Source organism: Aulonocara sp. 'chitande type north' Nkhata Bay, linkage group LG3, assembly GCF_057382095.1.
Source record: "Aulonocara sp. 'chitande type north' Nkhata Bay isolate Kocher_YH1m ecotype deep benthic linkage group LG3, A_spYH_male_GT1.1, whole genome shotgun sequence".
Lineage (NCBI taxonomy): Eukaryota > Metazoa > Chordata > Actinopteri > Cichliformes > Cichlidae > Aulonocara > Aulonocara sp. 'chitande type north' Nkhata Bay.
The window spans coordinates 15,555,625-15,626,608 of NC_141346.1; the positions used below are offsets into that span (position 1 = coordinate 15,555,625).

General features: G+C 42.4%; 4 protein-coding genes and 1 long non-coding RNA gene across 10 annotated transcripts; all 5 read left to right on the plus strand.

Moving 5' to 3' along the window:
- Nucleotides 1–13,431: 13,431 nt before the first annotated feature.
- Nucleotides 13,432–13,899, plus strand: LOC147334153 (uncharacterized). Its single transcript, XR_015128666.1, has 3 exons — nt 13,432–13,543; nt 13,632–13,750; nt 13,829–13,899. It is a non-coding gene; the product is annotated as an uncharacterized LOC147334153 (long non-coding RNA).
- A 1,263-nt stretch (nt 13,900–15,162) lies between these two features.
- On the plus strand, nt 15,163–18,377 carry LOC147334154 (uncharacterized). 3 transcript variants are annotated; one of them, XM_086287323.1, is made up of 9 exons: nt 15,163–15,279; nt 16,266–16,381; nt 16,581–16,652; nt 16,735–16,800; nt 17,065–17,153; nt 17,273–17,384; nt 17,465–17,573; nt 17,659–17,729; nt 18,243–18,377. In XM_086287323.1, the coding sequence occupies exons 4-9, from the start codon at nt 16,735–16,737 to the stop codon at nt 18,333–18,335; spliced, it is 540 nt and encodes a 179-aa protein (XP_086143449.1). In that variant the 5' UTR covers nt 15,163–15,279; nt 16,266–16,381; nt 16,581–16,652; the 3' UTR covers nt 18,336–18,377. The 3 variants fall into 3 exon arrangements, with proteins under 3 accessions (XP_086143449.1, XP_086143448.1, XP_086143447.1); XM_086287322.1 differs by lacking the exons at nt 15,163–15,279; nt 16,581–16,652 and having other exon boundaries at nt 16,306–16,381; XM_086287321.1 differs by lacking the exons at nt 15,163–15,279; nt 16,266–16,381 and having other exon boundaries at nt 16,432–16,652.
- Nucleotides 15,229–16,423, plus strand: LOC147334155 (uncharacterized). Its single transcript, XM_086285882.1, has 3 exons — nt 15,229–15,279; nt 15,407–16,016; nt 16,266–16,423. The coding sequence occupies exons 1-3, from the start codon at nt 15,229–15,231 to the stop codon at nt 16,421–16,423; spliced, it is 819 nt and encodes a 272-aa protein (XP_086142008.1).
- A 3,479-nt stretch (nt 18,378–21,856) lies between the features above and the next one.
- LOC147334156 (uncharacterized) lies at nt 21,857–55,077 on the plus strand. Its single transcript, XM_086271424.1, has 4 exons — nt 21,857–22,099; nt 32,433–32,524; nt 34,298–35,149; nt 52,604–55,077. The coding sequence occupies exons 2-4, from the start codon at nt 32,507–32,509 to the stop codon at nt 53,498–53,500; spliced, it is 1,767 nt and encodes a 588-aa protein (XP_086127550.1). The 5' UTR covers nt 21,857–22,099; nt 32,433–32,506; the 3' UTR covers nt 53,501–55,077.
- On the plus strand, nt 43,951–48,895 carry LOC147334157 (uncharacterized). Of its 4 annotated transcripts, XM_086271401.1 has the most exons (11): nt 43,951–44,016; nt 44,164–44,397; nt 44,509–44,614; nt 44,886–45,001; nt 45,182–45,253; nt 45,336–45,401; nt 45,666–45,754; nt 45,873–45,984; nt 46,065–46,173; nt 46,259–46,329; nt 46,858–48,895. In XM_086271401.1, the coding sequence occupies exons 6-11, from the start codon at nt 45,336–45,338 to the stop codon at nt 46,948–46,950; spliced, it is 540 nt and encodes a 179-aa protein (XP_086127527.1). In that variant the 5' UTR covers nt 43,951–44,016; nt 44,164–44,397; nt 44,509–44,614; nt 44,886–45,001; nt 45,182–45,253; the 3' UTR covers nt 46,951–48,895. The 4 variants fall into 4 exon arrangements, with proteins under 4 accessions (XP_086127527.1, XP_086127510.1, XP_086127518.1 ...); XM_086271384.1 differs by lacking the exons at nt 43,951–44,016; nt 44,164–44,397 and having other exon boundaries at nt 44,581–44,614; nt 44,886–45,253; XM_086271392.1 differs by lacking the exons at nt 43,951–44,016; nt 44,164–44,397; nt 45,182–45,253 and having other exon boundaries at nt 44,600–44,614.
- Nucleotides 55,078–70,984: the final 15,907 nt, after the last annotated feature.

Sequence of the window (70,984 nt, forward strand, 5' to 3'; positions counted from 1 at the left end):
TACAAACATTTGCAAAGCTCCCAAGGATACATCACTTACTGACATGACAAGCATAAATAACAATACACTTACATTACACATCATACATACTTATAACACTGCTTAGTGTTCTAATGTTAGCATTTAGCTCAAACCAAGGCATCCGTGTCTGGATGTAGAACTGAAATATGATGAAAACAAAGAAGAGCATTTGTACCTCTAATGGTGGCTTTGTTTTTGACAATGATTTGACCATAGGTAATGTCTTCAATTCCCACTGCTGTGTTGACTGCAATTGGATCCCTCTCTGCATAATAAAACACACACACAGAGGACATTACTGCAGGTAATACCTCTGACACCAAAAAATATTGGTGCCACATTAATTCTGTGGAAAACGACAACTAATACTGGAATCAATGAAGTTAATGCCAGTATCAATGTTGTGTGAAAACATCTACATCTTAGGTTTCTGGTTTTAAAAGTAATAGCCCTGTGTTGAAACAGCTGCAGCTGAAGTGTTTTCTTTCTATCAGAAACAGGATGCTGGACGACTGCAGAGCTGTTAGCTTCAACCACAGACCACAAATACACAGTCCAGCATGCAAAGAACAATGCTGGGTAAGCACAGTATGAGACGCTGAAGACAGACCACAAAATTTAATGAAGATAATCAGCTTGTTAAATTTTTGAGAAAGGAATCAAATCCAATTAAAAATATGCATTGACAAAATTTTAAATATAAATCCGTTAATTAATTTTTTGGTAATGTTTATAATTCCTCACATGATCCTAATTTCTTCATAACTGTTCATATGAACACAGTCTGAAACAGTTATACCAAATCAAAATATGTCTGCTTTTTTTTTTTTTTGCCTGTCCCGTTTGGCTCTTTTGCCATCAGAATTATTGTCTAAAGGCAAAGAAAGATGCCCAACGGATTTACTTTACCAAATTGACCATCCCAGCCTTGCCATAATGGTCCATTTGATTCACCTTTTATTGTTTATTTTATTTTCACTTGCTGTATACGGGACAGACTTGACTGGAGAAAGAAGTAGAGAAAGAAAGAGGGAAAGAGAAACAGCTGAGAAGAGGGACGGGGGAGAAGGACAAAAAACAAAAACCAACAGAATGGGCAGGAAAAAAGAAAAAATGCATATATCGATCACCTGGATCACCTGTTGAGAAAGAAAAAAGAAAACAAGCCGAAGCGAACAAGAGTAATAGAATAAACAACATCACAATGATATATGGGAATATGACAGTAAATACTAAATATTAAACATTATTGTGCAGCACATAAGATGAACAGAACACAGTGTGCTTTGAGGTAGGAGCCAAAAGGGTGTAGTTTGTGAGTGTGATCACCCGTGTGTACACCTGTGAGCATGGACGCGCTTGTTTTTTTAAAAGGTTCCTTCATGCAATGATCTGCTAGAGGGTGTGGGGGGGCCACAGCCCCGTCCTCCAGGGCATGAAGCAGGTATGGAGGAGATCAAAACTCCAGACATCCAGAGGCCCTCAGAACACAAGAGACCAAGGAAGACTAACAGAGGGGCAGCCGCGCCACTGTCCCAGAAAGAGCTGAGGAGAGTCCCAGATGAGGGTTCACCCAGCAGCCGCGGAGCAGAAGCCAGGGGGAGTTGCAGTGACGCGCCCGTGAGCTCCGCCGGCAGCCAGCTGTGCCTGAGTGACCGAGCCCCAGGCCGAGAGGCTGAGGGCACCCCACCTCCGAAGTGGCCCGAGCGAGCCCCAGGCTCCAGGCCCCGATAAGCGGCCGCCAAGGAGTGAGCCGGCGTGTACCTGGACGCCCATCCCCAGACACAAAGAACCACCAACGCACCGATGTCTGAGGGAGTCCGCCACTGGCAGGGGAAGTGGTGGTGGGGGGAGATAGGCCTCCAAACCTTGGAGGGCCTGAGATGTCCCCAGAGAGGTGGCGTCTGATACCCAACCTGACATATAGACACAGACATACAGGCACACACAAATACAAACATCCATTCCCACCCTCATGCTCTCAGCACACAGCTGTTGTCACTAACGGCGCACTCGCCTACGTCACTGTCGTGAGACATCCTCGCAAAAAATCACGGTTTTAGTAACGCAGTAACGCAGAGTTCCTATGGGAAAGTAACGGTAATCTAATTACCGTTTTTGCAATAGTAATCAGAATCAGAATCAGAATACTTTATTGATCCCTGGGGGAAATTATTTTTTGTTACAGTGCTCCATTATAAACCAACATTAAGACAAGACAGACAATACGCTAACTAAGAATAGTACAATATATACATATATATATACATACATACATACATAAGTCACTCATAAATAAATAGCTGGTAAAGAAACATGTGTAGTTGTAGCAGTAAACAGTGTGTTAAGTGTATGCGTTGTACAGGGAGATGGCCACAGGCAGGAAAGATTTCCTGTGTCGTTCAGTGGTGCTTTTCAGTAATCTCAGTCTCTCACTGAACGTGCTCCTGTGACTGACCAGCATGTCATGGAGTGGGTGGGAGGTGTTATCCAACATTGTCTTAATCTTGGACAGCATCCGCCTCTCCGACACCACCTTGAGGGAGTCCAGCTCCATCCCCACAACGTTGCTGGCCTTACGGATTAGTTTATTAAGTCTGTTGGCATCTGCTACCCTCAGCCTGCTCCCCCAGCATGCAACAGCATAGAGGATCGCACTGGCCACAACAGACTCATAGAAAATCCTCAGCATTTTCTGGCAGATGTTGAAGGACCTCAGTCGCCTCAAAAAATAGAGACGACTCTGGCCCTTCCTGTAAAGTGCTGTGGTGTTTTTAGCCCAGTCCAGTTTATTGTCAGTGTGTACTCCAAGGTATTTATAGTCCTCCACAATGTCAACACTGACCCCTTGGATTGAAACAGGGGTCAAGTGTTTCCTGGTCTTCCTGAAGTCCACGATCAGGGGCCTGTTCTTCGTACGTCGCTTACTACATCCAAGATCAAATGACACATCCAAGACCAAACCATCGCGCTAACCGTGAGCTCGCTAATCCGGTTCCCCGAACACACCTGCTGTTGACGATTAGTACAGCTGGACGCAGTAATGTGACATCACTGGGTGTCGTAAAAGGGGCTACGCATCGATAGTAGAAACATTGATCGGCAACCCGCTGATTGGTCGGCGAAAATGTCGAAGGGGCGTGCTCGGTATTTTCCGGCAGCAGAGCAAGAACTCATGAGTGAGGGATTTCAGGAGTTTCAAGTTTAATTAAAACGCAAGGGAACACTGCAAAGGCTGCAAAAGCAAGGAGAGAGGGCTGGCAGAAAGTTGCTGACAAATCAAACTCGTAGGTAATTTAATAATAATAATAATAATGGATTGGGTTTATACAGCGCTTTCCAAGGCACCCAAAGCGCTTTACGATACCACTATTCATTCACTCCCACATTCACACACTGGTGGAGGCAGCTACGGTTGTAGCCAGGCTGCCATATCGCGCCATCGGCCCCTCTGGCCAACACCAGTAGGCGGTAGGGTAGATCTATCATATGACACTATATTGTCCAATATCATATGGCATTATATTATATTATAATATGTTATATTATATCCCCTTTCACATTAGAGCCACAACAGGACCCACAAGAACATGGGAACAAGTAAAAGTGGAATACAGGAGTATTCTACAGAATGGTAATATTTATCTCTTAGATTGCTTTTCGTCTCTTGGCAAGGTAATACTGGCCTGTAATACTCTGTTAGTTTGTTCATAACAGCAACCAAGAAAAGGGCAGAGGAAAAAAAGACAGGTGGTGGTCCTGCACCCCCTCGTCAACAAGTTGGTTAAGTAAATAATACCCTCACGGGAATATCGATATCTCTCAATGAGCACACTGTCGCGCTGAGCTAAAGGATCCTGTCTATCCCGCAATATACGCTGAATTCTGAGGACTCTCCTTATCAATCTTGCACCTTCCGCAATGGGTTGGTCGCGTATACGGACAGGACATGGCTGCGACAGGCTGCCCAAATCCACCTTCGCTTTTATAGCCGTGGTCTCTCATCTTGATTACACGAAGTAATTTACAATTACTACTCTGAAATATGAATTACATCTGTAATAATCACATACATGTAATAGAATGTTAATAGTTCATTTCCCTTTTTTAGGAAATGACCTGTATGTATCTGTGTGACATCAATAAAAGGATCAAGTGCTGCATTAGATTCGACACCACAGTGCTCCCACCCCCACAACCTCACCTGTAGTCAGCCTGGAATCCAGAGCCACACCACTGTGCCAGCCTCTCTCTTCACATGTTGCCTCCTGTGAGATTCCTGACACCCCTCCCCCACCCATCACCTTCACTCAATACCAGGTTGAGATGCAAATGAGGAGACTTCACTCAGGCAAGTCTGCTGGACCAGACGGAGTGAGTCCCCTTGTCCTCAAGGCCTGTGCCCCCCAGCTGTGTGGAGTCTTTCATAAACTGTTTATGCTGAGTCTGAGTCTGCAGAGGGTCCCGGTGATGTGGAAGACATCATGCCTCGTCACTGTACCAAAGACGCCTCGTCCCAGTGGCCCCCAGGATTACAGGCCCGTGGCACTGACCTCCCACATCATGAAGACCCTGGAAAGGCTCATCCTGGACCAGCTGCGACCCATAGTAAGACCACATCTGGATCCCCTTCAGTTCGCTTATCAGCCTCGTCTCGGAACAGAGGACGCCATCATCTACCTGCTCAATCGTGTCTACACCCATCTGGACCAGCCGGCGAGCACTGTGAGGGTCATGTTTTTTGACTTTTCCAGTGCTTTCAACACCATCAGGCCGACCCTCCTGGGTGATAAGTTAGCAGCGATGCAGGTGGATGCTTCTCTGGTGTCCTGGATTGTTGATTACCTGACAGGAAGACCACAATATGTACGTCTCCCACAGTGTGTGTCTGACAAGGTGATTAGCAACACAGGGGCACCACAGGGGACTGTCCTCTCCCCCTTCCTCTTCACCCTCTACACCACAGACTTCAGCCACTGCACAGAGACCTGCCATCTTCAGAAGTTTTCTGATGACTCTGCGGTGGTTGGATGCATCAGCAGGGATGATGAGACAGAGTACCGGGCTGTGGTCGACTCCTTTGTCACGTGGTGTGAGCAGAATCATCTGCAGCTCAACGTGGCAAAGACCAAGGAACTGATCGTGGACTTCAGGAAGACCAGGAAACACTTGACCCCTGTTTCAATCCAGGGGGTCAGTGTTGACATTGTGGAGGACTATAAATACCTTGGAGTACACATTGACAATAAACTGGACTGGGCTAAAAACACCACAGCACTTTACAGGAAGGGCCAGAGTCGTCTCTATTTTTTGAGGCGACTGAGGTCCTTCAACATCTGCCAGAAAATGCTGAGGATTTTCTATGAGTCTGTGGTGGCCAGTGCGATCCTCTATGCTGTTGCATGCTGGGGGAGCAGGCTGAGGGTCGCAGATGCCAACAGACTTAATAAACTGATCCGTAAGGCCAGCAATGTTGTGGGGATGGAGCTGGACTCCCTCAAGGTGGTGTCGGAGAGGCGGATGCTGTCCAAGATAAAGACAATGTTGGATAACACCTCCCACCCACTCCATGACATGTTGGTCAGTCACAGGAGCTCGTTCAGTGAGAGACTGAGATTACCGAAAAGCACCACTGAACGACACAGGAAATCATTCCTGCCTGTGGCCATCTCCCTGTACAACGCATCCACTTAACACACTGTTTGCTGCTACAACTACACATGTTTCTTTTCCAAATATTTATTTATAAGTGACTTATGTATGTATGTATGTATATATATGTATATATTGTACTATTCTTAGTTAGCGTATTGTCTGTCTTGTCTTAATGTTGGTTTAAAATGGAGCACTGTAACAAAAAATAATTTCCCCCAGGGATCAATAAAGTATTCTGATTCTGATTCTGATTATCTTTAGTTACATTGATGTTATTTATTTATGGTGAAACAGTGGTAAAATATCGCTGTTGCTTTCGTATAAATGAAGCGGACATACCTGCGTGGCCGTGATCTAATCCTGTTTACATAAAGCAGGTTTACGCTTACGGCTCTGTTGCTATGACAGCAAGTCCCGGATGAGCTTCGGGGAACCGAACGATCCAGGATCACGCGAAATCGTCAACAATCTAATCCAGCTAACTTACTTAGCGAGGTACGAAGAACAGGCCCCAGTTCCTTGGTCTTTGCCACGTTGAGCTGCAGATGATTCTGCTCACACCACGTGACAAAGGAGTCGACCACAGCCCGGTACTCTGTCTCATCATCCCTGCTGATGCATCCAACCACCGCAGAGTCATCAGAAAACTTCTGAAGATGGCAGGTCTCCGTGCAGTGGCTGAAGTCTGTGGTGTAGAGGGTGAAGAGGAAGGGGGAGAGGACAGTCCCCTGTGGTGCCCCTGTGTTGCTGATCACCTTCTCAGACACACACTGTGGGAGACGTACATATTGTGGTCTTCCTGTCAGGTAATCAACAATCCAGGACACCAGAGAAGCATCCACCTGCATCGCTGCTAACTTATCACCCAGGAGGGTCGGCCTGGTGGTGTTGAAAGCACTGGAAAAGTCAAAAAACATGACCCCCACAGTGCTCGCCGGCTGGTCCAGATGGGTGTAGACACGATTGAGCAGGTAGATGATGGCGTCCTCAGTTCCGAAACGAGGCTGATAAGCGAACTGAAGGGGATCCAGATGTGGTCTTACTATGGGTCGCAGCTGGTCCAGGATGAGCCTTTCCAGGATGAGCCTTTCCAGGGTCTTCATGATGTGGGAGGTCAGTGCCACGGGCCTGTAATCCTGGGGGCCACTGGGACGTGGCGTCTTTGGTACAGGGACGAGGCATGATGTCTTCCACATCACTGGGACCCTCTGCAGACTCAGACTCAGCATAAACAGTTTATGAAAGACTCCACACAGCTGGGGGGCACAGGTCTTGAGGACGAGGGGACTCACTCCGTCTGGTCCAGCAGACTTGCCTGAGTGAAGTCTCCTCATTTGCATCTCAACCTGGTATTGAGTGAAGGTGATGGGTGGGGGAGGGGTGTCAGGAATCTCACAGGAGGCAACAGCGCCATGTGAAGAGAGAGGCTGGCACAGTGGTGTGGCTCTGGATTCCAGGCTGACTACAGGTGAGGTTGTGGGGGTGGGAGCAGACACTGTGGTGTCGAATCTATTGAAAAACAGATTCAACTCGTTAGCTCTATTCTCACCTCCCTCAGCTCCCCTGCTGTTGGTTGGCCTGAATCCAGTGATGGTTTTCATGCCCCTCCACACCTCTCTCATGCTGTTCTGCTGGAGTTTCCACTCCAGCTTCCTCCTGTAATTGTCCTTAGCCTCTCTGATCTTGTCCTTTAGTAACACCTGGACCTTCCTCACTTCCTCTTTATTGCCCCCTCTGAAAGCCCTCTTCTTGTTGTTGAGGAGGGATTTGATGTCCTTAGTCACCCACGGCTTGTTATTTGGGTAACAATGAACATTCTGAGCTGGAACAATGGAGTCGGTGCAGAAAGTTATGTAGTCTGTGATACACTCAGTAAGCCCATTGATGTCCATGGCGTGAGGCTCACAGAGTGTCTCCCAGTCGGTCACCTCGAAACAGCCCTGTAGTTCCGCTATAGGGCTTTGGAGCGTGATGTCACGGGGGTGGGCGTGAAAAGGATTTTGGCCCGATCCGCCATTTTGGGGGTCTAAGTAAGGAGCGAAAGCATAGCCATGGTTCGTACTTGCTGTGTGGTCGGCTGCAATGTTCGATCTTACGACCGGCACGGGAATAAGTTTGGATTGTCTTTTTATGCTTTCCCAACCTGGAAGCAACATGAAGGAGCTCATGTATCGGATATTACCAAACGAAGGCGTCTAGCCTGGATAGCAGCCGTGAGACGAGCTGATATCAAGTTCTGTTACGTCTCCAGATATCAGTTGGTGTGCTCAAGACATTTTCATTCCGGTAAGTTCTAAATATGTTCACATCACACTTTATAGCTGAATAATATCATCGTTGGTGGTCTCGGAAGTTATAGAAATTGCGATCAAACATCGAATGGAGTGACTTGATTGGTTGATGTAAAGACAATATATGAAATGAGACAGGAAGGACACAAATTGGCGTTAATAATTTGCCCGATTATCAATGTGTTAATTTGCATGTACTTTACAATTACGGGCATATAATATGATAACGATATTTTAGCAGTTCAATGATAAATGTATAACATTAATTATGGTGGGGGGTGGAAAATGGCTATTTCACTCGATGCACTCCAGCTGACTTACTTTGACGACGTACTCAGAGTTTGGCGGCTTGAAAATAGCCAAATCTTGCACCCAGCCATTTGTAAATTGGATGTGCGCCTCCAGTGACTTGTAATTACGAAACTGGTTCGCTGTGTAAGCGCTTACTCCACAAACAAGATACGTGAAGATATCGGGGTAGGACAGTGGCGGTAAGTTGTCTGGGTCTTTACTCCACTGCCATATTTCATATGGGTCCAGATTTGCGATGCACTCTATTTTTTTCAAGTACTGCTGCTTCGCCTCTGGATGCAATCGGTCTCTATACCGTCCGTTTTCTTTTGAGCTGCTTTTAAGCATGTTTCTTGTCGTCGTCGTTCCAACACAGTGTGTTTGTTTTGATTCGTAGACCCCGAAAATGGAGCTGCACTCCCACAATGCATTGCGGCGTGACGTCAACTCCAAAGCCCTATTGCCTCCTCTGACCACCTCCTAAAAGTCCTGGTGGTCACAGGTTCCCTCCTCACAATTGGCACATAGCGGGGGGTGAGGTGAATCAGGTTATGATCTGACCTACCAAGTGGGGGGAGGGAGGAGGAGCTGTATGCATCCTTGACGTTAGCATACAGTAAGTCTAAAATTTTCTCTCCCCTGGTGGGACAGTCCACATATTGTTTGAATGTTGTTAGTGTATTGTCCAGTGATACATGGTTGAAGTCACCCGAGATCACAATAAAGGCACTCGGGTGCTGAGTCTGTAACCGGGCTACGGCAGAGTGGATAGTGTCACATGCAGCTGTGGGGTTAGCAGAGGGAGGAACATAAACAGCCACCAAGATGACGTGAGAGAATTACCTGGGTAAATAATACGGCCCGAGTCCAACAGCACACAGTTCAGTGTCCGGGCAACAAATCCTTTCTTTGATTGTTATGTTGGCAGGGTTACTCCACCGGTTGTTAACTAAAACAGCAAGCCCACCTCCTTTCCGCTTACCGCTAGCGATGCTGTCCCTGTCCGCCCGAACAGTGTGGAAACCTTCCACGGAAGCATTCTCATCGGGAATGTCCTGGTGCATCCATGATTCGGTGAAACACATCAGGCTAAACTCTCGGTATTCCCTCTGACTCCGTATCAGTGCTGAGAGCTCGTCGATTTTATTTGCCAACAATCGCACATTTCCCATTACGATAGACGGCAGACACGGTGTATACCTCCTCCTCACTTCGAGCCTCCGCTGTCTCACCCTAACCCAACTGCAGCTCTGAACTGACTCTTTATCTTTGCTCAGGAGTCAAGGAAACACAGCAGGCAGTGAAAAGATCAAATCATTCACTCATTATTAGGGATGGGTACCGGTATCATGGCACCGGTTCTGACATAAATGGTAGTAACCAGACCGAAAAGCAGCGCACATTTCGGTGCTTTATTTCGGTGCTTTTTTTTTTCCTGAGCTGTGATACACTTTAGATTCTAGCCAATCATTTTACATTTCCGAGGATAGTAGGCGGGTCCAGGTACGTATGTTCTTTTAGAGCAGAGCTACAGAGTAAAAATGCCCAAGGCGAAGCGGTCAAAAGTCTGGCTGTACTTCACAGCAAAATATGCAAACTCAGCAGCCTGCAACAAGTGCTTTAAGGTGATACTGTGATGCTGTCAAAGGAGGTAACACCTCAAATCCTTTTTTTTTTTTTTTTTTTTTTTTTTGGCCTGTCCCATTTGGTTCTTTTGCCATCAGAATTGTTGTCTGAAGACCAACAAGGATACCCAATGGTTTTACTTTGCCAAATGGATCATCATGGCATTGCCGTATTGGTCCATTTGGTCGATCTTTGTTTTTATTATTTATTATATTTTATTTTCAGATGTTACAGACGGGACAGACATGAGTGAGGGATAGGAAAGGGAGAAAGAAAGAGGAAGGAAAGGAAAAACAGAAGGGGAGAGGGACAGTGAGAAAGGGGGGGAGAAAAAAAATAAAAATCTCCTGGATCACCTGTTGAGAGAAGAATAGAAAACAAGCAAAAAAACAAAAAAAACAAAGCAACATACTAAACACAACACCATCGCATTAATCTAGCTAAGTGTAAACAGCAGTAAATACTAAATATTCAATGTTGTTGTGCAGCAAGCAGGACAGATGTGCTTTGAAGTAGCAGCCAAGAAAGGTGTAATTTAAGTCTACGAGCAGTGAACACCCGTGTGCATACCTGTGTGGATCAGCGCGCTTGTATTCAAATGGTTTCTCCATGTAACGATCTGCTAGGGAGTGTGGGGGGGCCACAGCCCCGTCCTCCAGGGTATGAAGCAGGTATGGAGGAGATCAAAACTCCAGACATCCAGAGGCCCCCAGAACACAAGAGACCATGGAAGACCAACAGAGGGGCAGCCGCGCCACTGTCCCAGTAAGAGCTGAGGAGAGTCCCAGATGAGGGTTCACTCAGCAGCCGCGGAGCAGAAGCCAGGGGGAGTTGCAGTGACGCGCCCGTGAGCTCCGCCGGCAGCCAGCTGTGCCTGAGTCTATGTGTACTTCAAGAACAGTTTCCCGTCAAAAAAATCTGTTTTCTGCATTATTCGCTTGTTTATTACGCACAAGTGTAGCGTTGTTTACAGCGCTGTCGGCCGTTGTTTTTTCCCTTTTACCTAATTCTGAAAAGAAAGTCTCATTTTTGCTGTTCAATAGGCTACTGAACAAATTCTTTTTAAAATTAAACTTTTTAAAATTATGCGAAATTTCAAAACGCTTAGCTGTGTCTGTAATAAAACCTCTGTAACTTTGCTCTGCTTCACTTCAGCAGCATCAGCTACGGTTCATATGTTGATTAATGGTTTTCTTTCGTTTTCGATGTACTGCAGAATATTTTTATAAAATCCCAGGCCAGGAAAATCAACTTCGTGTTTTTCTGTGTTTTATCCTCAGCTACTTTGACACAAAGGCATCTGCTGTGATGCTCACACCTTTGATAGAGTCTAGCAAGTGTCAGCTTTTTTTATAGATATAAAAATATGGAAACGTATTGATGCAGGACCTGAATGATGATTTATGGAATGTGGAATATCTGTCCATGCAGACAATATTGATTTGTAACTTAAAATTTGTTATTTTAACTAATAATCTTGTCAGCATAAAGTTCTTTATTTGGAGCACAGATCTACAAGAAAGATAAGTTACTGAAACGTGCTTGTGCTTAAATTCCATATCACTCTTTGGCAATATTGTGAGTAATGTTAAACTTAAAGATCATCTCTGCCTCCTGATCTGTTTCCTGCTGCCTGCCACTGAAGGCAGTGGGGAGAGGTAACAATTAGGCAGTGCATTTACCGTGGCATATAATGTCATCTTTTCTCATTACAGTCCACTTTGACCAGCAGGTTTGTGACAGTTGGCTTAACATACCGAGCCAAGGAATTTAAATATACATTTGGCATCTCAGTGGGGCTACCAAAAATCATCACCTCAGTCTTTTTATCATTGAATTTTAAAAAGTTAAGAGACATCCAAGCCTTAATGTCATCAAGACACTGAAGTAATGGTTGTATGGAATATGTGCCTTTTTTTCTGTAGAGGGACATATATCTGACAGTCATCAGCATAGAAGTGAAATGCAATGCTGTGTTTTCTCAGTATAGGTCCAAGAGAGAGCAGATACAAAGAAAAGAGGAGGGGGCCTAGAGCTGAGCTCTGTGGGACACCACACAAGAGAGGAGCGGAGGACGAAACATGGTCACAGAGACTGACACAAAATGTTTGCCCCGCCAAGTAGGACCTGAACCACTCAAGTGCCCACCCAGTGCTCCAAATGACAGAGTAAAATGCATGATCCACAGTATCAAATGCAACTGTCAAATCTAAAAGTACAAGAACAACACAGTCCCCAGCATCAGTGGCTAAAAATATGTCATTAAAAACTTGTAAAATGGCTGATTCAGTGCTATGAAAGGGTTTAAAACCAAATTGGAAAACGTGTAAAACATTTTGCTTTTTCAGGAAGGTCATTCATTAACTGTCAACTCTCTTTTCAAGAATTTTGGAAAGAAAAGGTAGTTAGAAGAAAGGCCTGTAATTTGCAAGAATCGTAAGATCAAGAACAGGTTTTTTTTAAACAGGTGTTTGACTACAGTATGTAAAAATTTTGGGGGTTACATCTGACAATGTGCTCAGCTCGACGGCACTCGTGTCTGACAGCTCGGGTCGTGTCGTTCAGCCAGGGCTCAGATTTAGTTTTAGAATGGCTGGATTTTAATTAAGCCATGTGCAAAGCAGTCCAAAGCAGTCTGGCAGGTGGAATAAAATCATGAGCTCAGTTCTGGCTGCATTAAAAATCTGGGATTTTGCAGTTCTGGTTAAAACTGTTGAAAACTGCTCAGCAAGGGAGAAGTTAAAAACTCGACAGCGCCGAGCAGCAGCGTGAGGTTTAACTGAGGTACAGGCAAGAGGAACTTCAAACATCACAGGACTGTGATCAGAAAACACAGCATCACAAATCTCTACATTAAAAACAAAACAAAAAAACCCAAAACAAAACATGAGATAAAACAAGATCAAGTGTGTGTCCACATTCATGTGTGGGACAGGTCACACATTGCACCACATTAAAAGAATCAATAAGGCCTTAAAAGCCCTTTGCAATGGGCATATCAGGACAACACACATGAATATCAAAACCCCCAACAATAGGAACACAATCATATTTTGGCATGTATTCAGCCAAGATGTTAGCAAAGTCCTTCACAAAGTACTTATTGTATTATATATTTAATTTTATATGTTATAGAAGTGACAGATTTGTAAAGTGAGGCAAATTATGAAAACAAACAGTCACGAACCTTTCCCCGAACGTTGCGATGGGAGAGCCATTAGCCGCAATAAGCTGCGGTCCGCAGCCCGCTGCTAAACTGTCGGCTCCGGACGGGGGAAGGAGGCTCTTCTGGGAGCCGGTGTTCTGGGAATTTCTCCTACCCCGTAAACCATCCTACCCGTTGTTCCTGAGTATGTGCGCGCATGCGCACAACACAAAAAGGGAAGCTAAGCGCATCCGGCTGTGATTTCACGCTACTCCATTGTCATATTTGCAGGAGAATAGGTAAGTAGTAAGTATTAGTACTTTTTATTGACGTTGATACTTGATTTTTTAAGCCTTTGTGATTGTTTGTCAATATTAAAGTGAAGTTGCTATCTGCTTTCTGCACAAAACTGTCGAATTTGCAGATTCGGTGAAGTCTGCTGTCAAGTTACTGGACACGTGGTATTTGCACAACACTTTTGAGTCCGCAGCTTCGGTGTTTTAAGGCTGTTTCGGTAATCTCGTTATTTAATAAGTTAAATTATTTGCATTGTCAACTGCACATATTGAAGCTCATAAGAAAATGTTTACTGACATTCGTAGATATGGAGAAGAAGTGGGAAGAGATTTACGCGTTCATTTCTGCGGGCTCCTACCCTTCAGGATATGACAAGGCTCAGAGGCAAACCTCAGAAGATATGCCTCAAAATTCAAACAAAAGGGTCAGTAATTTATTGTTAATACTAACAACTCATATATGTGGTTAAATTAATTTCTAAATATATATTGTTTTACTGCAGATGGAGAACTCTTTGTTGGAACCAGAAGAGTAGTAAAAACCATGGATGATGCCAGGAAGATATTTCATGAGTTTCATTCATCTCCAATTGGTGGACACACTGGCACACACAAAACGCTAAATGCAGTGTGTTCCAGATTTTACTGGTTTGGTATGACAGTTGACATTAAAACATGGGTATGTATTAACTGTTTGTACTGTTGTTAAATAGTGTTTAAAATAAGCAATTTTTTTTATATCAGTTAAAAGAGAAACTGTACACTTGCAAAATATAAATAAATATGGTTAATTAGTGATATTACAGTAATAACCTGTAGGCCTGGCAGAGATTTGGAGACACGCACACAAACTATTGTTGCTAAATAGTTTGTTCGTTAGAGAATATGTCATTAAGTGTTTTTGTTTTTTACAAATGAGAATGTTGAACATTTACGTGAACTCCATAAATATTTTTACCTTAAAGATTCAGGAATGTGACCAGTGTCAAAAAGTTGGGAAACCACTGACTGCTGTGCAACCGTTGCAGTGTATTCAGGTAAATATTATGCCCCGTTTACCCATCAAACTATGCTTGTAGCTCATATTCATAAAGGCAGGAGGGTTTGCCAACTAATTTTAACCATCAATGTTAATGTGTACATTATACAAATTGTTATTCAAATTATTAATTTGTCCTTGATAGGTGTCTGAAGTGTGGGAACTTATTGGTATAGATCTTACTGGACCTCTTCCTAAAACTTCAAGCGGCTTCCAGTATATACTTACTGCAACTGACTACTTTTCAAAATGGGTTGAAGCTTTCCCATTAAAAACGAAATCTGCATCTGAGGTAGCCCAGCACTTGTGCTCCATTATATATAGACATGGCTGCCCCAAAAGGATTTTGTCAGACCAAGGCAGAGTGTTTGTGAATGAAGTAAGTGTTAAATAATTTTCAGTTACATTTTTTAACTTTACTTCACTGGGGTCAAAGATTTTTTCTTGTGTGCTTGTATAAGCAGTATAACCTTGTCCTTATCTGTTGAAGCTCAACTCTGATCTTTGCAAGTTATTGCAAATTGAAAGAAGTGTCACAGCAGCATACCATCCACAGACCAATGGTCTAGATGAAAAGACCAATGACAACATAAAAAGGTATGCCTAATTTTTATCTATCAGTTTTTAATAACATTACTTATGTTATTCAAACTTAATTGTTACTTAATAATTTATTAATTTCTTTACTTCTAATTAAACTTTCTGTCTTACTTACTGTGTTTACATATTTCTATGCCTGCATTTAGAGCCCTCCGAAAACTGGTGAATGACCAGCAGAATAACTGGGATCCGTATCTAGAGGCCACCCTGTTTTCACTTCGATCAAAAGTACACACCACAACAAAATACAAACCTTTTTTTCTGATGTATGGAAGAGAGGCAGTATTTCCATCAGAAGTGCCTGCTCAAGTGCCGGTGAGTGTTTGTCAAATTCTTTCTATGTTAGAACTAAGAATTGAAACTATTTAAGAAAAAAACCCAGTAATGTCTTTATGAATATGATATCATCTTGGTTTAATTGCTAATATCTACAAAATTTTAGATTTCCAACATCATTCTGCCAGACGACAAAAGGTACAGTGACTATGTACAGTCTGAAAGTGAAGCACAACATGCAGTTAAAGAAACTGCACAAGAAAACATTGCGAAGTCACAAGACAAGCAAAAGGTTGCATACGCCAAGCGGGCCCTGAAAAAGTACAAAAATGTTGTGTACAATGTAGGGGATCAAATTCTGCTTCTAAATATGAGGAAACGTGGGCGAAAAGGAGGAAGACTTGAACCGGATTTTTCAGGTCCCTACACAATTGATGACTTCAGTGGAAAATGTGTTAGACTGAAAAACGCTGAGGGAAATACTTTAAAAGGTCTATACAGTATTGACCACATTAAACCCTATAGAACAAGCCACCCTGTCCAAGTCTCAACTCCAGCTGAACCTGTTGAGAGTAGCCCATCTTCTGAGATGTGGCCTTGCAGTCCTCAGCATCAACATGAAGCGCTGCAAAATAACAGATCCTCTGTCATTCAGTTTGCACCAAAAATAGCTCAGGTAAAATCAGTCCAAGCACCAGAAGAGCTTGTACCAGTGACCCCCCAGAAACCCAGCACGCAAGAAAAAGGTGGCATAGCTAAAAATCTCATTCTGACCGGTTGGTCAATTGTTGCCTGTTTGGCTAGTCAAATGGATAGAATGTTTGATTTTTTTCTCCCCTCTTGCTAATGTTGACCTGTTGGTCCAATTTTGGCTAATTTCTGATTTACATAAAGCTACTCCCCTCTGGCATGTTTATGTTGTTGGCCCGTTGGCCCTTGTCTGCTTGTGGCCCGTTGGCCATTGACCGTGATTTTCAAATGGCAACTGTTATTACTAAAGAAACTTATCATATTTTGTTTTTTAGTGAAGTGGCTTTGGGCTGCAAAAGACACCGGGCGTGTGGAGGCAGTCGTTGGGCCATACAAATTGTATGACTCTTCTTTTCGCACACTGGAGGATAGTGGGTGGCTTTCTGATGAGGTAAGTGAAATAATCATTTTTGGTCCTAGTGGTGGTCTGTAAAAATAATCTTCTTTTAATCCAAACAGGTCATTGATGCATACCTGCACTGCCTCATTAAGAAACAAAAGGCAAGTAAGAACGTATGCCAGTTATTTCACAAAAGTATTTTATACAATTTTGTAATCATTTAAAAAAAAAAAAATCTTGCATTTTTCAGAACCCCGTGTATCAGTTGTCTTGCGTTGTTGCAACCTCTCTGTTTTCTGTGAAGTTTAAATGTGTCAGCAAGGTAATGTAGATGTTATATTGGTTATATAGTGTATGTTATGTAAATAAATCTAAACCTTTATAAACTTAAAAATATTCAACAGATGTTGTTTCCGGCTGAGGACATTTGGTTGTGCCCACTGAACTCTGGTGCACACTGGATCCTTGTGGTACATGTTCACACCTCATGTGTTTTTTCTCTTTTTTGTTTTACTGTTCTTTTTAGCAGCATATTCTTATTTTGAAAATGCTTGCAATTGATTATGTTTACTTAAGTGAGTGTAATAAAATGGTAAATGGCCTGTATTTATATAGCGCTTTACTAGTCCCTAAGGACCCCAAAGCGCTTTACATATCCAGTCATCCACCCATTCACACACACATTCACACACATAATAATACACATATTCTACTAAATACAATTTTTATTTTAGGTTGTCAAAATCTCCTCACAATCTGTACTGCTGTTAGACCCTCTTGGAAATGAAGGTTGTTATGAAAGGAAAGTTATGCGTAACTGGAGGTATTCATCATTCATTAATTATCTGTTTAAGGTTGTTTGGTTTGTGGGGTTCTTTTTTTTTCTTTTTATTTAGAGCAAAATGCTGGCTACATTTTAAAAACTTGTTTTGTTTTTATTAGGAATTTTCTGAAGATGAAAGGAAAGGAAGAGTCCCGAGTGGATTGGAAAATGGAGACTCTGCCACACAACAAGCAGATGGACTCCAGCAGTTGTGGAGTTTTAGTATTGAAGGTATTTAATAAGCAATTGTATTTAATGTATTTAACTAGAATTAAGTTAATCAATTGCAATTACTGTAACATATTTTACAGTTTGCCAAACACTACCTTCTGAGTGGAGAGGTTACTAGGGTGCTGTCCACTCCAGAAGCCATTGGGCTGCACCGCACTGAAATTGCTTGCGAACTGCTAGAACATCAAAGTAAGTTGAGTCATGTGCTTTTGTATTGCAATAGCACTTTCAGTTTTGTTTAAAACTGTTAGGTTGAACGTCAGTGTGTTTCTAGGTAATGCTGATGACTACTGTGTGGTTTGTTCCATGCTGGAAGCCGATCCTGAGTCCAGTATGATTGAAATGGTAAAACAAATAAACCACAAATGCAATATACAGTGGCTTGCAATAGTATTCGGCCCCCTTGAACTTTTCCACATTTTGTCACATTACAGCCACAAACACAAATCAATTTTAATTGGAATTCCACGTGAAAGACCAATACAAAGTGGTGCACACGTGAGAAGTGGAACAACAATCATACATGATTCTAAACAATTTTTACAAATGAATAACTGAAAAGTGGGGTGTGCGTAATTATTCAGCCCCCTGAGTCAATACTTTGTAGAACCACCTTTATCTGCAATTACAGCTGTCAGTCTTTTAGGGTCTGTCTCTACCAGCTAGAGACTGGTAGAGACATTGGTCTTTCACGTGGAATTCCAATAAAATTGATTCATGTTTGTGAATGCAATCTGACAAAATGTGGAAAAGTTCACGGGGGCCGAAACTTTTGCAAGCCACTGTAGTAATTATTTTCTCATCAAATTCATTATGTTGGTTAACACACTTACACCCCCCCACCTTCTCCCTCTTCAGGTGCAGTGCGAGTTTTGTTCCAGATGGGCACATTTTGGATGTGCTCAATATGAGAGCAGCCTGGTCAAGTACCTGTGCAACAAATGTGCATAATTTGTACACTGTTTCTTTTTCAGTTCTTTCTCCCTGTGTTCTGTTGGATCTATAAATGTCAAATATATGTATCTGTAAATATATTCAGTAAATATATACTGTAACTATAATGGAGTGAGTTCATTGTCAAAGTTTATATAGTCAGGTGTTCCAGTCACTTCAGTGGTGACAGCTGTATAACTTAAGCACCTTGGCATGCAGACTGCTTCTACAAACAAGTGCCAAACCATGCTACTGTTGTTATTATAAAGTAGAAGCATACTCTGACAGGAAGAATTACATTCCAAAACGTGCTACCTTTGTTAATAAGAGCAAGAAGCATAATTCTGACGGGAAGAATTACGTGCCAAAACATGCTACCTTTGTTAATAAGAGCAAGAAGCATAATTCTGACGGGAAGAATTACGTGCCAAAACATGCTACCGTTGTTATTATAAAGTAGAAGCATAATTCTGACAGGAAGAATTACGTGCCAAAACATGCTACCTTTGTTAATAAGAGCAAGAAGCATAATTCTGACGGGAAGAATTACGTGCCAAAACATGCTACCTTTGTTATTATAAAGTAGAAGCATACTCTGACAGGAAGAATTACGTGCCAAAACATGCTACCTTTGTTATTATAAAGTAGAAGCATACTCTGACAGGAAGAATTACGTGCCAAAACATGCTACCTTTGTTAATAAGAGCAAGAAGCATAATTCTGACGGGAAGAATTACGTGCCAAAACATGCTACCGTTGTTATTATAAAGTAAATGGTAAATGGTAAATGGCCTGTATTTATATAGCGCTTTACTAGTCCCTAAGGACCCCAAAGCGCTTTACATATCCAGTCATCCACCCATTCACACACACATTCACACACTGGTGATGGCAAGCTACATTGTAGCCACAGCCACCCTGGGGCGCACTGACAGAGGCGAGGCTGCCGGACACTGGCGCCACCGGGCCCTCTGACCACCACCAGTAGGCAACGGGTGAAGTGTCTTGCCCAAGGACACAACGACCGAGACTGTCCAAGCCGGGGCTCGAACCGGCAACCTTCCGATTACAAGGCGAACTCCCAACTCTTGAGCCACGATCGCCCCACCTCTAAAGTAGAAGCATAATTCTGACAGGAAGAATTACGTGCCAAAACATGCTACCTTTGTTAATAAGAGCAAGAAGCATAATTCTGACAGGAAGAATTACATGCCAAAACATGCTACCTTTGTTATTATAAAGTAGAAGCATACTCTGACAGGAAGAATTACGTGCCAAAACGTGCTACCTTTGTTAATAAGAGCAAGAAGCATAATTCTGATGGGAAGAATTACGTGCCAAAACATGCTACCTTTGTTATTATAAAGTAGAAGCATACTCTGACAGAAAGAATTGCGTGCCAAAACATGCTACCTTTGTGAATGTGACCTACAAGCACACTTTAATGGGTAAAAAGAAGTGTCAAACCGAACTGGCTTTATGAATATCAGCTACAAACATACTCTGATGGGCAAAGTTAAGTGGCAAACCGTCATACCTACTTAAATTTGTGCTGGAATTATTGTTTGGCAGCAGAAATGTGCATAAATTACATACAGTAGGACATTTTGCCAAAGTAGGGCAGTTTGTCATATGGCAGCGTAAAATTATCCTACTGGTAGGACGGTTTGCCAAAGTAGGATGGTTTGTCAGAACACCGGAGTCGACCAGGAAACGTCTCCCAGACCGCGAGTCTTCTATGAAGAGCAGTTTTTCTTTGTCGCCAGCGGTCGCGGCCGCTACAGCGCGCTGGCGGGGTCCATATCCCAGGGTCGGAAAAGCGCACGGCGGCAGGCAGCGGTGCGCTTCGGCGCCAAAACGCTGATGGTAGAAATAGAGGTCCCGTCCGTGGTGTCGCTGTGCCGCGATCTTTGCCGTCAGCGAAGGATTGGGTACGTCGTGGCAGGTCAGCGGGGAAGTGGAAGGCGCCACCGGCGAGGCTGGAACTAGGTCGTGATCGTGGGAAGTGCGGGTAGCCAGGAGAATACGATCCGTGTCCTCAGCCAGGGAGCGATAATCCTTCGTGCCCAGAATCGGAGAGTTGGCGAGGCCGGCTCTCACGGCCGCCGGCAGCTGTCGGAGGAAAATGTGGGCGAAGAGGAATCCCCCGTCGTCCGGTCTGAGAAAGGATAGCATGTGCTCCATCACTTCGAGAGCCGTACCACCACCCAGGCCTGAGAGGGAGAGGAGCTTCTCGGCTCCCTCTGCGTCGGTGAGGGCATAGCGCCGAAGAAGCAGCTCCTTAAGGGCGGCGTACTTCTCTCGGGTGGGTGGAGAGTCAACGCACGACGGGTGGCTAGCGGGTCGAGAGAAGCCACCACATGGTGATCCACGACGGGGGATCGTGAAGCCAAAAGTCCGGCAGCTCGAGCGCCACAGCAAACGTAGCTGCGGCCGGAGGCAGAGGGCTGGCGGCTGCTGATGCATCCAGAGCGGAGTCGGCACCACCATCGGACTGCAGCATGTTCGAGTCAGGGGTCACCAATGTGGAGGTAAACACAGACAACACGAGAGCTCTCGATAAATACTGCTCGTTTATTACTCATCACCACAGAACTGAACACTTTCCCTCCAAAACACAGCAACAATACTTCCTGAGAACTGGGTGTGAGTGGAGCCCTCCAGTGGTCCACCACAATGTCACAATTACAGGATGATCTACTAACAGTGTGCTTTAATCTCTCTATGAAGAAGCCACTTCAGTTCAGTAAAAATCAGCTGGAGAGCAGCTGTGAACAGCTGACTCTTCGATGTGCTAAAGAACAGAAAACATGATTTCCCATCAGACCATGAGCAACAGTCAGGCATGTAACACAGTAACACTTTTATTTTTTACATATTCAGCAGAGAGTTAGCTGTGTGCACTATTAAAAAATAAGAAGCGTAATTCATTTCAGCTTAATATAAACTGTATTATGGAGGAAAAATAAGTGGGGCTCACCTCAAAACACAGCTTGAGGACTGACTGGAGAGTTTTAGGACAGTCTTTTCAGTAAATCGCAGCTCTTTAACATCAAAAGACGTGTTTGACCTGCTGCAGATGTTAGTAAATCTGACCCTAACGGTTCGTTCTTCTTTAAAATTCAAACTAATAATGAAGCAATATTTTTAACAGGCTGTTCCTGTTTATATAACCTCCATAAAACAACAGGGTTAGAACACATTGTGACAAAGTAAGATGTATGTTTTTGTAGTCCATCTTCTGCACAATGTAGTTTCAACAGGCGGACATCCGGTGTCACGTTGTTACAGAGAGGCGAGTGTATGGCTGTTCCAATTCTCAGCACCGCTCCTCTCTTTCCCTGACTTCTCAGCAGTTGTCCTCCCCACGATGACGTTTTCATCGAGGCCAAGGAAAAGAGTTTAGGAAAAGGAGATTGGCGCTACTTTTGAAATAACACTCCACGGGGTTGCATTGTGCAGCTTAGTCACGTGACCGCACAGCAACAAATCACAGCGGAGCCAGATAAAGGGGGCGGAGCAAAGTGTGTGTGCAGGAGAGGAGTCGAGCAGAGAGAGCTGCTTTTTCATGAAACGGGAGTAAAGTAGTAAACTTACTGGAACATATACCACTACCAACGTTTGGATCGATATCTGCATCGATCTGCACACCCTTGTCTCCTGGATCGTAGCTGAGATCAGCGTGAACCACGTGGGTCTCTGCTCCCTGATTTGTTTCCTGTGTTTGGAAAGAGTTCCAGCTTCATCACGGAGTTTCTCTCGGTTTGTGGGCTCGTCTAAAGGTAAGCATCGAGCTAAATTTAATGTGGGTTCAGTTTATGTTGAGTTTAGCTCTGTTGAGAATAATAGATTGCTTGGTAGACATTGGAGTTAGACAGACTGTAGAGTTTGTGATTGCTTGCAACATCATAATATGGCGGTTGCTGGGGTGAAAGAATACATAAAGAAAAATAGTCTTGGAATATGAACAAAAGGATGGGGTGCAGGGCAGGAGAACAACCAACCCCCACCCCAGGACATGAAGCCACAGGTACAAGCCTGGGGGAGCGCAACCCCAGGGTGAGAGTAGTGGAAGCTTGCTGAGAAGGAGGCCAAAAGGCTTTCGATGCGCTCTGAGGTCATAGTTTTAAACACTTGATGTACTCAGCTGCATGAAGAGCACGCTTGAGTTTCTCTAACACAATTAAATAAAACCTTATGAAGGTCAAAGGTCGTCACTTGTATGTTGAACTACAGTTTTTTGCACATAGTGTGTTATTTACCATAAAGTGATGCAGAGTTATTCATACCAGAGTAACCAGAGAGGATCATATATTTTTAAATATATAACTTTCTACAGCCTCTGGGGAGTATCTGAGTATTTATAACATTACACAAACCAGAGGTCTCATCACAGTGTTCATGAAACGCTGGGTTTATCCATCTTCTGGGGCGGGCCTACAGAGGAGTGCTGAAGATTTCCCTGTGAGGGAGCTGCTGGTGAAGATCATGAGTCCTGCTTGATCAATGCGATGAGCTTCAGTGTTCCTGGTGTTTCTTAAATGAAGCCTCTTTCAGTGGGTCAACAGAACTTCTGGCACAGGACAGCTGTGATGAAAGAAAGGGAAGAAGTTTCTCCAAACCTCTGGACCCAGAAACCCAGCTCGGTCCTGATGGTCTCCCTCACTAATTTCTCTCCAGGGTGAATGTAGCTGTTATACATAATACGGATTATTATTAAATGAAAAAAACACATTAGACTACTCTACTGAAACCTTCTGCTGCTGTTTTTAAAGTTTCATGTTACCAGGCTGTAGACTAGAGATTTAAACCGTTTTAGATCCATCATACTCAGTCTTAAATGTTAAAATCTCAAAGGACAGCATTATATTTTTGATATTAACAGTAACTCTGGGCCTCTGTGGAGTGTGCAGCTGATCTCATCGCTGTCTAAAAATGGATAAAAAAACATAAGGAGTGCTGAATCCTTCAATAACACAGACTATTAGAGTAACAGGTGTGTAGCATCGCTAACTAGCTAGCAACAAGCCTCCAACACAGTGCGTATGCTAGCGGCTAATCTAGCAAACGAATTAACAACAGAGCGATTTTAGAACTATAAGATGATAAGCTGTGTGTCTTTTCTTATAACAGTGACATGGTTGTATTTACCTTAATTAAACGAGTCGTCAGTTGTGGTAAACCAGCAAAAAACTTGAGCCACAGGTGCTACGTAAAAAGTGTAGGGGGCGTGTTTGCGGTCACGTCCAGCGGGTGTGTGGGCGGGAGTGTTACACAGTCGCTCCACCTCAAGTCATTACTGCGCAGACTCTGGCTCCAAATTTGCAAGATGGCAGCCTCCACAAACGGGATATTTTGGCTTCATTTTTGCATAATGGGAGGAGGCGGTGTCGCGTCGTCCATCTTTTATACAGTCATTGGTTGCAACATGGCAAATTGAACCTCCCCCACCCTCATTCAGATCTGGCCTTTGGAACTATTTTGGTCTTCATGTGACCTATGACTCTGAAGGTATGCGCGTTGTTTGTCGTTTAATAATGACTCAGGGTTCGTGAATATCATCGAGCATCATTTACTTCGAAACAAAGCAACCATTACACGTTAGTCATCACATCCCAGGGGGCGGGTCCCTCCTTCTCTTGCCCTCGTCTCACTTCGTGCATGCGCAGCATACTAATACGGAACAGGTATATTAAAGTAGCATTAATGAACAACATTGGTCAGATGTTCTACATCCCCTCTCTTTAGCTTATGGCTGTATAAGCTGCTAACAACACCTTTAGCAATAACACATTAACAACATGTCCATATCATAACATTCTATCCTAAACATTAACGAATTACTTCACACCTTGAACTGTGTCATTGGTAAGGACACGGTGAGCATTTAACTTTGCTGACATCACATCATGTGTACTGTCCACTTTTTTTTTTTTTTTTTCTTTCGTGTTACAGTCCATCTCTTATGCCTTAGTGTTCATACTTGGGGTTCGGTTTGCAGACTCTCCCATATCGTGTGATGTAAGCATCACGTGCCGGGCGACAGGGGGACTGGACTGGGGCTTGTGTGAAGTGTTGCGTGTGGCTATGTGTTTGTTCGTCGGTGTGTGTCACGGGTTCTTGGATGTGCTGTGGGGAGTCAGTGGTTGGTGGTTGGGCTGCGGTGTAATCATCACGGGAATCTCTGTGTGGTGGTGGCGGTTCAGAGACTGGGAGGATATGTCTGCGGTTTCGCCTGTACTCTCCAGCTCCTGACTGGACGATGTATGATCTGGGCTCTTCGCAGGCTTCCTTGATGGTTCCTAAGGAGTCATGTCCTTGACGCGTTTGCATCCGCACAACCTCACCTGGCATGAGGGGGCGGAGGGGTCTGCTGGACTTGTCATAGTATCTCTTTTGTGCCTGGCGCTTGTGAAGTAGGTTTGTTTTAACTGTTTTGTTGCTTTTGGGGCTGGGAACGAGCAGACGTCTACACACCGGTAGGGTCGTGCGCGTCTGTCTTGACATCAGCCTTTCAGCTGGGGAACATAGTGTGTTGTCACGTGGCACGTTGCGGAGATTGAGTAGGTTAAGGAAGACATCCGTTCCATCTCTCTTTGATCTTTCCATCAATTGCTTTGCACTGCGAACCGCACGTTCAGCCAATCCATTGGCCTGCGGGTATTCTGGGCTACTTGTCACATGAACAAAGTCCCATGCTGAAGCAAAGTCTGCAAAGCGTTGGCTGGTGAACTGAGTGCCGTTGTCTGATATTACTTTGTGCGGGCTGCCATGGACAGAAAAGTGTCTTTTGAGCTTTGTGATGACAGTGTTGGCGGTTAGGTCTGGAAGCAGGTCTACTTCGAACCAACCTGAGTAAGAGTCGACTACAACCAGGTGATGTTGACCGTTCCACTCGAAGATGTCGGTGGCGACGGTTGACCAGGGTATGTCCGGCACTGGATGTAGCTTTAACTGCTCTTTCTGTTAATGTGGCCTTGTGCTGTTGCACACTGGACACGCAGCTGTTTCTTGCTCAATATCTGCTGTCATTGTGGGCCAAAACACAATGCCACAGGCCCTGTGTTTAGTAGCTTCCATGCCTGGGTGCCCTCTGTGGAGGATGACGATATAATCTTTTTGCAAAGATTTGGGAATCACTGTTTTCAGCCCTTTCATGACAATGCCATCTTCTAGAGTGAGTTTGTCTCGATATGGGTGGTATTGACGAAGTTCTGTGGGCAGCTGAGTTTGTCTGCAAGGCCATCCTCTCATTATGACAGTGCTCAGTTTCTGTAGCTCTGGATCTGAGGCAGTGTGTTCCTTTAGCTGCATCAGCCTGTAAGAAGAGATTTGCTGGATCGACATGATCTCGTAGTCAGCTGTTTCATCACTATTTTGATCCGTCGAGGTTGTGGGAGCACGGGATAAAGTGTCGGCGAGGTACATCTGCGAGCCTTTTTTGTACACTATCTGAAAGTTGTACTTTTGCAGCCTAAGCATCATGCGTTGCAGTCTGGCTGGAGCTGAATGTATTGGCTTGTTCAAGATGGTGACTAATGGCTGATGATCAGTTTCAATTTGGATTTGTTTCCCATAGATGTAATCATTAAACTTGGAACAACCAAATACGACTGCAAGAAGCTCCTTCTCAATCTGCGCATAGCACGTTTCTGTCTGTGTCAGAGTACGAGATGAGTAGGGAATCGGGGCGCCTTCTTGGAGGCATGCAGCCCCGAGTCCATACTGCGATGCGTCACACGTTAACGTGACAGGTTTCTTTACGTCGTAGTATCTGAGGGTAGGAGGACTGGTCAGGCTTCGTTTTAAAGCATTGAATGCATCTTGATGCTGCTTGAGCCAACACCACTGTACTTCTTTGCACGTTAGCTCCCGAAGTGGGGCTGAAAGCTCGCTGAAATTAGGAATGAACTTTCCTAGGTAATTAATCATCCCTAAGAAGCGTTGGAGAGCTGTGACGTTTTCAGGTGTGGGCATCTCTTCAATTGCTTTGGTCTTTGCTGGGTCAGGCTTCAAGCCCTCGCTTGTGAAGACGTGGCCAACGTAGCAGGCTTTTTTGAGACTGAATTTGCACTTCAGGGGGTTAAGTCTCAGCTTGACTTCCCTTGCACGGTCGAGTACTTTTCTGAGATTGTGTTCATGCTCTTTCATATCTCTTCCACTGATGAGTATGTCGTCAACAATGATAGCACAGGGGAATCCAGCAAAGATCTGCTCCATTGCACGCTGGAACACCTCACTGGCTGAGTTTATTCCATATGGCATTCTTAGAAAGCGGAATCTGCCAAACGGTGAGCTGAAAGTTGTGAGCATGGATGATTGGTGGTCAAGTGTTATCTGCCAAAAGGAGCATTTCGCATCCAAGACGGAAAAGACTTTGGAGTTAGGCATTTGGGCGGCTATCTCCTCTATAGTACGCATAGGATGATGTGGGCGTTTTAGTGCTTTATTCAAGTCTCTTGGATCGATGCAGAGTCTGATCTCATCTGAATTTTTCTTGTGGGTCGCCACCATGGACGACACCCATTCTGTTGGCTCTGTGACAGTTGTATTAAACGACTTCATAAAGTCACAACAGTTGGACTTTCTATTTCTGACGGCTCCAACCCGGTGAGTCTGTAGCGTTTTCGGAACTGGTCCCTCCCAATTTCTCATTCTTCAGCCTCCCTCGGTCCTCTGGCAGGGGGGGAGGCCTAGCCACTGTGTTCAATCCTCGATTTCATTGCCATCAAATATTACAGCATGACTCATTTTCTAGTTTTGAACTCCAGCTGTTTGAGTTACACCTTAATCCTGCTGCGCCTCTGCTGTGTGCCCTTATATATCGCCCTCCCAAGTTTAATAAGGATTTTATCAAAGAGTTTTCTGATTTTATGGCTGGAACCGCTCTTAAATACGACAGCTTTTTGATCCTTGGCGATTTTAATATTCATGTCTGTTGTGATTCGAAATTTTTGGTCAAGGACTTTTTAAATATTATTGATTCCTTTAACTTGACCCAGTGGGTTTCTGGTCCCACGCACGAAAAAGGTCACACACTGGACTTGGTGCTTTCCCACGGGTTGGAAGTGTGCATCACGGATATATCCGAATTACGCATTTCCGATCATCTTCCTGTGTTGTTCACTCTAACACTGCGCTGCTCGATGGACAAGTCGAACGCCCCACTGCGCAATAAGCGAGCGCTTAATGTACTAACAGCACCTGCCTTTTCTGCTGCCTTTATGGACTCTGGAATATTGAACTCCAATTGTAAAAATGTTGAGGACCTTTCGGCTATTCTTCATTCTACTTGCACTTATATCTTGGACTCTATTGCACCATTCAGAACTGTGCGCGCTAAGAATTCATCAGAACCGTGGTTGAACGATTACACCCGCTCCCTCAGACGCGACTACAGACGCGCTGAAAGGAGATGGAAAAAGGACAGATTGTATGTTTCCTTACAGATTTTAAGGACTTGTCTCTCTGCTTATCAAGAAGCTGTAAAAACTGCAAAAACACAATTTGTCTCAAACTTAGTATCAGCAAACGGTCATAGGCCTCAGGTACTTTTTAACATTCTTAATCGCTTTTTTAGTTTATGTGATAATCCTGGAGTTACTTCTTCACCAAGTATGTGCGATGATTTTTTAGCATTTTTCAATAACAAGATCTTATCGATTAGGGCCCTTGTTTCGTTGTCTGTTGTCTCAGTTCAAAGCCCTCCACCTGTGTGTTCAGCTGTCTTAGAGCAGTTTGATCCCGTCTCCCTTAAGGACCTGACCGCGATAGTTAGTGGCCTAAGATCATCACACTGCCCCTCTGATTCTCTTCCCCCGAGTCTGCTCAAAAACACTTTTAATACTGTTGGCCCTTTTATTCTGAAATTGATTAATACGTCCCTTACTACAGGCTGCGTCCCACTATGCTTCAAACAAGCTGTAGTTCAGCCTCTTCTTAAAAAACAAAACCTGGACCCAACTGTTCTGTCTAATTACAGGCCCATCTCAAAGCTTCCTTTTCTATCTAAAGTTTTGGAGAAAGTGGTCTATCTACAGTTGCAGGCACACCTCGATTTTAATATGATCTCAGAAAAATTTCAATCTGGTTTTAAATCATTACATAGCACTGAGACAGCACTTTTAAGGATTTTTAACGATATTCTCTTAACTATGGATTCTGGCAGCCCTGCTGCCCTTTTACTGTTGGACTTGTCAGCAGCTTTTGACACGGTTGACCACGACATCCTGTTATCACGGCTAGAATCGCATGCTGGCCTAAAAGGATCTGCCCTTCAGTGGTTTCGCTCCTACTTGACAGAAAGGTTCTTTTATGTCAATATGGGCCCCCACAACTCCAAATTAGCTCCTCTTAAATACGGCGTTCCTCAAGGCTCTATTTTGGGTCCCGCCCTCTTCGCACTCTATTTGCTGCCATTGGGCTCCATCTTCTCGCGGTACAGCATTTCATTTCATTGCTTTGCGGATGATCTACAGATTTATCTACCTTTAAAATCAGGATCAGATCAACCGCAGCTCTTATTACGCTGCCTTGACGACGTTAAACAGTGGTTATCATTAAATTTTTTACAGCTAAATGAAAACAAAACTGAGGTTGTCATTTTTGGCAATTTCAATCATATCGACAGCACGTTGGGTACCCTCTCCTCGTATTGTAAAAAACCTCGGAGTTTACATTGATGGTTCTTTTAAATTGAATAAGCAGGTGAGTGCAGTAGTTCAGTCCTGTTTTTTTCAGCTAAGACAGCTAGCCAGGATAAAGTCATACCTTCCGGCTGACGTCTTCGAGCGTATCATCCACCTTTTTCTTACTTGCAGATTGGACTACTGCAATTCATTGTATTATGGCCTAGATCATGCCACCATCCATCGCCTTCAGATGGTTCAAAATGCTGCTGCTCGCCTGCTAACCGGTACCAAACGGAGAGAGCATATAACCCCAATTTTAGCCTCTTTACACTGGCTCCCTGTCCCCTACAGGATCCAATTTAAACTCTTACTTTTTGTTTTTAAGTCACTCAACGCCCGAGCCCCCCCCTACTTGTCAGAGCTCCTCTCTGCCTATGCTCCAGGAAAACCCACGAGATCTAGTTCAAAACTATTGTTGTCCATTCCACGGACTAACCTCAAATCTCGTGGTGATAGATCCTTTTCTGTGGCAGGTCCCAGACTTTGGAATAGTCTCCCCTTTAATATTAGATCTGCTCAAACTCTTGAGCAATTTAAATCTTTACTAAAGACACACTTTTACGCTCTGGCTTTTAACACATTATGACCCAAGCATTTTGGATTTATCTGAATTAGTTAGTATTGTTTCAATTCTTCTATTTTATTGTTTCTATTGTTATTATTGTATTACACTGTAGTTTTTAATTTTATTGTTATTGTTAAGCACTTTGTGCAGCATCGGCTGTTGGAAATGTGCTATATAAATAAATCTGACCTTGACCTTGACCTTGACAGGGGTGATCACACCCAACTCGACCATACGGGTTAATTCTGCTCTAACCTTGTCTAGCATTGGAACCGGTATTTTGCGTGCTGCTTTATTACTGGTGTGACTTCTGGGTCTATTTTCATGGAATAGGTAACCGGAAGTTTACCAAGTTTATCTTCGAAGAGGTCTGAATACTCTGAGAAGATCTGTTCTGAAAAGGTGCTTTCCACTTCCTTAGTCACGTGGTGGACTTCTTTGTTTAGTGTGATTAATTGTAAGTGAAGTGAGTCTGGTAAGCCAAGTAGGGGTTGTACGTCTCGTTTCACTATGAAGAACTGCAGAGGGTAGTCCTTGCCTGCAGAGTGGCATGAGAGTGTTGCTGTGCCAGCTGTTTGAATTTCCTCTCCCCCATATGCCACCAGTTTAGTGTTTCGTGATGGCATGAGTTTTTCATCATGTCTCAGTTGTTCAAAAAGGTTAGCTGGTATGACATTACATTTGGCGCCAGTGTCCAGTTTGAGCTCTAAGGGTTTTCCATTAATGGTGAAAATGTCATTCTTGTATGGAAAGCAGGGATTTATAGTGTCTATGTCAATTCCATTCACATAGAACATTTCTTCATCGCTGCCGTGCGCCTGCATTTCAATGTGGTTTACGGGTCTCTTTTTGAATTGCCGTGTTTGTGATGACTTGCAGCATTTCTGGAAATGATTCCATTTTTGGCACTTATGGCATTGCTGGCCATATGCTGGGCATTTGTCCCTTTTTGCCTCGTGGCTGCCCCCGCAGTTGTTACAGTTTGTGATTGCGTGAGCGAGCCTATGTTCTGGATGCGTTGCACGACGTTCATTGCCTGTCTTTGTCTTGACTTTGTGTGGATGTTTTTTCTTTATTGTGTGATGCAAAGTGTCGACCTTTGCTGCCATTTGCTTTGGAGCCGCTAGAGCTTTCGTATGTCGATCTGTCTGCTCGAATATCTGGCACATTTCAATTGCTTTGTTCAAAGTTAAGTCGCTGTCGCGCAGCAATTGCTTTCTCATGCTGTCGCTGTTTATGCCACAAACGAGTCTATCTCTGATGAGCTTGTCTTTAAGCTGGCCAAATTTACAACTGCCTGCCTTATTTTTTAAGTCACTCACATAAGACTCAATTGTTTCATCTGGCCGTTGGTTTCTGGTGTTAAACTTGTGCCTTTCCATTGTTATGTTTGTTTGGGGATTACAGAGTTCACGAAATTTGCGCTTTAGACATTCCGGGTCTTCTCTCGATTCTGCTTCGGTCACCAGTCGTCTGTGTTCTCCTTCCCCCGCGTGCACAGCGGGTGTATAAACGAATGCGCGCTCCCGCTCGATGGCTTCAGAGCCGGCTAGGTTTAGCAGGATGAACGCTCTGGTCCGAGCATCCTTATCGGAATGAGGCTATAAATATGTCGTATTCCTGCTCGAATATACGCCACTTCTCGGCGATGTTTCCACAAAACACCAATGGGTCTGGTCTACGGAATCCGTCTGACATGGTCGTTGACGTTTAATAGCCTCTTGCTACGATAGCCTAGCAACGCTAGCTGGTTACTTGCTTGCTTCGTCCGTAAAGTGCTGGGAAAACTTTAGTCTTACCACTCCGTCGGCAGTGCTGGAGTAGATGACCGAACCACAACTTCTGACACCATGTTTGTCGTTTAATAATGACTCAGGGTTCGTGAATATCATCGAGCATCATTTACTTCGAAACAAAGCAACCATTACACGTTAGTCATTCCATTCCAGGGGGCGGGTCCCTCCTTCTCTTGCCCCCATCTCACTGCGTGCATGCGCAGCATACTAATACGGATCAGGTATATTAAAGTAGCATTAATGAACAACATTGGTCAGATGTTCTACACGCGTCATGGACAAAAGTAAAACAGTATGTCGGATGTGCCACGCAATGCTCAATTACATGGGTGGAAACTACTGCGTTAGCGCAGTTTGCTCGTTAACGTGTTGACGCCATCCAGCCCCACGCGCGGGGCGATCCGCGGTAGCTCGTTAACGGAGATTTGCCGTGTTGTGGCGTTAACGTCATTTCAGATTAACGCTGACAGCACTAGTGGGAACACAACGAATATGACTGCACATTTACGCCGACATCATCCTAGTGCAAAGACAAGTGGAAGCAGACAAAAACAACAAGCACGCATGCTACAAACTTTACCCGAGTCATTTAGACAGCCGTTAGCACATGATTCTCCTTATGGGGACCTGATATGTTTAATATGCTGATGAGAATATAGCCCTGAAGAAGCGTATAGTATAGCTTTTATTTTGGAAAGAGCCATTTCTCTGTAATAAACTCTCTTTTCCAAAGATGAGTGATTTCTCGATCAGATTTATTTTTTATTACTTTATTGTTTCAGCAACATTAAATTTAAAAACTGTACTTTTGATTTAAAATATATATTTATAATTTTAATAAATGACAAATTAAAAATGCATGAACATTTTTTTGTATCGAAAAAATATCAAACCGTGACACCAAATTATCAAACCGAACTATGAATTTTCTGTATCGTTGCACCCCTAATATATGTATATATGTGTATGTATGTGTATATATGTGTATGTGTGTATATATACATATATGTGTGTGTGTGTGTGTGTGTGTGTGTGTGTGTACTTCTTTTTTGCTGAGTAACAGGAGACGAGTCTGGTGGTGCAGCAGAGGAACAATTTCAGCCATTTGGACTCAGCTCAGCCACTACAGTGGAAACAATGTCTTCAACACAAAAGGTGAGAAAAGTATTAGAGTTTTCTGTTAAGAGCAGCTTCCATCCTGGGCTCCTCCATATATAAAGAATCTACATTCAAAATCAGAAGTCACAAGAAAATACAAAGATCATATTTTATCTACACACATTGAAACAACAATATCATCAGTTGAACTTTGAATTTTTTATGAAATAAAAGATTTTCTCTGCTGATCAATATTTCCTAATGTCATTTTAATTATACCTCTCATTAGAGCTGGGCGATAGAACTATAACGATATGTATCGCGATATAACTTTTACTCGATAGAGAAATTAAACTATCGCGATAGACTTCGCCGCTCTTGTCCTCTTAAAAAAAAACAAAAAAAAAACAGGTCAGCCAATCCAAATTAAGTAGCGCAGAGCCGAACCAATCACAGCTGCAGCGTCACGTCGCGTGACTTGTTACGTACAGCACAAGTGCCAAGCCGCACGTGTGTTTGTTTGGGAAGCAGCCAGCGCGTAATGGAGGAAATGAGTGTGCTGACTAGAAAAATCAACCGAGCGTGACCAAAGAGAAAACAGATGATGGTTCCAATGCCGGAGAGATTGTCGAAAGGAAGAGCCATAGAAGTTCCGTAGTGTGAAGGTATTTCGGCTATTTCAAGTCTGACAAAAAACAGAGTAGCGTGCACTGTAAATTGTGCCGAAAGCAAGTCTGGAAATACAATAAACTGGTGCATGCGTCACACTGTGCGCCACGTTATTGTTTCGGTGAAATGAATTTCTACAATACTGTTAATTCTACTCTCTGCAGTGTTTAAATGCTTACATATACACACAGTTACTGTCCGTCCACACATACGACTCGGTTCTGCTTCTGTGCCCCAGCTTTGTTTACTTTTTCCCACCGAGGCTTCTAGACTTCTGATTGGCCAACATTTCTGCACGGTTAGGAATCTAGCGCCACCTGCTGCTTTGGCATGTTCATAGCAGCGTTTTCCTTCATTTCTGCCTTTATGTGTGGACGGATTATTTTTTGAAACGAAAACGGAAAATCTCCGTTTTCAAAAATACCCGTGTACGTGTGGACGTAGCCTCAGTCTCTGACTGGAAGTGCTAATTCGTCATTCGGCTTTTGTCAGACTAAAGTAACTGTTAAAACTGTTTGAAAAGCTAAGCTATACAACAAGGAGAGATTGAGAATTTCCTTTTAGTTCTCAGTTTATTTGATATTGACAAAAGTTAGTCAATTTTGTCTGTTCTTCTGTAAAACAAACTAAGATTTATTTTTAGAATTAATATTTTGTTTCTAAGTGGAATTGACAATTTAGTCTGTTTCGTTTGTTCTATTTTGAAACTTAAACGCTTTAGCGGCTGCCTTTTGTGTAGTTTGCAATATTTGCCTTTATTTATCTGAAAAAGTCTCATGTTCCTTAAGTACATCTACCCTGTTGAACTTATTATGGGAAATAAATATTTAAATAAAAACAAGCTGCTGATTATTTCACATTTTACTTGTGAGCAACGGCACATTTAAATCTTACAAATATAGTTATTTGGCTTATATCGTGATAGATATCGTTATCGCCTGAAATGAAAAAAACATATCGTGATATGAAAAAATCTCATATCGCCCAGCTCTACCTCTCATTGTGTCACATTATTGTAATGTGACACCATCACCAGAAGGTGGTGGTAACACACCAACAAGGTGTTTGTTGACATGTTTGATTCCACCAATGGAGGGAGTTTCAGTTTGTTCCAGGACTGCATTTCACTCACTGCCTCTGTTTGTATCTCTGTCACTGCAGGACCAACATGGAGCAAGAAGTCAGCGCTCTCAGGAGGCTGACAAACGTCAAAGAAGAAAGGGAGAGAAATCCTACAGCTGTGATGAGTGTGGAAAGTCTTTTACCCAGGCTGGAAGTTTAAAAACTCACCAACTCATCCACAGTGGAGTTAAAGCATACAGCTGTGAGTTGTGTGGAAAGTCTTTTACCCAGGCTGGAGGCTTAAAAAGACACCAAGTCATCCACAGTGGAGTTAAACCTTACAGCTGTGACTTGTGTGGAAAATCTTTTGTGCAGGCTGGAAACTTAAAAAAACACAGAATCATCCACAGTGGATTTAAACCTTACAGCTGTGACTTGTGTGGAAAGTCTTTTGCCCGGGCTGAAAACTTAAAAACACACCAACGCATCCACAGTGGATTTAAACCTTACAGCTGTGACTTGTGTGGAAAATCTTTTCTGCAGGCTGGAAACTTAAAACTCCACAGAATCATCCACAGTGGATTTAAACCTTACAGCTGTGAGTTGTGTGGAAAGTCTTTTGCGCGGGCTCGAGGCTTAAAAATACACCAACTCATCCACAGTGGAGTTAAAGCGTACAGCTGTGAGTTTTGTGGAAAGTCTTTTGCGCGGGCTCGAGGCTTAAAAATACACCAACTCATCCACAGTGGAGTTAAAGCGTACAGTTGTGAGTTTTGTGGAAAGTCTTTTACCCAGGCTGGAGACTTAAAAAACCACAGAATCATCCACAGTGGGGTTAAATCTTACAGCTGTGACTTGTGTGGAAAGTCTTTTACCCGGGCTAGAGACTTAAAAAAACACCAAGTCATCCACAGTGGAGTTAAACCTTACAGCTGTGACTTGTGTGGTAAAGCTTTTGGTCAAAGTCGAAACTTACAGAAGCATCTAGTTACCCACTCTGGAATACCCACGCTGCGACTTTTGTGGAAAAACTTTCAGTGAAAAAAGGTACCGAAATATTCACCTACGCATTCACACCGGAAATGATCTTTCCTACTGTGATCAGTGTGGGAAACTGTTTACAACAGATGCACAACTACAAATACACATGTTTACCCACACTGAGGAGAGACCTTATTAATGTGACCTGTGTGAGAAGACTTTTAAATCTCCACATTACCTGAAAAAACACCAACAGATCCACACCAGAAAGTAACTCTACAAGTGCAGATACTGTTAGGAAGTATTGATTTTTTATCTTGTCATTTTAACCTGATTGTTTGGAACAAGTCTGATCAGTAAACCTATGGAGGTATCCTGATAGAACTGTTTTGGAAAATGAAGAATCATTTTCGCTCGGTAAGCTGAGTGTTATAATGTAAACAGTAAAACGTAATTGGACATTGGCAGAGATCACTTACGCTGTCATTGTTTAGAAGCAGAGCAACACAGATGGATCCAGTTCTCAACCCTGTCGTCACTGTGGTGGTGGGAAAACGTTTCTCTGTGACCTTTGTGGAAAAACTTCCAATCATCAACGGGACCTAAAACCACATCAACGTATCCACACTGGAGACAAAATGAACCACTGCAAAGAATGTGGGAGAGGCTTCCACACCAAGTGCATTAAAAATACATGAACTATTCCACAGTGTGTTCAAAAAGCACTGTGACCAGTGTGGGTCATCCGTCACCACTCCACGTGAGCTTAAAGAACAAGAATAAGCAAATCCACACAGTAGAGACACCATACAAGTGCAGACACTGTGACAAAAGCTTCTCACAATCAGGTCACTGTAACAAACATGAACGTACACACATGGAAGTGAACTTCAGCTGTGACCAGTGTGACAAGAGTTTCAGGAATCTCAGTTCATACTCCGAACACAAACGATTTCACACTGTAAATAAACTGTTTCACTGTTACCAATGTGCAAAAACATTCACTTCATTATCTGCTCTGTGCAAACATCAGCCTGATCATGCAGGACTGAAATCACTGGATCACAATGAATCTTCTGGTTTCAGGCTCAGACTTAAAAACCTTGAGATCAGGCTCCACAGAGTTCAGATGGAATCTCCTGTAAAGAGTGTCAGCTGATGTCACACTTGGATCTGATGAGGTAGCTCTGATTTCTGGACCTGCAGTGAATAATCCTGAATGTTACATTTAGGAAGCTGCATGTATAGATATGTATATCAAGTTTATGTTTTTTCCTTTGAGGGATTTTAATTCTCTAAAATGTTATCCCTGTTACATTTTAACCTTTGTTCCCTTAGGACACAGTAGTGTTTAGTAGTTGTACTATTAAAGTTATAGGAATGTCTTTTCTTTCTTTCTTTTTTAACCAAACTGGTATTCTATCAAAAATCAAATATGGATATGTAAATCATTTCTTTTATTTGAACTTTTTTAGCTTTTCCAAAATTAACTTATTTTTTTATGTATTCATTGCATGTTTCACCTCAGTTAAATTTCAATCCTTCATTCATATTTAAACTTTTGCTGTGATAAAATCTTCTCTTAAATCCTTTTCTCCCAAAACAAGCAAATATTTTCACAGCAGTTGCTCTTAAAACTTCCAAAATGAACTAAATCTGTCCACCAGCTTTGAAACAACACCTGCTGTGACTTTATGTCCAGAAAAAAGAAACTCAAGCTGAACTGGTTTTGGGCTGTATTTCCATGTAATACCTTTTTTTTTTTTTTTTTTCCAGAAGATGGAGCAGTGATGCTGTGTAACCTTTATTTAATTAGGCAAAGAACACAATATTCACAGTGGCAGCAAAGAACTGTTAAAAGTTAAAAACAGCAGCACACATCAGAACCATTTTAAAGATTACAGGTGACTACTTTTAGTTAATTCAAATCCTATTAAACATCTATTTTTGGATCCTCCTTTCACTTTAGTGTATTTACTGTATCCTTGAAGTCCACGTTGTTTTTTTAATGAATTCATTTTGATCCACATGTTCTGCAGCTGTTTGCCTTTTGATTTGAAGTTTGCATTATGAAATCCTGATACTGTTAAAGCATCAGTTATAATTGATGAACTCTGTGTAAAGTTTGTCTTATAAAACAGTTTGGTGTGAAAAATAAAGAAATGGTCTCACAGCAAGTAGTTTGAGCCATGATTTCCGATTCAAACTAATTTAAATGTTTTTAGTGGTACATGTGGAGGTTTATCAGAGGAGGAGACTTGGCTGCTCTCGGCATGGTTCCTGCAGCTCATTAAAAACTCTGAAATGATCTTCAAGGAAAAGATGATTAATTTTTCTTAAAAACAAGATGTGGGCATGACGTTTTAACATGAGTGTGTTTAAGATGCATTGTGATTAGCATCTCACACGTTCCAATAAAGCAGATGTTCCTGCATTGCAACAGTAGTTTGCAGATGTGTTCATCCCCCGACCATCTGCAAGACTCTCATGCAGCACCAATTTGAAACACAGCCTGGAAAGTGCGTTCATGGCCCTACAGGTTGCCTAAGCACAAGAGACAAATTGTGCAAAAGGAATTGGCTGAAATGGTGAAAATGCTGTTATCATAGGATGAAATGAGGATTTGTTCCTCAGTGTTTGGTCTCCTATGCTTACCTTTTCTCCAGATGATTTGTCACAATTGAGAGAGGCCGGTTGTCTTTAAGGTGCTTTCAGGTAATTAAGAAGTGAGTGCAGGGTTTGTACCATTCATCACACTTCTGTTAGGTTTGTTTGAAGACTCGGGCATTTTTCAGCACCTCCTGTAGCGATAGCTGCGTCCTCACACTGCATATGCTGTTTGCCACCTGGATGATGTTGTCATTCATAGTGATACCACGGTGGAGCATGTGCAGTGGGTGGTCACAGTCCCTAAAGTGTGTGGTTGGATGGAGGGACGTACAGTATTTGGGTACAATTTGGGAGCTGGGTATGTGCATCCACACATGGATAAAACAGCAGCCATCGCATCCTGCCTGTGTCCCAACGCAAAAAAGAACATCCTGATAATAATGAATTACAATATTCCCGACAAGAAGAAATAAATGCATGAATGAGTTTTTCAGCATCACTCTGGGACAGGATATTTCTGATTTTCAAGATATTGCAGCAATGAAAGAAAGCAGTCATAAATATTTGCTTAATATTTCCATTAAAGGAGAAATCCTGGTCAAAATGACTCTAAGATTCCATATAGTGTTACTGGAGGCCAAGGTATTGCATCCAGAAAAGAATAAAATCCATAGCTGTTGATAAAATTGGCACAGAGCTTCCCCCATGCATTACCAAAGATTCACATCAAACTCATTCTTGATTGCTTTAATGAACATTGTGTTATTGTCACAGTTTGATACTGATGATTTCTTGTGAACACTCCTTTAGTTTAAACCCAGTGACAGTATCAAGTTATTATGTTTGTTTTCATGTAAGTATCTACACTTATATTATCTATCTATACTTCGTCTGCATCCCTCGAGGCCCCATTTGAAGGCTGATTATGTCCCAACATAGGCCAGAATTCATAGCGCAGTGGTGGCTGTGGCTATTTTTTTCAAAAAAGAAAAAACCCCAGCAGATGGCTGAAGCGTGGTGGCCAAAGAATAAACTTTTAAAAGCAAGTATTAAATTTTAGATCACTTATATATCTGCAAAGAACGTTATAACATTACTGTTGGCTACATGTCCACAAAGTTATGTATAGGGGTGGGTTTTTAATTATCGATTTATCGATTAAAATCGGTTCTGGCTTGGATAATGTGATATCGATTCAGAGGTCAGAGGGCCCAGTGGCGCCAGTGTCCGGCAGCCTCGCCTCTGTCAGTGCGCCCCAGGGCAGCTGTGGCTACAATGTAGCTTGCCATCGCCAGTGTGTGAATGTGTGTGTGAATGGGTGAATGGCTGAATGTAGTGTGAAGCGCTTTAGGGTCCTTAGGGACTAGAAAAGCGCTATACAAATGCAGGCCATTTACCATCGATTCATTAAAATCCTGAATTGATTTTTTAATACAAATTTATTTTGACCAAAATGCCAGAATTTCAGGATAAACCTCACAAAATTTCAACAAATAACAACAACCAAACAGCTGAAATAGTAAATGAGAGCAGGAACACGATTCTGCACAAAGACGTAAACACAAAGCGTGGATCCACCGACGGATCAGAATCAGCGAGATGTCGCCTTTCTCTCACGACAGCACGGACACGGTCGGGGCTGAAAGCCGACAGCTCGCTGATGTTTCGGTGGGTCCGTGCTTTGTGTTCATGCCCTTTGTCCACTAGATTCTGAAGCTGCAGGTTTTTTCTCTCTCAAAACAATATTGACTAAACCAGCAGCAAAAGCAGATCCAACCCTTCACATAAACATCGTGATAATTTCCTCTGACTTTTGCTGTTTTACTTCCACAACAATAAAATCACACTTCATGCACAGCTCTCTCCCTCTCTCTCTCTCTTTCTGTCTATGTGTACTTCAAGAACAGTTTCCCGTAAAAAAAATCTGTTTTCTGCATTATTCGCTTGTTTATTACGCACAAGTCTACCGTTGTTTACAGCGCTGTCGGCCGCTGTTTTTTCCCTTTTACATAATTCTGAAAAGAAAGTCTCGTTTTTGCTGTTCAATAGGCTACTGAACAAATTCTTTTTAAAATTAAACTTTTTAAAATTATGCGAAATTTCAAAACGCTTAGCTGTGTCTCTAATAAAACCTCTGTAACTTTGCTCTGCTTCACTTCAGCAGCAGCAGCTGAGGTTCATATGTTGATTAATGGTTTTCTTTCGTTTTTGATGTACTGCTGAATATTTTTATAAAATCCCAGGCCAGGAAAATCAACTTCGTGTTTTTCTGTGTTTTATCCTCAGCTACTTTGACACAAAGGCATCTGCTGTGATGCTCACACCTTTGATAGAGTCTAGCAAGTGTCAGCTTTTTTTATAGATATAAAAATATGGAAATGTATTGATGCAGGACCTGAATGATGATATATGGAATGTGGAATATCTGTCCATGCTGACAATATTGATTTGTAACTTAAAATTTGTTATTTTAACTAATAATCTTGTCAGCATAAAGTTCTTTATTTGGAGCACAGATCTACAAGAAAGATAAGTTACTGAAACGCACTTGTGCTTAAATTCCATATCACTCTTTGGCAATATTGTGAGTAATGTTAAACTTAAAGATCATCTCTGCCTCCTGATCTGTTTCCTGCTGCCTGCCACTGAAGGCAGTGGGGAGAGGTAACAATTAAGCAGTGCATTTACAGTGGCATATAATGTCATCTTTTCTCATTACAGTCCACTTTGACCAGCAGGTTTGTGACAGTTGGCTTAACATACTGAGCCAAGGAATCTAAATATACATTTGGCATCTCAGTGGGGCTACCAAAAATCATCACCTCAGTCTTTTTATCATTGAATTTTAAAAAGTTAAGAGACATCCAAGCCTTAATGTCATCAAGACACTGAAGTAATGGTTGTAAGGAATATGTGCCTTTTTTCTGTGGAGGGACATATATCTGACAGTCATCAGCATAGAAGTGAAATGCAATGCTGTGTTTTCTCAGTATAGATCCAAGAGAGAGCAGATACAAAGAAAAGAGAAGGGGGCCTAGAACTGAGCTCTGTGGGACACCACACAAGAGAGGAGCGGAGGACGACACACGGTCACAGAGACTGACACAAAATGTTTGCCCCGCCAAGTAGGACCTGAACCACTCAAGTGCCCACCCAGTGCTCCAAATGACAGAGTAAAATGCATGATCCACTGTATCAAATGCAACTGTCAAATCTAAAAGTACAAGAACAACACAGTCCCGAGCATCAGTGGCTAAAAATATGTCATTAAAAACTTGTAAAATGGCTGATTCAGTGCTATGAAAGGGTTTAAAACCAAATTGGAAAATGTGTAAAACATTTTGCTTTTTCAGGAAGGTCATTCATTGACTGTCAACTCTCTTTTCAAGAATTTTGGAAAGAAAGGGTAGTTAGAAGAAAGGCCTGTAATTTGCAAGAATCGTAAGATCAAGAACAGGTTTTTTTTAACAGGTGTTTGACTACAGTATGTAAAAAATTTTGGGGGCTACATCTGACAATGTGCTCAGCTCGACGGCACTCGTGTCTGACAGCTCGGGTCGTGTCGTTCAGCCAGGGCTCAGATTTAGTTTTAGAATGGCTGGATTTTAATTAAGCAATGTGCAAAGCAGTCCAAAGCAGTCTGGCAGGTGGAATAAAATCATGAGCTCAGTTCTGGCTGCATTAAAAATCTGGGATTTTGCAGTTCTGGTTAAAACTGTTGAAAACTGCTCAGCAAGGGAGGAGTTAAAAACTCGACAGCGCCGAGCAGCAGCGTGAGGTTTAACTGAGGTACAGGCAAGAGGAACTTCAAACATCACAGGACTGTGGTCAGAAAACACAGCATCACAAATCTCTACATTAAAAACAAAACAAAAAACCCAAAACAAAACATGAGTTAAAAGAATCAATAAGGCCTTAAAAGCCCTTTGCAATGGGCATATCAGGACAACACACATGAATATCAAAACCCCCAACAATAGAAACACAATCATATTTTGGCATGTATTCAGCCAAGATGTCAGCAAAGTCCTTCACAAAGTACTTATTGTATTATATATTTAATTTTATATGTTATAGAAGTGACAGATTTGTAAAGTGAGGCAAATTATGAAAACAAACAGTCACGAACCTTTCCCCGAACGTTGCGATGGGAGAGCCAGGCTCTTCTGGGAGCCGGTGTTCTGGGAATTTCTCCTACCCCGTAAACCGTCCTACCCGTTGTTCCTGAGCATGTGCGCGCATGCACACAACACAAAAAAGGAAGCTAAGCGCATCCGGCTGTGATTTCACGCTACTCCATTGTCATATTTGCAGGAGAATAGGTAAGTAGTAAGTACTAGTACTTTTTATTGACGTTGATACTTGATTTTTTAAGCCTTTGTGATTGTTTGTCAATATTAAAGTGAAGTTGCTATCTGCTTTCTGCACAAAACTGTCGAATTTGCAGATTCGGTGAAGTCTGCTGTCAAGTTACTGGACACGTGGTATTTGCACAACACTTTTGAGTCCGCAGCTTCGGTGTTTTAAGGCTGTTTCGGTAATCTCGTTATTTAATAAGTTTAATTATTTGCATTGTCAACTGCACATATTGAAGCTCATAAGAAAATGTTTACTGACATTCGTAGATATGGAGAAGAAGTGGGAAGAGATTTACGCGTTCATTTCTGCGGGCTCCTACCCTTCAGGATATGACAAGGCTCAGAGGCAAAACCTCAGAAGATATGCCTCAAAATTCAAACAAAAGGGTCAGTAATTTACTGTTAATACTAACAACTCATATATGTGGTTAAATTAATTTCTAAATATATATTGTTTTACTGCAGATGGAGAACTCTTTGTTGGAACCAGAAGAGTAGTAAAAACCATGGATGGTGCCAGGAAGATATTTCATGAGTTTCATTCATCTCCAATTGGAGGACACACTGGCACACACAAAACGCTAAATGCAGTGTGTTCCAGATTTTACTGGTTTGGTATGACAGTTGACATTAAAACATGGGTATGTATTAACTGTTTGTACTGTTGTTAAATAGTGTTTAAAATAAGCAATTTTTTTTATATCAGTTAAAAGAGAAACTGTACACTTGCAAAATATAAATATGTTAAAAGTCCGCTTGTTCACTGTAGCTGTTTTATACTACGTTACCCATGATGCACCTCGGTATCTGTACTTCCTGTTGGGAACGTGTTCAGCGCAGCGCTGCACAGATGAGAGGTGTGTCGGAGGAGTAACGTATTAACGTGCATTCGGTGTGAGTTAATACTGCGTGCGTGCTTACCATGTGAGTATTGTAAGATGAGAGTGAGGCTTGTTGACTTTATCTGTGTAATTTGCTATCGCTAAGAGGCTAGTCCCATTGCTATCGCTAAGAGGCTAGTCTCGTTGCTATCGCTAAGAGGCTAGTCCCATTGCTATCGCTAAGATGCGTTTTGTTTGGCCTACTACAGGCAGCCTTGTGTTCAGCCCATATTTCATTCCATATACGACTTACTGTCAAGCATTGTGGTTGTAGGTGGATGTAACTATTTACTATGTTTATTCTCTGAATCGTTGCAATCTGCAGAGGTCTGGTTTGCCAATGTATATACAAGCCAGAAATTAATTTATGGTCTTAGGGTGCCATCTAGTGGCCATGAGGTTATGGCAGATTGTATAACATTACGCTGGAAACCCACAGTACTGTATAAGGGGTACACTGCTATCCATAGTGGTTAATACAAATGTTTGTTCTTTCTGTTTACAGATGACCACACACACACACACATACCCATATACACACTCACACCCCCGTTACCTGCATGTGAATACTGTAATGCCTCCCTACCAACGCTGTACATCCTGTTGATGTCATCTGCCACCTCTTTAGTAAAGTTATTTGAACTACATCACTGTGGAGTACCATTCCTTCTGACCGAGGACGACTCAGTTGAAGCGTGATCGGCAATCAGTGCAAACATACATTACAAATAAATATGGTTAATTAGTGATATTACAGTAATAACCTGTAGGCCTGGCAGAGATTTGAAGACACGCACACAAACTATTGTTGCTAAATAGTTTGTTCGTTAGAGAATATGTCATTAAGTGTTTTTGTTTTTTACAAATGAGAATGTTGAACATTTACGTGAACTCCATAAATATTTTTACCTTAAAGATTCAGGAATGTGACCAGTGTCAAAAAGTTGGGAAACCACTGACTGCTGTGCAACCGTTGCAGTGTATTCAGGTAAATATTATGCCCCGTTTACCCATCAAACTATGCTTGTAGCTCATATTCATAAAGGCAGGAGGGTTTGCCAACTAATTTTAACCATCAATGTTAATGTGTACATTATACAAATTGTTATTCAAATTATTAATTTGTCCTTGATAGGTGTCTGAAGTGTGGGAACTTATTGGTATAGATCTTACTGGACCTCTTCCTAAAACTTCAAGCGGCTTCCAGTATATACTTACTGCAACTGACTACTTTTCAAAATGGGTTGAAGCTTTCCCATTAAAAACGAAATCTGCATCTGAGGTAGCCCAGCACTTGTGCTCCATTATATATAGACATGGCTGCCCCAAAAGGATTTTGTCAGACCAAGGCAGAGTGTTTGTGAATGAAGTAAGTGTTAAATAATTTTCAGTTACATTTTTTAACTTTACTTCACTGGGGTCAAAGATTTTTTCTTGTGTGCTTGTATAAGCAGTATAACCTTGTCCTTATCTGTTGAAGCTCAACTCTGATCTTTGCAAGTTATTGCAAATTGAAAGAAGTGTCACAGCAGCATACCATCCACAGACCAATGGTCTAGACAAAAAGACCAATGACAACATAAAAGGTATGCCTTATCTATCAGTTTTTGTTGTTACTTAATAATTTATTAATTTCTTTACTTCTAATTAAACTTTCTGTCTTACTTACTGTGTTTACATATTTCTATGCCTGCATTTAGAGCCCTCCGAAAACTGGTGAATGACCAGCAGAATAACTGGCCCTTGTCTGCTTGTGGCCCGTTGGCCCTTGTCTGCTTGTGGCCCGTTGGCCATTGACCGTGATTTTCAAATGGCAACTGTTATTACTAAAGAAACTTATCATATTTTGTTTTTTAGTGAAGTGGCTTTGGGCTGCAAAAGACACCGGGCATGTGGAGGCAGTCGTTGGGCCATACAAATTGTATGACTCTTCTTTTCGCACACTGGAGGATAGTGGGTGGCTTTCTGATGAGGTAAGTGAAATAATCATTTTTGGCCCTAGTGGTGGTCTGTAAAAATAAGGTCATTGATGCATACCTGCACTGCCTCATTAAGAAACAAAAGGCAAGTAAGAACGTATGCCAGTTATTTCACAAAAGTATTTTATACAATTTTGTAATCATTTAAAAAAAAAAAAATCTTGCATTTTTCAGAACCCCGTGTATCAGTTGTCTTGCGTTGTTGCAACCTCTCTGTTTTCTGTGAAGTTTAAATGTGTCAGCAAGGTAATGTAGATGTTATATTGGTTAAATAGTGTATGTTATGTAAATAAATCTAAACCTTTATAAACTTAAAAATATTCCACAGATGTTGTTTCCGGCTGAGGACATTTGGTTGTGCCCACTGAACTCTGGTGCACACTGGATCCTTGTGGTACATGTTCACACCTCATGTGTTTTTTCTCTTTTTTGTTTTACTGTTCTTTTTAGCAGCATATTCTTATTTTGAAAATGCTTACAATTGATTATGCTTACTTAAGTGAGTGTAATAAAATGGTAAATGGCCTGTATTTATATAGCGCTTTACTAGTCCCTAAGGACCCCAAAGCGCTTTACATATCCAGTCATCCACCCATACACACACACATTCACACACATAATAATACACATATTCTACTAAATACAATTTTTATTTTAGGTTGTCAAAATCTCCTCACAATCTGTACTGCTGTTAGACCCTCTTGGAAATGAAGGTTGTTATGAAAGGAAAGTTATGCGTAACTGGAGGTATTCATCATTCATTAATTATCTGTTTTAGGTTGTTTGGTTTGTGGGTTCTTTTTTTTTCTTTTTATTTAGAGCAAAATGCTGGCTACATTTTAAAAACTTGTTTTGTTTTTATTAGGAATTTTCTGAAGATGAAAGGAAAGGAAGAGTCCCGAGTGGATTGGAGAATGGAGACTCTGCCACACAACAAGCAGATGGACTCCAGCAGTTGTGGAGTTTTAGTGTTGAAGGTATTTAATAAGCAACTGTATTTAATGTATTTAACTAGAATTAAGTTAATCATTTGCAATTACTGTAACATATTTTACAGTTTGCCAAACACTACCTTCTGAGTGGAGAGGTTACTAGGGTGCTGTCCACTCCAGAAGCCATTGGGCTGCACCGCACTGAAATTGCTTGCGAACTGCTAGAACATCAAAGTAAGTTGAGTCATGTGCTTTTGTATTGCAATAGCACTTTCAGTTTTGTTTAAAACTGTTAGGTTGAACGTCAGTGTGTTTCTAGGTAATGCTGATGACTACTGTGTGGTTTGTTCCATGCTGGAAGCCGATCCTGAGTCCAGTATGATTGAAATGGTAAAACAAATAAACCACAAATGCAATATACAGTGGCTTGCAATAGTATTTGGCCCCCTTGAACTTTTCCACATTTTGTCACATTACAGCCACAAACACAAATCAATTTTAATTGGAATTCCACGTGAAAGACCAATACAAAGTGGTGCACACGTGAGAAGTGGAACAACAATCATACATGATTCCAAACAATTTTTACAAATGAATAACTGAAAAGTGGGGTGTGCGTAATTATTCAGCCCCCTGAGTCAATACTTTGTAGAACCACCTTTATCTGCAATTACAGCTGCCAGTCTTTTAGGGTCTGTCTCTACCAGCTAGAGACTGGTAGAGACATTGGTCTTTCACGTGGAATTCCAATAAAATTGATTCATGTTTGTGAATGCAATCTGACAAAATGTGGAAAAGTTCACGGGGGCCAAATACTTTTGCAAGCCACTGTAGTAATTATTTTCTTATCAAATTCATAATGTTGGTTAACACACTTACACCCCCCCCCCCCCCCCCCCCCCCCTTCTCCCTCTTCAGGTGCAGTGCGAGTTTTGTTCCAGATGGGCACATTTTGGATGTGCTCAATATGAGAGCAGCCTGGTCAAGTACCTGTGCGACAAATGTGCATAATTTGTACACGTTTCTTTTTCAGTTCTTTCTCCCTGTGTTCTATTGGAACTATAAATGTCAAATATATGCATCTGTAAATATATTCAGTAAATATATACTGTAACTATAATGGAGTGAGTTCACTGTCAAAGTTTATATAGTCAGGTGTTCCAATCACTTCAGTGGTGACAGCTGTATAAATTAAGCACCTTGGCATGCAGACTGCTTCTACAAACAAGTGCCAAACCATGCTACTGTTGTTATTATAAGCTAGAAGCATAATTCTGACGGGAAGAATTACGTGCCAAACCATGCTACCGTTGTTATTATAAAGTAGAAGCATACTCTGACAGGAAGAATTACGTGCCAAAACAGAAATACAGCAAGCTGTCCATACCTGAGGCCTTGGAAACTGCCAAGCAAAGACTCACAGCCTTGGCCAGCCGCTTGAGGAGGTACACCAGAGAGATAGAAGGCAGAAGAATCAACCAGCTGTTCTCCACAGAACCAGCAAAGGTGTACTCTCAGTGGCAAGGGAACAATAATAATAAGAGAACAGCACCACCAAGGCTGGAGACGGAGCAATACTGGAAGAGCATATGGGAGAAGGACGCAACCCATAACGGCAATGCTCAGTGGCTAGTGGATCTGAGGGCAGACCACAGCGACCTCCCTGAACAGGGTCCAGTAACCATCACAGTGGCAGATATCCAAGAAAGGGTCTCCAGTATGAAGAGTTGGACAGCACCAGGGCCCGACATGGTTCACGCCTACTGGCTAAAGAAGCTGACTGCACTCCACGAGCGTCTGGCAGCACAAATGAACCAGCTGCTAGTTAAAGAGAGACACCCGGAATGGCTAACCGAAGGTCGGACGGTCCTGATCCCCAAGGACCCCAAGAAGGGACCAGTCCCCTCCAACTACCGACCAATAACTTGCCTCAGTACTACATGGAAGCTCCTGTCAGGCATCATATCGGCTAAGATGAACAGGCACATGGGTCAATACATGAGCGGGACACAGAAAGGAATTGGCAAAAATACCAGAGGCGCAAAACACCAGCTACTGGTAGACAGAACAGTAAGCCGAGACTGCAAGACCAAGCAAATGAATAAACAACCTAATTCGTGATAGACCTTTGACTCTGTTTTGTTTGAATCCAACTGTTTTTTGCAGATGTGCATAAAACATGTTACTTTTAGTATTGTTATCATTATAGAATAGAATAGAATAGAATACTTTTATTTGTCAATTTCTTCAAATGTACTTGCCATACAAAGGAATTGAAATTACGTTTCACACTGTCCCATGCGTAGACATTGACAACAATAAGGTGCAGATGCACAACAAAAAAAAAAAAAAAAAAACAGCCCTAACAATAAAGTAATAAATAGTAATATAATAATATAAATAATATAAACAGTGCCAAAAGAAATACCAAAAATATATATATAGCTGCAGGTGTGTGCAATTGCAATGCAAGTCAGGAATGTTTTCAGTTCCCGGTTCAGAGAGTGTTTCCTTGCTGGAGAGTGTGCGTGGGTGAGGGGGAGTAGAGTCCAATCTGTCTTCCTATACTTCTGCCAATCTGGTGATTCTGCTGGCTGGGAGTCGGGAGGGAAGAGAGTTCAGCAGTCTCACAGCCTGGTGGATGAAGCTGTTGGTGAGCCTGGTAGTGCGGGAGTGGAGACTTCTGTATCTCTTTCCAGAGGGCAGGAGGCTGAACAGACAGTGCGCGGGGTGGGTTGCATCGTTGACAATTGTGATGGCTTTGCGGGTGAGGCGAGTGGTGTAAATGTCTTGCAGGGAGGGGAGTGGTACACCAACTATCCTCTCAGCTGTTCTCACAATGCGTTGTAGAGCTTTTCTGTTATAGTCAGTGCAGCTACCGCCCCACATATCATCATCATTATTATCATCATTATTGCACTAAATATATTTTAAATAAAGGATACTTTGATATACATTCTACTGTAATGTATTTTCTTCACCCTAAAATATGTTTTGAAATGTATTTTGGTTTGAAAGAAATATATTTTCAATTTCAAAAATATATTTTTTTGGAGCATCACAAATATATGGTAAATATATTTACCATATATTTGAAATATATTTTGGCCAGGAGAAATGTATTTTTTTTACCGTATGGGGCTGCTGATGCATCCAGAGCGGAGTCGGCGCCACCATCGGACTGCAGCATGTTCGAGTCAGGGGTCACCAATGTGGAGGTAAACACAGACAACACGAGAGCTCTCGATAAATACTGCTCGTTTATTACTCATCACCACAGAACTGAACACTTTCCCTCCAAAACACAGCAACAATACTTCCTGAGAACTGGGTGTGAGTGGAGCCCTCCACTGGTCCACCACAATGTCACAATTACAGGATGATCTACTAACAGTGTGCTTTAATCTCTCTATGAAGAAGCCACTTCAGTTCAGTAAAAATCAGCTGGAGAGCAGCTGTGAACAGCTGACTCTTCGATGTGCTAAAGAACAGAAAACATGATTTCCCATCAGACCATGAGCAACAGTCAGGCATGTAACACAGTAACACTTTTATTTTTTACATATTCAGCAGAGAGTTAGCTGTGTGCACTATTAAAAAATAAGAAGCGTAATTCATTTCAGCTTCATATAAACTGTATTATGGAGGAAAAATAAGTGGGGCTCACCTCAAAACACAGCTTGAGGACTGACTGGAGTTTTAGGACAGTCTCTTCAGTAAATCGCAGCTCTTTAACATCAAAAGACATGTTTGAACTGCTGCAGATGTTAGTAAATCTGACCCTAACTGTTCGTTCTTCTTTAAAATTCAAACTTAATAATGAAGCAATATTTTTAACAGGCTGTTCCTGTTTATATAACCTCCATAAAACAACAGGGTTAGAACACATTGTGACAAAGTAAGATGTTTGTTTTGTAGTCCATCTTCTGCACAATGTAGTTTCAACAGGCGGACATCCGGTGTCACGTTGTTACAGAGAGGCGAGTGTATGGCTGTTCCAATTCTCAGCACCGCTCCTCTCTTTTCCTGACTTCTCAGCAGTTGTCCTCCCCACGATGACGTTTTCATCGAGGCCAAGGAAAAGAGTTTAGGAAAAGGAGATTGGCGCTACTTTTGAAATAACACTCCACGGGGTTGCATTGTGCAGCTGAGTCACGTGACCGCACAGCAACAAATCACAGCGGAGCCAGATAAAGGGGGCGGAGCAAAGTGTGTGTGCAGGAGAGGAGTCGAGCAGAGAGAGCTGCTTTTTCATGAAACGGGAGTAAAGTAGTAAACTTACTGGAACATATACCACTACCAACGTTTGGATCGATATCTGCATCGATCTGCACACCCTTGTCTCCTGGATCCTAGCTGAGATCAGCGTGAACCACGTGGGTCTCTGCTCCCTGATCTGTTTCCTGTGTTTGGAAAGAGTTCCAGCTTCATCACGGAGTTTCTCTCGGTTTGTGGGCTCGTCTAAAGGTAAGCATCGAGCTAACTTTAATGTGGGTTCAGTTTATGTTGAGTTTAGCTCTGTTGAGAATAATAGATTGCTTGGTAGACATTGGAGTTAGACACACTGTAGAGTTTGTGATTGCTTGCGACATCATAATATGGCGGTTGCTGGGGGGAAAGAATACATAAAGAAAAATAGTCTTGGAATATGAACAAAAGGATGGGGTGCAGGGCAGGAGAACAACCAACCCCCACCCCAGGACCTGAAGCCACAGGTACAAGCCTGGGGGAGCGCAACCCCAGGGTGAGAGTAGCTGTTATACATAATACGGATTATTATTAAATGAAAAGAACACATTAGACTACACTACTGAAACCTTCTGCTTCTGTTTTTAAAGTTTCATGTTACCAGGCTGTAGACTAGAGATTTAAACAGTTTTAGATCCATTACACTCAGTCTTAAATGTTAAAATCTCAAAGGACAGCATTATATTTTTGATATTAACAGTAACTCTGGGCCTCTCTGGAGTGTGCAGCTGATCTCATCGCTGTCTAAAAATGGATAAAAAAACATAAGGAGTGCTGATCCTTCAATAACACAGACTATTAGAGTAACAGGTGTGTAGCATCGCTAACTAGCTAGCAACAAGCCTCCAACACAGTGCGTATGCTAGCGGCTAATCTAGCAAACGAATTAACAACAGAGCGATTTTAGAACTATAAGATGATAAGCTGTGTGTCTTTTCTTATAACAGTGACATGGTTGTATTTACCTTAATTAAATTTAAATTAAATTGAACCTCCCCCACCCTCATTCAGATCTGGCCTTTGGAACTATTTTGGTCTTCATGTGACGTATGACTCTGAAGGTAAGCGCGTCATGGACAAAAGTAAAACAGTATGTCGGATGTGCCACGCAATGCTCAATTACATGGGTGGAAACTACTGCGTTAGCGCAGTTTGCTCGTTAACGTGTTGACGGCATCCAACCCCAAGCACGGGGCGATCCGCGGTAGCTCGTTAACGGAGATTTGCCGTGTTGTGGCGTTAACGTCATTTCAGATTAACGCTGACAGCACTAGTGGGAACACAACGAATATGACTGCACATTTACACCGACATCATCCTAGTGCAAAGACAAGTGGAAGCAGACAAAAACAACAAGCACGCATGCTACTAACTTTACCCGAGTCATTTAGACAGCCGTTAGCACATGATTCTCCTTATGGGGACCTGACATGTTTAATATGCTGATGAGAATATAGCCCTGAAGAAGCGGATAGTATAGCTTTTATTTTGGAAAGAGACATTTCTCTGTAATAAACTCTCTTTTCCAAAGATGAGTGATTTCTCGATCAGATTTATTTTTTATTACTTTATTGTTTCAGCAACATTAAATTTAAAAACTGTACTTTTGAGTTAAAATATATATTTATAATTTTAATAAATGACAAATTAAAAAAAGCATGAACATTTTTTTGTATCGAAAAAATATCAAACCGTGACACCAAAGTATCAAACCGAACTATGAATTTTCTGTATCGGTGCACCCCTAATATATGTATATACGTGTGTGTGTGTGTGTGTGTGTGTGTGTGTGTGTGTGTGTGTGTGTGTACTTCTTTTTTGCTGAGTAACAGGAGACGAGTCTGGTGGTGCAGCAGAGGAACAATTTCAGCCATTTGGACTCTGTTTCCACTGTAGTGGCTGAGCTATGTCTTCAACACAAAAGGTGAGAAAAGTATTAGTTTTCTGTTAAGAGCAGCTTCCATCCTGGGCTCCTCCATATATACAGAATCTACATTCAAAATCAGAAACCACAGAAGTCACAAGAAAATACAAAGATCATATTTTATCTACACACATTGAAACAACAATATCATCAGTTGAACTTTGAATTTTTTATGAAATAAAAGATTTTCTCTGCTGATCAATATTTCCTAATGTCATTTTAATTATACCTCTCATTGTGTCACATTATTGTAATGTGACACCATCACCAGAAGGTGGTGGTAACACACCAACAACGTGTTTGTTGACATGTTTGATTCCACCAATAGAGGGAGTTTCAGTTTGTTCCAGGACTGCATTTCACTCACTGCCTCTGTTTGTATCTCTGTCACTGCAGGACCAACATGGAGCAAGAAGTCAGCGCTCTCAGGAGGCTGACAAACGTCAAAGAAGAAAGGGAGAGAAATCCTACAGCTGTGATGAGTGTGGAAAGTCTTTTACCCAGGCTGGAAGTTTAAAAACTCACCAACTCATCCACAGTGGAGTTAAAGCATACAGCTGTGAGTTGTGTGGAAAGTCTTTTACCCAGGCTGGAAGTTTAAAAACACACCAAGTCGTCCACAGTGGAGTTAAATCTTACAGCTGTGACTTGTGTGGAAAGTCTTTTGCCCGGGCTGAAAACTTAAAAAAACACAGAATCATCCACAGTGGATTTAAACCTTACAGCTGTGACTTGTGTGGAAAGTCTTTTGCCCGGGCTGAAAACTTAAAAACACACCAACGCATCCACAGTGGATTTAAACCTTACAGCTGTGAGTTGTGTGGAAAGTCTTTTGCCTGGGCTGGAGACTTAAAAAAACACCAAGTCATCCACAGTGGATTTAAACCTTACAGCTGTGAGTTGTGTGGAAAGTCTTTTGCCTGGGCTGGAGACTTAAAAAAACACCAAGTCATCCACAGTGGATTTAAACCTTACAGCTGTGAGTTGTGTGGAAAGTCTTTTGCCTGGGCTGGAGACTTAAAAAAACACCAACTCATCCACAGTGGAGTTAAACCTTACAGCTGTGACTTGTGTGGTAAAGCTTTTGTTGAAAGTCGAAACTTACACAGGCATCTAGTCACCCACTCTGGAATTAAGGCGTATAGCTGCGACTTTTGTGGAAAAACTTTCAGTGAAAAAAAGTACCGAAATAGACACCTACGCATTCACACTGGAAATGATCTTTCCTACTGTGATCAGTGTGGGAAACTGTTTACAACAGATGCACAACTACAAAAACACATGTTTACCCACACTGAGGAGAGACCTTATAAATGTGACCTGTGTGAGAAGACTTTTAAATCTCCACATTACCTGAAAAAACACCAAAAGATCCACACCAGAAAGTAACTCTACAAGTGCAGTTACTGTGAGGAAGTATTGATTTTTTTATCTTGTAATCTTAACCTGATTGTTACAAGTAACGCGTTGGCCATCTCTGCTCTGTAATCTACAGAGCAACATGTACACTCAGATCATCACATATTTGTGTTGTCATTTGAATCAATAAATGGCTGATCTGATATCTACATGAGCATCAGTGTGTGTGGTTTAAACCTCACAGAACAAGAATGATCTTAGGAAACAGAACCTGAAGATTAAACAAACACTCAATGACTCAATCATTCAGCTGCATACACTGAACTTATGTAGAATATTTTTTTTCCGAATTGTCAAAATATTCCACCACAACACTGAAAATGTAAAGCACAGCAATTCATGGAGTCACTGACAGATAGCACAGAGAGACACACTAACCCCGTTCTGGCTCCAGTAAATAAAATTTTGTTATACTGACCCCTAGTGGTAGAGGAGGTCTTAAAATGTCTTCAACGAGGATAGAAACTCCATTTTATCTGGAGGCACAGTGGTACAGAAAGGCATGGTGGAATCCATATGCATCCTCTTTATGGTGTTAAGTTTGGACAGTCTGTAAGTATGTTTCCTGTTCGATGTCTTCTGGTTATTTCCAGAAATATTGCACACATATTGCTATTTTCTTATGTTTTAATTACCTCATATTTAGAGTTATTGGAGCAGGTGGTAGTATCCTGTCAGAAGTAACAATGTTATCGCCAAATGGCTGAAAGCAGCTCCTATCTGATCACAGGCGCACTGAACTCTACTCACACACCTGGAGGAACAGCTCTCCGGCTGAAGATTCTAATTGGCTCATTTTTCCAGGGATTTGTTCTTGTCATGAAGACGTGACACTGGTATGTTCTATTAATAGCAGTTGTCACACTTTTTAGAATCAAACTTACATCTCCGTCCTTCATCTGCCTGTCCTGCATATCCCCTTAATCGACATATTCTGGCTCCATATCTGGTATATTAGAAACAAACTTACTGTACAAATACAGTAATCAGTTATCCAGTAATTGCCAACAGCCACGCATGTGCATGTGATGGTTCATACCCAACCTTGTGTCATCTTCAAACATGAAAGAATTGAATCAATATGAAAACTCTATAAAAATGTATTGTTAGATTATAATATTATTTTATGCCATGTTATACCCCTAATTAAAGATTGTGAATTATTAGGTAGTTTTAGTGTGCATTATTATCCTGAATTAGAAGAAGCTGATAACTATTGCAGTAGTTAAACTGATTTGCATTACATTAGACTGCTGATTTATTGTGGATGAATGATATTGTTTTATGATGTCATAAGAAATGCTGTTTGCAAAAAGTCATTGCCTTATTTGTCTGATTAGAAGAGAACGGAACATGCTGGAGTTTTCTGCCCCATCTCAGCAGGAGCAGATAAACGGGGAGCCAAGGTCGTAGCTTAGGCGCCGTGTGAGAGAAAAGCATGTGAATGTTTAGGCTTTTATGATAAGGTGGGGGCACCAGAGGCTATAAGAGTGTGATCAATGCTCCACCATTTTGAGATCTGAGGCTGTCTGCATACAGTGTCCATCTCCCACGTGTGTGATCATTAAAATGATCGTTTGACTTAACCCGGCCGGACCAGTGTTGTTATTGTGGTTTTTTTCTCTTGTCTCCATCCCCAATTTTGAACTCGTAACAGTATATAGTACTATGGAGAAGGCAGCATTTAGCTGTAGCCTCCATAAAACCACAGCTGTTCTGGAAAACTTTGTCCACCTTTGATTGTCTTTAAGTTTTGTTGTAGCCACAGAGAGCAAATCTTTGTTCTTTATGGAGAACCAGTGAGGCTGTTTGGACTTTCCTTTGAAACATCAGTGCAGGAGTCTCTCAGTACATCTGTTTACAGTGAGGGACAAAGAAGCAGCAGAACCACCCACAAGACCATGAGAGGATACACCTGTAAGCACTTCTCATAAATCACATGACCATAACCAGAATAGACGAGAGTAATTATGTTTCTTTTTTTTCATTGAGGTGATTTTGGTCTGTATATTGTGTCAGATAAAGTCAACATCATTGCATTTCACTGTTATATTTTCTGTGTTCTTTATGTATTTTTAATCGTTGTTTGATAACATCTCTGGTGTAAGTGTCATGGGGATCATTTCATGAAGAAGAAGAGTCACATGACCCCTGAAATGTCCCTTTGTTATTAGTCAGATGTTGCCAACTCCACCTCTTTCATGTGATAGTGCATGGAAACCCTCAGTTAACATATAAAGTAGATAACCAGCTTCACGTGGGTGTTTATGGTAATTACCAATATCAAGGCTGTTACACACTGAGAGTGTTGCAAAAAATGACACAAAATTCAAAATTATCTGGTTTTCGAACTTGCCGTGTAGGGCATATACACACTGTACATATAAAAAAGTTATCATGGGAAAACAAAGTTTGAAGACATCACATTTCAAATTAATTCTCTCTAAAATTTGCATATGGGCGCAATGCATATCTTTTGCATATAAAATCCATGCTGATTAAAGTTTAATTAGGTGGGTCTAAAATCCAAGATAACAAAATAAAATTGCTTCATTAGTCAACTGGTGGATATTAAGAGGTTATCCGGCTCTGGTATAATACCCAGTAAAACCAGTAGATGGAAGACTTGAAACATGAGTCATGATCATTTCAAGCTTCTGGGTGGTTTATTAGGAGAGGCTCTGTGCTGTTTCATGAGGTATGATGCAAAAAGAAGTCCAGTCTGAGTCATATCACATGTTCATGAGTTTCTAGTTTCAGACACCAAAACCTTTCAGTTCTTGTTGTCATGTTAAAGTTCTGTTTGTGACACTGAAATTTTCCCAGAGCAATAACAGTGAAATGTGACAGTGTAAATAACAGTGTAAAAATGTGATGCTTTAGACCAATGAATTAAAAAGATCAAGTGTCAAAAAATATTTCCTCAGATACTAGTATTAGTACAAGTGTTTCAGTCTGAAGTACTGAAGCTTTCCTGTACATCTTTCAGAGACTGAACAATGTTTTTACTGGTTTTAGTCTGCAGTTGCAGTCTAAAGTTGGCTTTCTGCACTGAAGATATATATTTTTTCTAATTATCATTTAGCCACAACCAAACAAATGAAATTTTCCATCTGTCACATTAGTGAAACAAACATCACCACACAGCAAAAAAGGTGAGACCAAAGGTTTTATTAATAATGCAAAGAAACCAGATCACAGCTGAACACGAATCAATAAGCATGCATAAAATACAAATAGCATTAAAACTACTGCTGTTATAAAACATAATAACATATTTATATGACAGTTGCAATCCTGGCAGAACAAAACAAGAAAAAAAAATACAATTTTAACTGGTATTTCAAGTATGTGATTTTTTTGAGTTCTTTGAGTCTAAATAAACAATATACAATATATAAAAATATAAAAATAATTTTAACAAATGTTTGTGCTTTGGTCTGAGTGCGCATCTTTAACGGCTAGCTCGAGTTATAGGGGGATCGCATTCCTCAGCCTCCCAAGGAAAGACTATTTAGTTGATACAGGAGGAACATTGTCGTTTTCATCCTGGCCGTGGAACACTGGACCAGCTCGTTATCCTCTCAAGGACATTTTAAGGTGCACAGGAGTTTGCTCAACCTGTCTATATGTTTTTTGTGGAGTTTAGAGGCATTTGAGCATGTCCCTTGAAGTATTCTGTGTAAGGTGTTTAAAGAGTATGGGGTTTCAGTTCTTGTACAACTGTTGCAAGAGGTTGGTCCGCATTGCTGGCAATAATTCAGACTCATTCCCAGTGGGCGTTGGACCCTGCCTTGTCACAAGCCAAGGGCAAATGCTGAATTGGGAATTCTTTGATGACCAAATTACAGAGCCCTCAGCTGATTACTCCACCTCTTCTGTGCCCTCAGAGGAGCAGGAGTAAGAGGTGGAGCGCCAGGAAACTCTATAGGGATTATGAGTTTCAGCGGATTTAGGGATTCCTTGGTATTGTCTGAGAACAGCAAGATCTCCTGGCTGGAGAGAAGCACATCTAGCCTATCCATTTCATTCATTTACTCCATAATCCAGAGCCAGATTATCATTCAACAATACATTTTTCAATAGATGTGAATAACTTAAATACGTGTTCTCATAAAATATTATCTGCTGTGCACAGAGTTGGGAAGGTTACTTTTAAAATGTATTCCATTTCAGATTACAGAATACATGCCCCAAAATGTATTCTGTAACGTATTCCGTTACGTTACTCAATGAGAGTAACGTATTCTGAATACTTTGGATTACTTACTATATTATCATGCTGTTTACAACTACGTGAATCTACTATTGCTGTGTGATTTATTACTGTTACTGAAGGTTCGCGGCTCCGAACTGTAGTAAAGAGACCTCTGACTAATACGTTGGTTCCGTGTCGGGCTCATAGCCGAAAAATAGCTTTACTTTGTTGTGTGGGTCAACTTTGCTTGCGAGAGACAGAGAGAGGCGTTGAAAGGCTGCTCCAATGGAACTTATTGTTTCGGAGGAAAACACGAACACAGCGTACAGTCGAGTCTTAATAGCTTACTTACAACTGGGCTCGTCAGGCACTCTTCTTGGCTGCAGTGGTTATTACAGGAAGTGCAGAATTATTAGGCAAATTAGTATTTCCACATCATCCTCTTCGTGCATGTTGTCTTACTCCAAGCTGTATAGGCTCGAAAGCCTACTACCAATTAAGCATATTAGGTGATCTGCATCTCTGTAATGAGAAGGGGTGTGGTCTAATGACATCAACACCCTATATCAGGTGTGCATAATTATTAGGCAACTTCCTTTCCTTTGGCAAAATGGGTCAAAAGAAGGACTTGACAGGCTCAGAAAAGTCAAAAATAGTGAGATATCTTGCAGAGGGATGCAGCAGTCTCAAAATTGCAAAGCTTCTGAAGCGTGATCATCGAACAATCAAGCGTTTCATTCAAAATAGTCAACAGGGTCGCAAGAAGCGTGTGGAAAAACCAAGGTGCAAAATAACTGCCCATGAACTGAGAAAAGTCAAGCGTGCAGCTGCCAAGATGCCACTTGCCACCAGTTTGGCCATATTTCAGAGCTCCAACATCACTGGAGTGCCCAAAAGCACAAGGTGTGCAATACTCAGAGACATGGCCAAGGTAAGAAAGGCTGAAAGACGACCACCACTGAACAAGACACACAAGCTGAAACGTCAAGACTGGGCCAAGAAATATCTCAAGACTGGTTTTTCTAAGGTTTTATGGACTGATGAAATGAGAGTGAGTCTTGATGGGCCAGATGGATGAGCCCGTGGCTGGATTGGTAAAGGCCAGAGAGCTCCAGATATCCCCCTATCTATCTCAGACGCCAGCAAGGTGGAGGTGGAGTACTAGTTTGGGCTGGTATCATCAAAGATGAGCTTGTGGGGCCTTTTCGGGTTGAGGATGGAGTCAAGCTCAACTCCCAGTCCTACTGCCAGTTTCTGGAAGACACCTTCTTCAAGCAGTGGTACAGGAAGAAGTCTGCATCCTTCAAGAAAAACATGATTTTCATGCAGGACAATGCTCCATCACACGTGTCCAAGTACTCCACAGCGTGGCTGGCAAGAAAGGGTATAAAAGAAGAAAAACTAATGACATGGCCTCCTTGTTCACCTGATCTGAACCCCATTGAGAACCTGTGGTCCATCATCAAATGTGAGATTTACAAGGGGGGAAAACAGTACACCTCTCTGAACAGTGTCTGGGAGGCTGTGGTTGCTGCTGCACGCAATGTTGATGGTGAACAGATCAAAACACTGACAGAATCCATGGATGGCAGGCTTTTGAGTGTCCTTGCAAAGAAAGGTGGCTATATTGGTCGCTGTTTTGTTTTTGAATGTCAGAAATGTATATTTGTGAATGTGGAGATGTTATATTGGTTTCACTGGTAAAAATAAATAATTGAAATGGGTATATATTTGTTTTTTGTTAAGTTGCCTAATAATTATGCACAGTAATAGTCACCTGCACACACAGATATCCCCCTAAAATAGCTCAAACTAAAAACAAGCTAAAAACTACTTTCAAAAACATTCAGCTTTGGTATTAATGAGTTTTTTGGGTTCATTGAGAACATGGTTGTTGTTCAATAATAAAATTATTCCTCAAAAATACAACTTGCCTAATAAATCTGTACTCCCTGTATTATATTTACATGCTTCCAGCTCCCGTTTTTGCTCGATGACCATTCGTACTTTTCCTTTTTCTCCCTCCCTCGCTCACAGACACACAACGTGTATGGCAGTCCATTCTCCCTGCAGTACGGATGATGCTACATTCTTTAGAGCTATACCTGTAGCATTCTGCCTATTAGCTTAGCACAACAACAACAAAAAGGCGCTCTCTCTCACCCAGGAAACACACAGAGAGAGATAGCGTCACCCTGTAACCATGGCAACCGTAACGCTGCCGCCTGGAACAACAGAACGTAGCTGTCAAACAAAACCCAAACAGTCCTGACCCGCGACAACATGAAACAGGAAAGTACCGCTGTGTAATCCATTTATTTCAACAAAGTAACTGTATTCTAAATACCACCTTTTTAAACGGTAACTGTAACGGAATACAGTTACTCATATTTTGTATTTTAAATATGTAACGGCGGTACATGTATTCCGTTACTCCCCAACACTGGTTGTGCACAAGGTTTTGTAAAACAGCCAATACAAAAACTTGCAAAACTTTGTCTGGTGTCCAAGCTAATACGTTGAAATATGCTTTTGTCTGACCAGTAGACAACCCCATCCATCTTCATCCGCTTTATCCGAGGCCGGGTCGCGGGGGCAGCAGCCTAACCAAAGAGGCCCAGACCTCCCTCTCCCCAGCCACCTCCTCCAGCTTATCCGGGGGAATACCAAGGCGTTCCCAGGCCAGCCGAGAGATATAATCTCTCCAGCGTGTCCTGGGTCTGCCCCGGGGCCTCCTCCTGGTGGGACATGCCTGGAACACCTCACCCAGGAGGCGCCCAGGGGGCATCCTTGTAGGATGCCCGAACCACCTCAGCTGGCTCCTTTCGATGTGGAGCAGCAGCTGCTCTACTCTGAGCCCCTCCCGGATGGCCGAACTTCTCACCCTATCTCTAAGGGAGAGGCCAGCCACCCTTCGGAGGAAGCTCATTTCTGCCGCTTGTATCCGCGATCTCGTTCTTTCGGTCACTACCCACAGCTCGTGGCCATAGGTGAACAAACAATCGATGATGTTCTTTATGAACTCAGCTTCTCTCCATGTCACGCTGTTTATGCTTTCCTTATCAATCAAATTTTGCTCCCGGCATGCACCGAGAAGAGGGTGATGAAAGGCAACGAAATATGAGAGTGCGAAGAGGAGAGGATTATCACCCTTCTGCCCTTAATGCATCTACCTGATTACTTTTTACACCTCAGGAATGAATACATACATCCTCTGTCTATTAATGGCAATCTGGCGAGAGGAAGTCAAAGTACTGTGGCATTATGATGGATCTGAGCAGGATGCAGGCTATTGCACCGATAGGTAAATGAAATCGCAATGTCAGTCTGGCTACGGGAGAAAGAGAACATTTACATATACCAGATGGAAAAATGTGTACATAATAATGATGTTCCAGCACTCTTATGCACAGAGGGCTGGAGTGCAGAGATTTGACCACCCTCCTTTCGATGTGGAGCAGCAGCTGCTCTACTCTGAGCCCCTCCCGGATGGCCGAACTTCTCACCCTATCTCTAAGGGAGAGGCCAGCCACCCTTCGGAGGAAGCTCATTTCTGCCGCTTGTATCCACGATCTCGTTCTTTCGGTCACTACCCACAGCTCGTGGCCATAGGTGAGGGTAGGGACGTAGATCGACTGGTAAATTGAGAGCTTTGCTTTTACACTCAGCTCCCTCTTCACCACGACGGACCGGTGCAGCGTCCGCATTACTGCAGCTGCAGCCCCAATCCGTCTGTCGATCTCCGGCTCCCTTCTCCCATCACTCGCGAACAAGGCCCCGAGATACTTGAACTCCTCCACTTGGGGCAGGAACTCATCCCCGACCCGGAGTGGGCACTCCACCTATTTCCGGCTGAGAACCATGGCCTCAGATTTGGAGGTGCTGATCCTCATTCCCGCTGCTTCACACTCGGCTGCGAACCGTTCCACTGCGAGCTGGAGGCCCTCACCCGATGAAGCCAACAGAACCACATCATCCGCAAAAATCAGACATGAGATTCTGAGGCCACCAAAGCGAAAGCCCTCCGCCACTTGGCTGCGCCTAGAAATCCTGTCCATAAAAATTATGAACAGAACCGGAGACAAAGGGCAGCCCTGGCGGAGCCCATCACCCACCGGGAACGAGTCCGACTTATTGCCGGCAATGCGAACCAAGCTCTTGCAACGGTTGTATAGGGATCGAATGGCCCGTAGCAATGGGCCAGACACCCCATACTCCCGCAACACCTCCCACAGGACACCCCGAGGGACACGGTCGAATGCCTTCTCCAAGTCCACAAAACACATGTAGACTGGTTGGGCAAATTCCCATGCACCCTCAAGTATCCTCGAGAGGATAAAGAGCTGGTCCAGTGTTCCACGACCAGGACGAAAACCGCTGTAGTTGGAACACACCCTCCGGTCCCCCTTCTTGAAGATGGGGACCACCACCCCGGTCTGCCAGTCCACAGGTACTGCCCCTGATCTCCACGCAACATTGCAGAGGTGTGTCAACCAGGACAGCCCTACAACGTCCAGAGCCTTCAGGAACTCGGGGCGGACCTCATCAACACCAGGGGCTCTGCCACCAAGGAGTTGTTTAACTGCCTCAGTGACCTCGTCCCTGGAAATTGGCGGGTCATTCCCCTCATCCCTAGACTCTGCTTCCTCCTCGGAAGACGTGTCAGTGGGATTAAGGAGGTCCTCGAAGTATTCCTTCCACCGCCTGACAATTTTCTCAGTCGACGTCAGTAGCGCTCCGCCAGCACTATACACAGTGCAGGTAGAGCACCGCTTTCCCCTCCTGAGACGCCTGACGGTTTGCCAGAATCTCTTCGAGGCAGTCCGAAAGTCTTTTTCCATGGCCTCTCCGAACTCCGCTTGGCCTGTCGATACCTGTCGGCTGCCTCCGGAGTCCCACAGGCTAACCAAGCCCGATAGGACTCCTTCTTCAGCCTGGTGGCTCCCTTCACCTCTGGTGTCCACCATTTGGTTCGGGGATTACCACCACGGCAGGCACCAACCACCTTGCGGCCGCAGCTCAATGCAGCAGCTTCGGCAATGGAGACGCTGAACATGGTCCATTCGGACTCAATGTCCCCAGTCTCCCTCGGAATGCTGTTGAAGCTCTGCTGGAGGTGTGCGTTGAAGATCTCGCGGACTGGGGCCTCTGCTAGACGTTCCCAACACACCCTCACTGTGCGTTTAGGTGCACCAGGTCTGTCCAGCGTCCTCCCCCGCCACCTGATCCAACTCACCACCAGGTGGTGATCAGTTGACAGCTCAGCCCCTCTCTTTACCCGAGTGTCCAGAACATATGGTCGCAGGTCTGGTGATACGATTACAAAATCGATCATCGACCTACGGCCTAGAGCGTCCTGGTGCCACGTGCACTTATGGACACTCTTATGTTCGAACAGGGTGTTCGTTATGGCCAAACTGTGATTAGCACAGAAGTCCAATAACAAAGCACCGCTCAGGTTCAGATCAGGGAGGCCGTTCCTCCCAATCACGCCCCTCCAGGTCTCGCTGTCATTACCCACGTGAGCATTGAAGTCTCCCAGCAGGACAACAGAGTCTCCAGGTGGAGCACATTCCAGCACCCCCCCAGGTAGTCTAAGAAGGCTGGGTACTCTGAACTGGCACTCGGCGCATAAGCGCAGATGACAGTCAGGACCTGTTCCCCGACCCTAAGGCGCAGGGAACAAACCCTCTCGTCCACCGGGAAAAACCCCGACGTACTGGCAGCAAGCCGAGGGGATATTAGAATACCCACCCCAGCCCGCCGCCTCTCACCAGGGGCAACTCCAGACTGAGACAGAGTCCAGCCCCTCTCCAGGAGACTGGTTCCAGAGCCCAAGCCATGCGTAGAGGTGAGCCCGACTATATCTAGCCGGTACCTCTCAACCTCACGCACTAACTCAGGCTCCTTCCACACCAGAGAGGTAACATTCCATGTCCCTATTGCCAGTCTTGGCAGCCGGGGGTCAGTCCGCCAGGGCCTCCGCTCCTGGCCGCCACCCGGCACACAATGCACAATGAGAAGAACTGATTTGTCTGTAGGTGGTGACCAAACAGTTTTCAGAAAAGACCTCAGGGCAAGATCTAAAGGATTTGTTTAGCCCAAAAAATATTTTCTAAGTTTGGATGTTAAAAGTCTCTTTGTGACATTGTGAAGGTTTCCCACAAGGACTAATGATCACTAAAATGATGCTTGGGATTATTGAATAAAAAGTAAGTTCAGCTTTCAAAGACTAACCCCATTTTCCATTTTATAATCAATTTAAATGAGGAAAAAAAAGGCAAAATTGTTGAAACCACTGGACAATTCTCACATTTAAACTAAATTAAACACATTAAAATGAAAATGTACACCATGTCACCTGCTGCTGGTTGGTTTCTGAGTGTCCAAGGACATAAAGTCTTTCAGTCTCAAACAGACACATCCTGTACTGAAGCTCTGCTGTGCAGTTCACAGTATTGAATGATGTCTTTGCTTTTTCCTGTAATGTGTGTGTTTCCTGCATTGAAGAGAGATGTACATCAGTTAGCCACAAGTAAACAAGTTAAAGTTTCCATCCGACATCTCAGTGAAACCCACTGAACCACACGACGAAAGTGTCACAACAAAAAAAATATATATACATCTTTAATAATGCAAAGATATCAAAGACGTTGGTGTCATAAAATAACTAATATTTGTATATGACCGATTGCATTTCAATTAAGACAAATTATTTTATTTTTTAATTATTTGAGTATAATTTGGTTAGAAAATGATATGAAGCATATAAAAAAATTTTCAACATGTGGATTTCCTCTTGTCTGAGGTGCTGGGGGGACCAGTTAGAGACCAGCAGATGGACATCAGTGGTTGGACTGGTGGACTGGTGGACTACTTCAGTGAAGAGTAGACGACGTCTGGCTCTGGTTTAAAGTCTGAATACAAACACACACAGTTCAAACAACAGGAAACATGATTACAAGCTTTGTAGTTCAATCAAGACCTCCAATCTCCACCTCTCTGCATCACACACAGTCCCAGTTCAGACTTTCCCTGTAATTTTAAAGCTTTCCAGCTTTCAGTCATCATACTGGTGCATGTGATATCAGTGGTTTCTCTCCCCTCCTCTTTCAAAGCCACAGTCATCAACTCCATTGAATAACATTAAGAATTAAAAGAAGGACACGATTTCTCAGACAGGCTGAACATTCAGACCACCACCACACGCGGTTCGGTTTATATGTTGCATGTCTTTTTCCTGTCTTCCTCTCCTCACCCCCACCTGGTTACACCAGATCCCCACCCCTCCCTGAGCCTGGTTCTGCTGGAGGTTTCTTTTTTTTTTTAAGTTTTTCCTTGCTACTGTCATCAAAGTGCTTGCTCATAGGGGGTCATCGGATTGTTGGGGTTTCTCTGATTTTCCTGTATTATTGTAGTATCTTTACCTTATAATGGAACGTGCCTTCAGGCTACCGTTGTCATCTAGCACTGTAAATATAAAATTGAATTGAACATGTAGTATCCAAACAGTACCTTCCTGGATGGTGTTCTTATAACTAGGACTGCACCAAATGGTTTACATTTTTCTAGTTGTAGTGTTCTACCCAGTGTTACCTAGTATTCAATGACCCAGTATTCTGGATTGTTGGTTTAGCTTGCATGTGTGACATCCTTGCTCACTAACAATGCTTATTAGTGCAGAAACAGGGTGGTCCTCCCTGATTATCTGTGACTACCAAATGATGACATCATGTTAGGATTAGCTAAATTACACAGAACAAAAATATAAACGCAACACTTTTGTTTTTGCTCCCATTTTTCATGAGCTAAACTCAAAGATCTGAAACATTCTCAACATAGAGGAAAAGACCTATTACACTCAAATATTGTTCACAAATCTGTCTAAATCTCTGTTAGTGAGCACTTCTCCTTTGCGCAGATAATCCATCCCACCTCACAGGTGTGGCATGTCAACACAGATTTAGACAAATTTGTGAACAATATTTGAGAGTAATGGGTTCTTTGTGTATGTAGAAAATGTTTCAGATCTTTAAGTTCAGCTCATGACAAATGGGAGCAAAAACAAAAGCACTGCGTTTATATTTTTGTTCAGTGTAGAATGGAAACGTGAGGACATGAAAAGAACAGTTGGTTTTCACTCTGTTCAGACAAACAGCAGCTGTACCTCTGATCTTCTTTGGTTTGATGGCTATGTGTCCACAAGTGACATCTTCAGTTCTCACTGCTGAGTACACCACATCTGTATCAATGTCTGCAGAATGAAAGATGTAAGTTAGTTTAAGGACAGTCCATTAGTTTAACCTTGGTTTTAGAAGCAACAATGCGGTTTTCATCTTGTAGAATACATTTAATTACGTTTCTCTCTTTGTGTTGTGGTAGGTGCTTGTCCCATTTTGATCTCGGGACTTCCAGGCCATACTTGCACCCTGCTGTTCTGAATTGTATCAGGAGCTTTCTTGTCTTGATGTCAGTGGCTTCTATCTCCTCCTTTAGCTTATTATCCCAACGGGTTTTCTGACCACTGGCAGGGTGTAGCTATTATTTATCTGGATCAGACCTTATGAGGACTTATCCTTAACTTATCCTCTCCAGGTAATTGGTGATTGAGGCTTTCCTAGCAGTTTCTTCATGGTTCCCATATCTATCTAGCTGGCTATCTTGACAAGGTCTGGCAGAAACAATTATTTCACAACTACCACCCATATCACGTGAGAGAAAAACACAATGTTACCTCTGTGTTCTTTGATTGCCCTTTGCTGATGATGTGATGATTTGATGTCACTATATGTGATGTCATCTGTGAAATTATCATTTGCAACTTCTTCTTGTTCAGCTGAAATAATAACATTTAACCGCTGTCATAACTCTTGTATAAAGAAATTATTTTGGAAAACATTTCTATGTTTGTAATTTTCAACAAATTATAATTACTTCAATGGGAAAAGAATGTCAATCCAACAAAGTAACAATAGTAAATTTTTTAAAATCATTCAGTAAACCAACTCTTGTAAGATCAGGACGTCTGAGTCTCACCTTCAGGTTTCCTGTGAACACATCGTCTCACCAGCAGAACCAGTAACACCAGTAGAACCACAACACAGACTGATCCAACACATGTCAACACAGAGAGAACAGGAGGAGAGCGTGATGGAGGAGGTGTGGATGTAGGTGGAGGTGTGGATGTAGGTGGAGGTGTGGTGGTTTGTTCCCCTAAAATAAAGCAAACACAGTCATTAAGTTGTTGTCACATTGTGAATGTTGAAAGCTGCAGAAACACAGACAGGTGAGTGTGTCACCTGTGACAGTGATCCAGCTGGATGGAGACTCTCCATGACCGCTGATGTCACACTTGTAGAGGCCTTCATCAGACCTGGAAACATGCTGGATGGTCATGTGACCTGTAGGCTGCTTCCTGATGAGGGAGCCATCTTTATAGAAAGCAGCTGGGAGGTTGGAGGGAGTGGTCTTTGTTTTACAGAGCAGAGTGACGTCATCTCCCTCCATCACAGGGAGGACAGGACTCTGCAGGATCACTGATCCACCTCAACACAGAGACAAACTACAGCATTTCATCCATTTACACACAGCTTCATCAACACTAACTCCACACACTCAGCTTACCAGTGACTGTCAGGTTAACCATGTTACTGATGGGACCCTCTCTGGACTCACACTAGTAAACTCCACTGTCCCATGTGAATATTTCACTGATGTTACAGGAATAACTGGTTGGCTATGTCATCTGACCTCCACACCGAAGTCTCTGTTGTTTGCTTGTGTTTCTCCTCAGAGTCCATCCAGCAGAGCTGTCGTCCTCCTCACAGCTCAGAGACACAAAGTCTCTTTCAAAAAACTGAGAGCTGCTGGGACTCACAGTCAGACGAGCTGTGAGGGTTAAAATGAAAAAAAAACAAACAAAAAAACAAACAAACTTGCTTGGTTATACTTTTGCCTGACACAAAGGTGTTTTACTTAATTCTGAAACATGAACCCAATCAGGTCATATCAGTGAGCATTTCTCAGGTTTAAACTGTGACAGAAGAAGGTTACTGACCTTGGTTTGTTGTGCAGCTCAGCAGTGAGATCAGAACTAAAGAGAAATGACACTCAGGTTGATTTGAGGTGAACATAAAGAACAACTCCACACAAACAGCTGACAAACACACAAACTCGTCTCTCTCTGATGTATCTGCTCATTTCGTTTTTGTTGCCAGCAACATGTTTCAATAAGAGTCAGTCAGAGTCCACCTCCCCTCAAAGGGAAGGGCTAAACCAAAACATGGATGTTTCATTACATTTGTATTACAACATGCTGATTTTAACACTATGGTGTCTGAGTTTTGTCCCATATCCTTGAAGCTTTACCTACTAAAACTGTGTATTTTATTATCTTTACCGACATGAGGAGCAGAATTGACTGAAATCTTTTATAAAGTGTAAAAACTTGAGATTTAATAATGGATTGGATTTATATAGCGCTTTTCAAGGCACCCAAAGCACTTTACAATGCCACTATTCATTCACACACTGGTGGAGGCAAGCTACAGTTGTAGCCACAGCTGCCCTGGGGCAGACTGACAGAAGCGAGGCTGCCATATCGCACCATCGGCCCCTCTGGCCAACACCAGTAGACAAGTAGGGTAAAGTGTCTTGCCCAGGGACACAACAGAGAGCCCAGGGATCGAACCGGCGACCTTCCGGTTACAGATGCGATTCCCAACCCCCTGAGCCACGGTCGCCCTGCATTTGATCATATATTCATGCAGTGTGTGAGTTTGTGAATAACTTTATGGCGTCATTGTGATCATGGGACATTGTACCAAAAATATGTACATTGTGTAGTACAATGTACATGTGCTTTTAATATTATGTATTAATCAACATGGTTCATTGAAATATTTTTTTCAAGCTCAGCTTTGACCTTGGACACTAACAATCAAGGTCAAATGATTGGCGAGCCTTGGTAACACATGTCCTCCCCCAAGGTCTAGTGTATAGCTGTCAAGTTTGAAGATGATCCTTTAAAAAATGAATATACAAAAAAAATTTAAATAGGAAGAATATGATTGTAATAAATAGTTGCGATTTTCACAGTCGGTGTGACCTTGAGAGCGATTTTTACTGAAATGAAATCAGGTTGGGCATCTACCATCACACAAAGTTTGAAAAAAATTATATATTAAAAACTGTGGATGTTAAATTGCTAACAAATTAAAAAAAGTGACTACATACTTCCTCCCTTCGGGGAGAAGCTACAGTTTGTACATCAAAAATAGTGTGTCAAAAAAATAAAATAAAACAAAATAAAATAAAATGCTTTTAAATAACCCTGTAAAGTCATGTGTCCACTGTGCAGCTGTGTTGATATAATGAGTGAATGATTTGATCTTTTCACTGCCTGCTGTGTTTCCTCGACTCCTGAGCAAAGATAAAGAGTCAGTTCAGACCTGCAGTTGGTCCTCGTGGTGTTTGAAGTTGAATTCAGCCTGATTTGTTTTTCATGTCTTCTCCTCCATCATCAGTTATCAGGAGAGCAGACAGTCAAAGTACAAGAATTCAAACAAACACAGAGATTCTACTTACAGAACAGACACAGCACAGATGTTTCCTTCATCGTCCTTCTCACTCATTTGAGCTTTTTTTCATTTCTGTCTCTGACACCAAGTAAAGCCCGCCCTCTTCCTCTGAGCACCAGCTTTCTATTGGTTCAAATATAGTGGTGGGAGACTACAAATAATTTTAATTCATCAAGTGAATCAAACACAATAACTATGCGCACTATTTCTTAATTTTTTCTGAAGTAAAACATTTGTCAGTTCACACATATGAAAAGAAACATGGCAGAAAATCTCCTTTGCTGTCAGTGATCTGTAGTTTGATTGATGAACAAATCCATTTCCATGTAGAGGACGTCCCCCTCAGTGAGAGAGGCAGATATGAGCTGAAACACAGGAATCAAACCAGGGACGCTGCTGTTATGGAGCTGAACTGGAACCATTCAGACACTGAGGCCCTCTGAACACATTTTAATTACAGCTGTGCAGAGACACACTGATGACTGACTGGAACACTATGATTCACATTTTACATTAACACCATCCTCACACATGGTTTACATATGGCCACTAGAGGGAGATGTTGGACTTCACATACTAACATGGACGCAAGCAGACAACAATACTCCAGCACATTCATCCCATTTTATGTCACTTTATGTATTTCTGCATTTAGCTCTTTGTTTATCTGTTTAAAGCAGTTAAATAATCACATTGTAAGTTAAATCAACACTAGTGACTTTTTTTTTTGTGGGCAGAGATCCTTCATTTCTCAACACGACTATTATTGTGACACATTTTACAGGAACTGTCACGGCTCGTGGGATGAGCAGTGTGGAATTATTAAACGAGCCTAAACACAGGCAAACGATTGATAATATGAGTGAATGTTTATTTTCAAAGTGTCAAAATGACACCAATAGGCAGCGGGGTATGAGAAACAACTGAGGAAACCTAAACTGGGAAAACTAAAGAGCAAACCTGAAATGATAATCAAACGGGGTGAAGGACAGAGAGACAAAGAGGGAGGGAAACTCCTCAGGATGACAGAGGGGATTATTGCAGACAAACCAGCAACAGGCAGGAGAACACACACGGCTTAAATACACACAGCTGTAATCAAGGGATGCGGGACAGGAGAGGAACACACCTGGGAGAAATCACGGCTGACGAGACAGGGGAAGGTAACTGAACACACTCACAATGAGACAGAGACCTTTAGAATAAAACAGGAAACTAACAGGCACAGAGAACCAGACAAGACACTGAACTTAACAGACAGACTCACGAGCAGACACAGTAACACCAAAGACAGACAGAGGGAACACAGTATAAAACAAAACCCTAACACATAGCAAACCTAAACAAAAAACATAGAATAATATAAAGAAGTCAGACACAGTGTTTTGTGTTTCTTTATATTATTGAAAGGATCATGACAGGAACAAGACTCAAACTGATTTTTATAAGAAAAAAAATGCCTGTGTTATGGTATTTATTCTATAAAAACTTTTGAGTAGTTTCACTGCAGATGTACTTGGTCATCTAAATAACGTTTAGAAATCATATGTACTGTCAGATGAAGATGATGAGACAGCAGGGATGGTGATAAGGCTGATAGAGGCTCCTGATTTTATGGTCTGTTCATAATTTCAGTTCAGCATTTGCTCAAGAATGAATTACAAATATACATTGTAT

What these genes read in the sequence shown, in the direction of transcription:
- LOC147334155 (XM_086285882.1), top strand. Translation starts at nt 15,229, where the DNA reads ATGTATGGAAGAGAGGCAGTATTTCCATCAGAAGTGCCTGCTCAAGTG. An exon ending in AAGTGCCTGCTCAAGTGCCG is followed by an intron (nt 15,280 to 15,406) that starts GTGAGTGTTTGT and finishes ACAAAATTTTAG; the next exon opens with ATTTCCAACATCATTCTGCC. An exon ending in TAAAAATCTCATTCTGACCG is followed by an intron (nt 16,017 to 16,265) that starts GTTGGTCAATTG and finishes TTTGTTTTTTAG; the next exon opens with TGAAGTGGCTTTGGGCTGCA.
- LOC147334154 (XM_086287321.1), top strand. Translation starts at nt 16,506, where the DNA reads ATGCCAGTTATTTCACAAAAGTATTTTATACAATTTTGTAATCATTTA. An exon ending in GTGGAGTTTTAGTATTGAAG is followed by an intron (nt 17,385 to 17,464) that starts GTATTTAATAAG and finishes CATATTTTACAG; the next exon opens with TTTGCCAAACACTACCTTCT. An exon ending in AGTCCAGTATGATTGAAATG is followed by an intron (nt 17,730 to 18,242) that starts GTAAAACAAATA and finishes CTCCCTCTTCAG; the next exon opens with GTGCAGTGCGAGTTTTGTTC.
- LOC147334156 (XM_086271424.1), top strand. An exon ending in GCTGTGACTTGTGTGGTAAA is followed by an intron (nt 35,150 to 52,603) that starts GCTTTTGGTCAA and finishes GAGTGTGGAAAG; the next exon opens with TCTTTTACCCAGGCTGGAAG.
- LOC147334157 (XM_086271384.1), top strand. Translation starts at nt 45,107, where the DNA reads ATGCCAGTTATTTCACAAAAGTATTTTATACAATTTTGTAATCATTTA. An exon ending in AGTTTAAATGTGTCAGCAAG is followed by an intron (nt 45,254 to 45,335) that starts GTAATGTAGATG and finishes AATATTCCACAG; the next exon opens with ATGTTGTTTCCGGCTGAGGA. An exon ending in CGAACTGCTAGAACATCAAA is followed by an intron (nt 46,174 to 46,258) that starts GTAAGTTGAGTC and finishes GTGTGTTTCTAG; the next exon opens with GTAATGCTGATGACTACTGT.